General features: G+C 43.2%; 3 non-coding genes across 3 annotated transcripts; all 3 read left to right on the top strand.

Moving 5' to 3' along the window:
• The first annotated feature begins 56,444 nt into the window (after nucleotides 1-56,444).
• On the top strand, nucleotides 56,445-56,516 carry trnae-uuc. Its single transcript has one exon. It is a non-coding gene; the product is annotated as a tRNA-Glu (tRNA).
• Nucleotides 56,517-56,726: 210 nt separating this feature from the next.
• On the top strand, nucleotides 56,727-56,798 carry trnae-cuc. Its single transcript has one exon. It is a non-coding gene; the product is annotated as a tRNA-Glu (tRNA).
• Nucleotides 56,799-56,952: 154 nt separating this feature from the next.
• Nucleotides 56,953-57,042, top strand: trnap-cgg. The gene is given in 2 exon segments: nucleotides 56,953-56,988; nucleotides 57,007-57,042. It is a non-coding gene; the product is annotated as a tRNA-Pro (tRNA).
• The last annotated feature ends 15,047 nt before the right edge of the window (nucleotides 57,043-72,089 follow it).

Genomic DNA, 72,089 nt, shown 5'->3' with positions numbered 1-72,089 from the left:
AAAGTGTGACAGGCAGGAAGTGTATGGGGAAATGCTAGTTAAAAATATTGAATATGGAAAATCCATTTACTTACCTCTGGATCATCTGTGATGTCGCTCACCGAGTCCCAGGACATACTATTTTATAAATATGTATGATTGAATTTACAAAACAATGTATTATTGAAATGTAAATATGTAAATCATACAACAGCATCACACAGAAGCAAAAAAAGACAGCAATGAAGATGAAAGTTTAAAATGGCGGACATCATTTTGTAAAATAGTAGCCAGTGCATGAAGGGGGATGGAAACACTGAAAATAAGGAAAGAATAAACTCAAATATCAAGCAAGAATATTATAAGCCATTTTGAGGGCCTCATTACATTTGATTGGTGAGCTGGGAGCCCTGGATTGTGTGCCAATAAAATCAATCCCTATGGACCCCATCTAGAAGAGATTAATCATATGAATAATACCAGATACTGATTAGAACATGAATATATATTTGCATTAGATTTTTTTTATTTATACAGTGTAGTCAATGTCATTGGATTTATAATTATCTAATTCCATTCCAGTATCATTTAACAAATCACTTTGACTTTTTTTTCCTGATTTGTGTTCCTTCTGGCTATCTTTTATCTTTTTATAAAAAGAATCAGGCACTTACCTGATTACAGAGCAGCTTGGATGGCTCATTCACTCATTCATGGATCAAAAAAGTATGTAGTAATAATTCATAGTTTATTGATTCGCACGCCCATTAAATAATATAATGTTTTTTATATATTGTAAAGGGCGATTATCAGTCTTCGTAAAGTTTTAACAACAGTCCAAAGAATCATCTGGGGCCACTCAATCTTATAAGGGCCATATCATTTGTTGGTCTTTCCCCTTGATGCAGTGAAAGTGCCACAGTAAAAGGTGTCTGTAGTTGGATACAATCAACATTTTGCCAGGAAAATGTGACTCAGTTGGTAGCTCTAAGCCAGAAGGGTGTGAATTCAAGTCCCACAAGCTGATATTCCAGTGCAATATTGAGGGAGTACTGCATTGCCAGAGTCTTTTGCGTGAGATATTAAACCTGTCTGTTCTCTCAGGTGAATGCAAAAGATCGTATTGCACTATTTTGAAGAGGAGCATGGGATTTATCACCCATGTCCTGGCTAATATTTACTCTTCAATCAACATTACCCAAAAAACATTATCTGATTGATATTACATTGCTGTTTATGGGGAGCTTGCTGTGTGGAAATTAGTTGCCACTACTTTACAACATCAACAGTACTTCATTGGCTGTAAAGTGAGATGTCCAGTGGTTGAGAAAGGCACTATATAAATGCAAGTCTTTTTTCTTTTTGAAAATGTGAAAGCCTAAGGGCAGCATTAGTGAGACATCGCAAAAAAAAATGTCAAAGTGATTTATTAAATGATACCAGGATAAAATTAGATAATTATAAGTCCAATGTCATTGACTCCACCGTATAAAAAAAAGCCTATTGCAAATATATATTCATATTCTAATCAGTATCTGGTATTATTCATATGATTAATCTCTTCTATATGGGGTCCATAGGGATTGATTTTATTGGCACACAATCCTATGAAAACAATACACTAAACACAAATACAAGTTGCAGACAGCTGTAGCTCTATTATAAGTCTCTAACCCAAAAATACCCAATTACTTAGTTGGTCTAGATCCAGATCCTTTGAAACAAAAGTAACATTTGAGACCAACATTTAAATTTATAATATTTGTTCAAATAATGCCTCAAATTCAGAAATATTTTGTGGTTCTCTACATTTTTCTAATTCCACTTTGCAGTTTACATCCAAAATTTATCCTTCTACCATTCAGCTATGAAGCTATTTTCCAACAGTCAACGAGGAGAAACTGTTTCTATTGGCAAAAGGATTGGGGGCCAGAGAAAGACAACTGCAAAAGAACAAGAGGGGAGCAGAGGAGATTTTTAAAAAACAGAGTTACGATGCTCTGGAATGGTTGGTGGAAGCAGATTCAACTACAATTTTCCAAAGAGAATTGGAAATCTACTTGAAGAAAAAAAACTGAGGGTTAATGGAAATGAGCAGGGGTGTGGAATTAATTGGGTAGCTCCCTCATAGACCCAGCAGAGATACAATAGGGTGAATGGCCTCCTTAATTGTTCAAAATGTGCTTCAAATGTCACTACTATGAGGAATGAAAAGCTCACTATAATGCATTTTTCTGACTGCAAGCATAAAACAGAAAGGGTGCCATATGTGTCAATATAGTGGATTCTTTCTCCCAGAAGGATGATGTGTTAGCTAAAAGCTCTGTACTATAATCTCCTGAGGCAGATGAAAATTTAGTAGTCCTGAGACCACCATTGGAAGGGGAATGAGAGCAGTATTTTTTTAGCTGATTATTACATTAGGCAAAATGTATTTCCAGCTGAATCTGTCTCTCAAGAAGCAGAAACTGGAGAAGGTGTGTGACGCTTCTTAAAGTTCAGAAAATTAAGGTATACAAAGCCTAATGCAGTAAAACATTAAGATCCCAAGTAGACAACAAGCAACTTCACAAATTGGATGATAGGAGCTGCGCTTCTACCAGTTAAATGATTGACTGAAATCTCTATTGTTTAAATTGTAATAGTACATAGTTTGAAACACTGGAACAATGTTTGTATGTGGCATACATCAAGAGGATGCTGGGTGAAATGTCTGTCTCACTCATCCAATAGAGTCAGCAGGAAGCTGTGTTAATTTTTATGACTAGGCACAATTTAAATGCAATCAGTAAGCTCCCAGCATAATCCTTCTTCCTATAGGCAGTACACTAAGTGGGAGTGTAAAAATCTGGTGGGACGGAACTACCTGAAGACAACCTATAGCACCGTGAAGCGGCACGTGTCTGGGGTGGACAGCAACATTCCAGAGCAACAGGCTACATAACTTCATAAAGTGATGGAAGTGCTGATAGACCAAGTCAACATTTGAACCATCTCCCCTTCCCTTCTGATAGTCACTGAATGCTCAGACAAATTTCTCAGCAGCGAGGGAAGTGATAGATGTAAATTAGACAAGCATTGTGCAGGACCTGGCTTGACGACAGATTTCTTTTTAGTGGCCTCACCAGGGGTGCAAAAATAAAAGTCCCCTTCATGTTTCTCTCACTCTCTGCACAGTTCTGAATGATCCTATTTCAGGTCTAACATTAGCAACCCTTCTCTGCTTCCTGTGTGTTTCTACAGAATTGGACACTTCATTGCAGCTTCTCCCCCTTGTATCCACACTCTCCACACCTGCTACTGCCCCCAAAACTATTTCCCCTTGGTCAGGCTTGCTGCTTCATCCTATTACCATGTGAACTATAGTAGGTTGCCTCACATATCTTGTAAACCCTTCAACCTAACAACAGCTAACCCATTTCAACTCTTCTTGCCTAGCTTTGTTTTTTATTCATTCATGGGATGTGGGTGTTGCTGGCTGGGCCAACATTTATTGCCCATCCCTAATTGCCCTTGTTCAGAAGGCATTTGAGAATCAACCACATTGCTGTGGATCTGGAGACACATGTCAGCCAGACAAGGACAGCAGATTTCCTTCCCTAAAGGACATTAGTGAACAAGGTGGGTTTTTACAACAATCAACAATGGTTTCATTGCCATCATCAGAGTTTTATTTCCAGATTTTTTATTGAATTCAAATTCCACCAACAGCCATGCATCCCCAGAGCATTACCCTGGGTCTCTGGAACACCAGTCCAATCACAATACCATTATACCACCTCCTCCCCAACCAAAGTGGTAAGAGTTGCAGACATTATGGGTTCATTCTTCTAAAAGAAAAAGCCGCTCTTTGTGCACCAGTAATTGCTCATTGAATTAGACCGCTTGACAGGGAGCTTCCCAACATATCCGAGATCTGGAGCAGACGATTTGCAATTTGTCCAGAGTTCTGGTGCATGGCATCAGCAATCTCAAGCATTTTAGCACAAATGGGGCTATAGTGAGATGAAAATTGCCCCCTTCAGGTTAAACATCTTTTCCCCAGCAAAAATAAGGCCATTCTTTCTTTATTAATCATACTTGGCATTCTGTTCTGAATTTTATTTTTATTTGTTTGTTGTGTTGTTGGCAAGGCCAATATTATTGCCCATCCCTAATTGCCGTTGAGAAGGTCATGGTGAGCCACCTTCTTAAACCATTGCAGTCCATGTGGCATATATACACTCTCAGAATTATTAGAGAGGCAATTCCAAGATTTTGATCCAGCGACAGTGAAGCAACAACGATAAAGTTCCAAGTCAGGATGGTGTGTGACTTGAAGAGAACTTCCAGGTGGTGGTTGTTTCATATGCAGGTTGCATGGCCTATCTTACCTCGAGAGGCTGTAATCTATCTCCGGTACTTGCTTCAAACTGGTTTACTAACACTATGTATAAGATAGGTTACAGTGTAGGTATGTCTATCATGAGTATAAACAGTTCCATCTTCTCTCCTGCGTATCTAGCACATGACTGCTGATGTCACTGCTACATCATGGTCTACATCATTCCTTACCATAACTATTCTATTAACCCATTATATTACACCTGCCCCCCAAGTGTACTATCAACTTATTAACAACAATGTTAAACTATATTTTTAAACTACTTACATTTCTGTAATTCCCTTTTACTGCTACAGATTCTATCGAACTCCTCCTCCCTCACCCCCATCCCCAGACCCCCCACCCACCTCCACCAAAGCACTGTTATGAACGATTCGATCCCCCACAGTGTTCTCGGTTTTCTGGGAAGACTCCTTGGAGACATGAGGCCACTTGTCTCTTCCTTGGAGGACAACATCCTTGGTGAAATGGGGCAGCATCTTTGCACAACTGCTGATACTCTTCAGGGCCACGGAACTGTAAGGACCATGGAACCTTGTCAAAGAAAGACTGATCCAAGAGACAAGGCTGAAGGACATTAACACTTGAACTCTTTTGAACTAGAAGAGAAGAAATTAGGACTCTTCTGCACCCTTGAAACACAGGGAGAAAAGACCTGAGGAGATGAAGGATCTCCAACTGTAATGAAGACTTTCACAGCTGTATCATTCACTGCTGCATTGAGGACGAAACAGGTATTGAAGATCTGAGATTCGAATGAATCTGGATGGTGAGAAGAAGAATGACAAAATTCCTGTCAGCATTGCAAGAAATGGAAAATAGGTGATTTTCCGGTGACATTTTGGAAACGATTTTCTCTTTCTGTTGGCAGTGGTAACATTGTCACTTTCCTCAGTGTGAGGCTGCTCCACCATGGGCAATGGGAAGACTTTGTGAGGATAAGATAAGACAACACCATTTTCAGCAATGGGATGGATCTGTAAGATGATATCAAGACAAAAGTATTGTACTGGATTTTGAAGCTGTAGAAGTTCTGAAGATTTGGCTTCAGTTTCTGCGCTGAAGGACAGCTTTAGTGGGAGGACGAGTTTCTGATGAGATTGAATTGTGGGCGTCACTTACTTTCACCCAAGCTAATGCTGTAGGCTATAGGAACACTCTGACAGTGTGATCCTCTGTGGAATCAAGCATTTTGTTCTCCCTTGATGTTCTCTTCATTCTTCAAGGCATTGCATTGTTGGGTTCAGTGGGACTAAGATCTGAATGTAGCTCTTCTGCAATAAACACAGCTGACTCCTCAAAAAAGAAACCAGAGACTTCAGCTGCTTCAGCAGTAGATTGGAATTTCGTACCAGCCTCTAGGATCTCTTCTTCCAATGGATCAGTTGGTGCTACAACAGCTTCCTTCTCATTACCTTCTCCTGGAAAGAGCCACCAAATGTCCAAAAGGTCTTCTTGGGGATGGCCGCTGTCTGCTGCAGGTTCTTCTGTGTCGCATCCTCTGGCTGAGCTTCAAAAAGAACTGAGAGATCCACAGTCTCAGTATCCGCTGGGGTCTAGTGGATGCTGTCTCTGTGATGGAGAGTGAACCACTGCTTGAAGAATAAACCTCACTAGCTCCTCTAGGATAAAAATCTAATGGTTCTGCACATGACTTCAGAAATTCTTCCATGAAAGGCATCCAGTTGTCCAATTGCAGGTTGTCATCTGCTTTTCTCAGAATACCTAGTAGTGTTCCAACATCTCCACTCATTAAGGATAGGCATTGATTTTAAACACCATAGAGGGAACAATGATCTATCACGCCTTGTAGCGAAGAGGGACAATTATCTGATTAGCTGACCTTCTATTGGAAGGTTTGTACCACCTGGACCTTGGAATGCAATGTCTGATGGATAGAAGGGTATTGACCAGACCCAGTCCAGATGATCACCTAATATGGTAACACCACCCTCAGTGTTAATTTTAAAGTCCAAATCAAAGTCTTTAACTTTCACTGTAACTAACCAATAGTTCTGATTAAGGCCAGTTATTTCCCATAGGAACTCTGTAATTTCGTCTCTGTCATTATTTCCAAATCCTTGGATGGGTGTGCATTTCATAAATATTCTCTTGTCTTCCTCCTCTGTTAAAGTTGCTGGACTTACAGAAGCACTTGAAATGTCCAGTCTTCCCGCATTGGAAAAATCTGTGCCCACTGTGGGCAATTCTGACATCTGTGCCGTTACTTTGCACTACAGCGTGAGCACCTTACCATGGCTGCTGTAGGGTTTCCCGCCCTTTTGCCCACTCTGGCAGACTTTTGAGTAGGTAAGGCTGCCACCCTTGGGACACCCAATTAACAGAGTCATGTAGAGCCTCAGTGTTGCAATGGATTATAACGCAATTTATCTCTGAGTTCGGCCTACCTTGCATATTGATCTGTTCAATCTAGTGTGAAGTCATCTTTGGCCTGTAAAAAATCCAACAGCTTTTCATTATGGACTCCAACAACAATGCGATCGCGAATAAGTTCCTCTTTTGATGCACTGTATCCACAAGAACTAGCTAAGTGATATAAGTCAGGAGGAAATAATTCAATGGATTCCCCTGGTCTTTGGGACTTTTGATTAAAACATGCTTACTCAATTATGTGTTTTCATCTCAGGCTGAAATATGTGTTGAGGACTTTTAGGATTGTCTTAAAGTCGGTGGAAGTCTCTTCCATCCCGTCTCAAAAGGACATCATTGGTGACTGGTCCTACAGCGAAAAGGAATGAACTAACGTGCTGCTTCTGCTCTTTAGCATGGAGGTCTGATGCTGCTAAATACCAGAGGAAATGTTTCTTCCACAACTTCCAATTTTGGCCTCTCTGTGCGAGTGGGATAGGGTGGGAAAGGGTGACTGCTTGCCAGGCACTGACATCGTTACTGTTTTCTGGTGTGCCTCCTTCTTAGGTACGTTTGTAGATTCTTACTTCTTTCAGGTTCTCTTGCACTTTCTTGTCGTGGTATCTCTTCGATGGCGCCAGCCCTTTGTTAGATTGCTGTTACCAGGCTGCTACCATGTTCCAAGGCTGCTACCATGTTTCATATACTGGTCACATGGCCTATCTTATCTGAAGAGACTGTAGTCTAACTCCATTACTTGCTCCAAAGAGGTTTATCAACACCATGTATTACAGAGTCTCTCGTGAATGCAGACTGTTCCATCCTCTCTCCTAAGTGTCTAGCACATGACTACTAATGTCACTGTTACATCATGGTTTACATCACTCATTCCCATAACTATCCTAACAACCCATTACACTACAGTAGTGTTCCCATGCATCTGCTACCATTGTCCATCTAGGTTGAAGGGATGAATGTATAGTAGCTAAATTCACTTATGACACCATAAGATAGGTAGGAAAGTAACTTGTCTAGAGGAGGTAAAGAGTCTGCAAATTGATATAGATAAGTTAAGTGAGCAGGCAAAAAAGTGGCAGATGGAGCATAATGTGGCAAAATGAAAACTTGTCACTTTGGCAGGAAGAACAGAAAAGCAGTATAATATTTAAATAGGGAGAGATTTCAGAACTCAGTGTGTGCAGGTACAGCAAGTGATTAGGAAGGCAAATAGAATGTTGGCATTTGTTGCAAGGGGAATGGAATATAAGGGTAGAGAAGTTTTACTGCAGCTGTACAGAGCCTTGGTGAGACCACACCTGAAATACTTTGTACAGTTTTGGTCTCCTTATTTGAAAAATGTGGCAGTGATGCCACATCCAGTCATGAATGGTGGTGGACAATTAAACAACTCACTGGAGGAGGAGGCTGCTCAAATATCCCCATCCTCAATGATGGAGGAGCCCAGCACATTAGTGCAAAAGATAAGGCTGAAGCATTTGCTACAGTCTTCAGCCAGAAGTGCCAAGAGAATGATCCATCTCGGCCCCCTGCAGAGGTCCCCAGCATCACAAATGCTAGTCTTCAGCCAATTCGATTCATTCCACCTGATATCCAGAAAGGGCTGAAGGCACTGGATAGTGCAAAGGCTATGGGCCTTACCAATATTCCAGCAATAGCGCTGAAGGCTTGTGCTCCAGAACTTGTCACGCCTCTAGCCAAGCTGTTCCAGTACAGCTACAACACTGGCATCTACCCGGCTATGTGGAAAATTGCCCAGTTATGTCCTGTACACAAAAAGCAGGATGAATCCAACCTTTCCAATTACTGTCCTACCAGCCTACTCTTGATCATCAGTAAAGTAATGGAAGGGGTCATCAACAGTGCTATAAGCGGCACTTACCTGCTCACTGATGTCTAGTTTGGGTTCTGCCAGGGCCACTCAGCTCCTGACCTCATTACAGCCTTGGTTCAAACATGGACAAAAAAGCTGAACTCCCGAAATGAGGTGAGAGTGACTGCCCTTGACATCCAGGCAGCATTTGACTGAGTGTGGCATCAAGGAGCCCCAGGAAAACTGGAGTCAATGGGAATCAAGGAGAAAACTCTCCACTGGTTGGAGTCATACCTAGCATAAAAGAAGGTGGTTGTGGTTGTTGGAGGTCTTCTCGGCTCCAGGACATCACTACAGGAGTTCCTTAGGGTAGTGTCCTAGGCCCAACTATCTTCAGCTGCTTCATTAATGACCTTCCTTCCATTATACGGTCAGAATTGGGGATGTTCACTGATGATTGCACAATGTTCAGCACCATTCACAACTCCTCAGAGACTGAAGCAGACCATGTCCAAATGCAGCAAGACCTGGACAATATCCAGACTTGGGCTGACAAGTGGCAAGTAACATTTGCGCCACACAAGTGTCAGGCAACAACAATCAACAAGAGAGAATCCAACCATTACCCCATAATGTTCAATGGCATTACCATCACTGAATCCCCCACTATCAACAACCTGGGGGTTACCATTGACCAGAACCTGAACAGGACTAAACATATAAATACTGTGGCTACAAGAGCAGGTCAGAGGCTAGGAATTGTGCGATTAGTAACTCACCTCCTGACTCCCCAGAGCCTCTCCACCATCTGCAAGGCACAAGTCAGGAGTGTGTTGGAATACTCCGCACTTGTCTGGATGAGTGCAGCTCCCACAACACTCAAGAAGCTTGGCACCATCCAGGACAAAGCATCCCACTTGACTGGCACCACATCCATAAACATTCACTCCCTCCACCACCGACGCACACTATCACCTGGAAGTTCCCCTCCAAGTCACTCACCATACTGACTTGGAAATATATTGCCATTCCTTCACTGTCGCTGAGTCAAAATCCTGAAAATCCCTTCCTAACAGCACTGTGGGTGTACCTGCACCACATGGACTGCAGCAGTGCAAGAAGGCAGCTCACCAGCACCCTCTCAAGGGCAACTAGGGATGGGCAATAAATGCTGGCCCAGCCAGCGAAGCCCACACCCCGCAAATGAATAAAAAAAGGATATAATTGCGTTAGAAGCAGTTCAGAGAAGGTTCATCTGACTCATTTCTAGGATGAAGGGCTTATCTTATGAAAAAGGTTGAACGGGTTGGGCCTATACCCTTTGGAGCTTAGGAGAATGAGAAGTAATCTTATGGAAACATATAAGATCCTGGGGGAACTTGATATGGTGGATACCAGGAGGATGTTTTCTCTTGTGGCGTAAACTAGAACTAGGGGACATAACTTAAGAAAAAGAGGTCTCCCTTTTAAGATGAAGATGAGGAGACTTTTTTTTTCCAAGAGGGTTGTAGGTGGAATTCTCTTCAGTGTAGTGCACAACCAGGCCAAATCCATTTACCTGACCTCAGCAAGTAAGGCAGCTGATAGCCTGTCAAGTATACAGTTTTGTTAAGAGCAGTGTATAGAGAAGTTACAACCTTTGGTTCAAAGAGTGCAAGGGGGTCTTATAGCAAATCCCATCAGACCATTGGGATATAAACTAGAATGTTCAAAAAGATATGAAATTATTTTAGATCATTAAACTATTGCAATTGTTGGTTCTAACTGACATGACAGTAGATACTAAACTTGTGCAATGTTCCTTGCATAAATTAACTGCAGATAATTTTCCAGATATCAGGAAAGTATCCCAATGAGATGCAGACAATAATCACCAATATTCATGACTTCAGACCTGGTTGGCAAATTGACACTCAATCACATGCATATTCCAAGGATATTGGTAAAACTTTCAAGGCTGGGCGGGTGTAACTACGGGTATAAAAAGGAGAGAAAATGAAACTATCGACCACTGCAAAACTATGTTGTTGGAACTCTGCAAAATTTACATTTATAAATACAAAGTTTTCTGTTTTTGTTGATTGTAGAAGTGGGGAATCTGACTGAGGATTTGATCAATTAGTAGGGGTTGTGGGGAGAGCAAGCAACTGTGTTAACTTCAGCATGACAGTGTGGGAGTTGATGAGTTGCCACAGATTGCAACTTCTTGAGTGACATGAGTAGGGCAAGTTTCAGTACACGGTTTTACGCAGAATAGTTCAATGGTCATCTGGGTGTTGCAAATTTTAACATGTCATTTCACAAAAAATAATTCAGTGCACTGAAAGAGTTTTTGACGTTGCAAGTATTGGCTGAATTTTGCTGTTAATTTGACTGAAAATCTGCACAATAGCCACCAAAGTGTTAAGCAGCATTTTCAACTTTTGTTCAAATTAAATTTGTTGGTATTAAATTTAGCTGCTGTTAACATAGGCATCCAATCACATTCAGGTTGAAATGATGTAAATGGATCACCCCCTTGACCTTTACAAAGCTCGTCTAGCCTGGTTTCTGCTGGCGATAATAATGGAAAACAAATCGCAAAATTACACTTCACAGAAGCAGAAGATTTGCTTGCAGAACACAAATTAAAATGCGCACACTCATTTTGAAATATTAAACAGATGTTGCGGTATATGTGCTTATCATGCAGCTGGACAATCAATAGCCATTGTAAGAACATCAATATTTAAATATAAAATAGACCAAGATGACATTAATGCCTTGGAAAAGGTATCCCTTTTTTAAAATGTTTTCAATAGGATAGAAAAAATTAACCTCACTAATAGTTTGCATAATTATAGTGAGTTCAATGTCATTTCATTGTGAAGTTTTTGCAATCTAATTTTTAAAACTCTATACACATCATGCAGCTTCTGGGATGACAATCAAAAAATCTATAAACAAAGACAAAGCATTTTTCCTTGTTGACACTTTCTCAGCAATCTGCTTTTTCCAGTGTCTAGTTTAAAGTCTAATTATGTTTTCTCACATGATTCCTATAAAGATTTTGGCCAAGAGGTTCAAGCACATCCAAAAATGAGCCCATGCTGGGTGTATAGGGAACAATATTCACACCAGAAGTGATGGGCCCAAAGCACATGTAATAATGGCTCTTGCACCTCATTATCATTGGCCCAACTAGCTACAAACACCCAATAGGTCTCTCCAGGCAGTTGGTCAGCAAGAGGACTAGGCCACTTCAATGCAGGATCTTCTAATATTTTTGCACAAAAAACAATCCTTCTGACTAGCCCCCACATCCTTTCTTTACGAGGGCACCTCTAGTTTTTATGACACTCTCGTTCACTTTTCTACCACTCCCATTGTTGTGTTCAATAGTTCAGAGTTTGAATATGTGTGTCTGTTGATTCTTCTTTGTGCTGTGCGCTGTTAGTCAGGCTTGTGGCCGTGACTTGAGAAACAAAAACTGAAAGTAAACTAGAAGCTTGTAGCTGCATACATTTTAAAAAGTATTTGTAATAAAGTCATGTTCTCACACAGAACCTAGTGAGAGTCATCTCTGCATATCTCTGAGACACAAAACACAGTAACCAGCATTGGCTCATAGACTCAAAGATGTTTACAGCATAAAAGGAGGTCATTCGGCCCATCGTGTCTATGCCAGTCAACAAAGATCTGACTACACTAATCCCTTTTGCCAGTTATCGTCCCGTCAACTGCAGCAAATGTACCTCTGTCCATTCATGCAATTTCTACTGAGTCATGCCTATTATCCAAGAAAATAAATAAAATTCAATGTAAGAGAGAAATTTGCATGTATTGCCATCAAACTAGTGTAGTGTCATCGCTGCTCATTGTACAGTCTTTTCTAAATTAAATGCAGGTAAGGAGACTACATTACAAACATGACCACTCTGTCTGCAGACATGATTCTGAACTTTCTGTTGCTCAGCATTAACCTTATGTTTCTATCTTTCACTTCCTACATTGTATAAACCAAGCAAAATGTATAACAAATAATAACTCATCTTCTTGGGCACCATATAACACTTGGGCTATAAAGTTGCTTTCAACAAATTCAGGTATAGGTGATCTCTCCAATTTTCCTGCCAGATTATAGGCTCTGTGTAACACTCCTATTCTGGAGTGGTTTTACTCAATTTTTGTACCACCTCAGATGGATTTCATATAATCATCTTCACCTTTCACCTCTTTACAAATTTAAAAACATATGTTTGCAGATTATTAAATAGGGCAGCATTGTCTATTGTTCACCACTATACTCTGTTTTTGTCATTTCAACAAAGAACAGATTTGTCATTACCAGTTTTGATATGGGTTCCCATCCAAAACATCAATCTATCTTTTGATTTTCAGCTGTTGAGGGACTTGCTGTGCATTTCCAGCAGTTGTCATTTTTGGTTACGGATGACAGACACCCACACCGATCTCACTATTGAAAGTACAGATCAGCAACAGCCACAAAAAACTACCGCAATTGGAGTCTTCTAAAAAGAACAATCTCTCCTGAGTTGAACCTGCCATCCAGACAGTTGGAGAGAAGGTATGGAATAGAAACTAAGAATCTATCAGCTTGCCCAACATTCCTTAAGGTCTCTTAAAAGTGCAATGAAGCACTCTTACATTGACAGTGGAAAGTAACCAGCAACAATATAAACAACTGTGACAGCTAAGTTAGGCCAAATGATCATGTGGGTCGGTCAGCTCACTTACCGCCCTGTTGACAGCAAATGCACATACCAGACACCTCTATCCTCTGATGCCTGTCAGTTCTTGCCTGAGTTGTCAGATGTTTTAGCTGAAGGGAATGTGAGAAAGTTTCAAGTGGCAGTGCAGCTGAAGTGCCGGTTCTTAATCCCTATAACCAAATGTCAATATGCACTAAGATACAGAAGGCAATAAGGAAGAGAAAATGGGGCACTAGTTGATGGATATGCAAGAGCAAGTTAACTTTAAAAATATGCATGATTTTATTTGGATCATGGTCTCTTTGGATTTTTCTCAAAGTTAAGATCTCGCCATTATTACAAATGATTTTCATTTTTGAGCAGCAACATATTGTGAAGTATATATGATACACAGGCTGTCTTGGTTGTCCTGAGTGGTTCTTTTCCATAGATGTGGGGTCCTAATCAGCCATACAATGGTGTGGGTACACACATCAATCTTGATTTGTAAAGATATTAAGAAAACCATGGGCAAGATTTGTCCTGCTATTTTTACTGTTGAGTAAAGAATGCCTGAATTTGCTTTTCCCTTAACCCTTGCCATAAGGTGAATAAGTTTATTCATCCATGATCGGATTCTGGGCCAATGGCAAATTTACAAATGTGGTGAAAGCCCTTTTAGGTTTGACATTTTTAATGCATCAAAGACTGGCTTGCTTATGTCTATCCTCAGGCATTGCACAGTCAGGGAACTGGAAAACTAGCACTGAAATTCATCAAAAGATGACTTCCAAAACAAAACCCACTGGGAATGCATTGGTTTGGTTATATTGGCTAAGAACTTGAAGCTTAAAATACAAATCAGAAATGAATTACAAGGAACAAGAGAATATAGAAAAAATCGACAAAATAAGCAGGGACAGGTTACATTTACATAGCACCTTTAACAATATTAAATGCCCCAAGGAGTATTATCAAACAAAACTTGACTACAAGCCACATAAAGAGATTTTAGGACAGGTTACCAAAAGCTTGGTCAAAGGTATGATTTTTAAGGACAGTCTTAAAAAGGAAGAGTGGTTGAGAGATTTAAGGAGGGAGTTCTACAACTGAGGGCTTAGGCAACTTAATAGTGGGTAATAGATATGGGGATGTGCATGAGGGTTCATTGCATTTTAAGTATACATTTTCCTTATATAGGGAAGATATTGGGATTAGTGGGACACATTTTGAATTGTTCTAGCAAAGAGCCAGCAGAGACAAAATGGCCTGGAAATTTGATTGTGCTGTGGCAATTTTCCCTTCGCTAAATGGTCATCTAAGCCCCCAGTGTGGTGGGAAAGAAGCACGTGGTCATTATGAGCCAGATATGTGCTGCCTGCCATATTGATAGAGGCACAAAATAGCCTGCTCCTGAAACCAAGGGTCTAATGCTTCTCTGATGTCCCCATGTGTGTGTGGCTGCTATGGGATTTTTTTTTTACTCCCTACTTCCATGGTTCCATAAAGCCATGGTTTTCTATAATCATGCGGTGAAAATTATTCTTTCAACTAAAGATGTGTCCAAAGAGGCAATGGCTCAGACTGCTGATGGTCAAGGGTCACAGTCTAATGTACCAGACAACAAAGGGTCAATAGCACATGGAGACAAATTGAAGCTGCCTGAATTAAACATGCCAGCAGAACCTGAATGAGTGGTGTCAAAGTAGATAGCTGCATTACATCAAGGTAATGAAACAAAGGAAAGCATTGATTTGAAACTGGCTTAGCTACAACCAATAATGATACCATAGAGCTACAAGGAAGGATTTGTGTTCTTGAACGTAAATTAAAACTTTATAATGACAAAGCGCTTGCAAGAAAATAATTGGGCGAAGCTCAGGCTGAGTGGGAAGGTGAAAAGCAAAAGATTTTTTTTTAAATTGTGAACTGACCAAAAAAGAGTTATGAGATTTTTTGTCTGTTCACTGACATAACCTTAACAAGTTTTTAAAGTAGCTAAAGAGGATTTTGCTCAACAAAAGAATGAATTGCTTGTACAGAAGGAGGCAGTGTTATTAGTACTAAGTTTAAATCATGGAAATGGTCTTGAAGATAAAATTAATCCTGCATTTAAACACGAGGACAACAATTTAAATGTTTGGCTGGTTGAGACTTCCATTACAAACTTGGACATTTAAAAACCTGCAAACATGGAAGAGGATGGAAATCAGGAGTTAAAAACTAAACATAGTGGTTCACAGACCGTGTTAAAAAGTCAACACCCTGATGCCAATGTAGTGTCTGGTTTTAAAGAAGAACAAGTGGCATTATTGAATCCAGAGGGTATGAAGCATTAGGACAGAGAACTTCTTCTGGGTTTATGATTCATATCTGCCAGAATCAGAAAGGCTGGGGGATTATCAAAATTCAGTTATCTTGCTCTTGATAAACTTAACCAGACCAAACCAGGTATACAATTTTCTAACCCATTACATGGATAAGCTGTAAAACTATTCAAAATGAGAAAGGAGATATGCTATAATGGGTGGTGGAAAGTAAAGCCATCAGTAGTAAAGTCAATTCTTGTTCACAGGAAAGTTGACACTATAAGAATTTACACAAACTGAACTTTAAATCTTAATTGTCACATGAGATTCAGTGTGACAGGTTGAGTCTTATAACGCTGCCAAGACAGACTGTTTAATGTTGAAATGTGGCAAGAGGGGAGAGAATGTTATCCATAATGTATTTAGTAAGCTAGTGCTTAAAGTGTTTGCAATGTTATATTTTGATGCTGTTGTAGAAAAATTGCTATAGTAACCATTTTCATTTTTCAGGGGGAGGCGTCATGAATGCAAGGAATTACAAGATGGTTCTACTCAACAATAAGCCTATTTGGCCTGGTTACCATGTTGACAGGGGGCCCAGGTCAAGTGCTCTTGAAATCCATGTGCCAGGTTTAACACCTGAAAACAAAAGACAGAACAGCTGGCTTTGCCACAGGTAGACTTGGGCAGTCTGATTGAAGAACTCTGGGCAGAGAGAGAGGGTGCGAAAGAGAGAGAGAGAGAGGGAGGGTACTGGAGAGAGAGGGGGCCAGCAGCTTCTGTGGTCGGTAAAGGAGAAAAAGTCCCTGTGAGGTTCCAGACAGAAAACAATTGGAATGATGTTCCCTGGTCTAAGAGCTAAAACCCATGGAAATTGAAGGACACTGGAAGATTCATTCTGGTTAGGCCTGGGGAAGGAATCATTGAAGCCATGCTGCTGGAGGTTGACTCGGGATTTCTTAGAAGACTGACGGAAAGGACCTTCGATGGATACTGGATGTTACGACTCAGCAAAATTGGGGGACGGCACCTATTGGAAGCCGGGAGTAACACCGAATGCAAATGCAAAGAATACATTCTACAGAGAGTATTAATGCGGCATAGAGTGAACTGAATTATGGGCAGAATTTTTCACTGAGCGGATGGGCAAACGTCCTGACATCATTGCACACACGCGATATTACAGTTGGCGGGCACCTGCTGGAGTTGGAGCCATGGCTGCTATCAATTACAAGGCCAGTTAAGGCCATTAAAAAGGTAATTAAGGTAGATATTACGTTACACATGCGATTTCGTGCTCGTCGCATGGGCAAAACAGGCAGGCGGGCAGCCGACATTTTGCAACACCTCATCCAAGGGTGGGATAAGGAGGATCAGCAGCATTGCCGGTGTCAGTAGTGAGGAGTTTGGAGATAGTTTGCTGCTGGTTGCTTTTTGGTACTTGGCAGCTTCATCTCTGTTCGGGGCTTAATTCTTTGCATTCCCAGGCTTCATTTCAGGACCTAATTGCTGACTGCAAGGCAGTTGGAGGATTTGGACTGCATAGACTCTTCCAGGTATCAGACAGCCTTCCGTTATCCTGGTAATGGGTATTGTGGTCTCCACTGGAGGCACCTCCTCTGAGGAGGAAGAGAGGGGCAGAAGGAAGAGGATGTCAGGTGTCTCTATGTAGCTTCCAGGGAGGGATCTGTGGGAAGAGAGGCACAGGCACAGGGGGCGCAGGGCCAGCAGTTAGTCCAATGTGGTAGGGGCAACAGAAGATGCCACTATCCTGCTGCCACGGTTTACAGGCAGCGATGCAGCTACCTCAATATGTCTGAGGTGCAATGCCTGAGGAGGGTCCATCTCTCAAGGGAGACCAAGACATCCATTTGTCAGATTATTGGGCCTGAGATCAGCTCCGACTGTGTGGATGGGTGGACACCCCATGCCAGTGGCTCTGAAGGTCACAGTGGCCCTCAACTTCTATGCCTCCAGCTCTTTCCAGGGGTCAGTGGGGTGGCTGTGTGGAGTCTCCCAATCAGCTGTCCACAGTTGCATCAAGCTGGTGACAGAAGCTCTGTTCAGGCGGGTACTGACCTCTATTCTTTACCATATGGATGAGGCCAGCCAGACTGAGCGATCCAGAGGGTTTGCAGTGTTGCTGGGTTCCACCGTGTCCAGGGTGCCATCAAATGCACACAAGTGGCCATCAAAGCACCAGGAAGGGATTCCATTCCATGAATGTGCAGATAGTGTGTGACCACAGGATGCAGATTCTGCAAGTCTGTGCAAGGTACCCTGGCAGCTCCCATGATGCTTACATCCTGAGACACTTCCAGCTGCCAACGCGCTTCAATGTTCTAGCCCAACTGGATGGCTGCTGGGTGACACAGGCTATCCATTGAAATGGTGGCTTATGATGCCTCTCCGCCACCCAAGAACAGAGGCAGAGCAGCATTACAATAGGAGTCATGCCTCCACTAGGGTGGTGGTAGAGAGGACCATAGGTCTTCTCAAGATGCTCTTCCGATGGCTGGACCATTCAGGGGTTGCACTACAATACTCCCTAGAGCAGGTGTCACTGACAGTGGTTGCATGCTGCACTCTCCACAATCTGGCACTGGCAAGGAGGGATCCACTGGAGGAAGAGGATCTTGATGCAGCTGCACAGGCCACAGATGACGAATCCAGCAATGAGTCAGAAGAGGAGCCCAGTGAGAAGAACACTGAGGGCATGGAGGCAGACCTCAGTAACCCCCAGGGAGGCAGGGACACCAAGGATGCCTTGATACAATGCACATCAGCTAGGCTTCCAAAGACCTGCTTCCACCTCATGTCAGGACTGCTGTCTCTATCGTGTCCCTTTCATTTGCACCGAAAGTCCACTCAATGTCTGAGCAATAAAGTAATAAAGTACCAAGCCACTCACGACCAGCATTACATACTGGTGTACCCTGTACCAGAAAGAAAAAAGGTGAAGCATACTCGGGTCATCACAACCAAAGCAAGTTTAATATTATCGTCACATTGAATGCATAATCACTTTACCATTAGTGGTGTTGATGTCCAAACCAGCAGACATATAAACCAAAAATAAATGAACAGAAAATCATCCATGAACTGTCCCTCTTGTGCTCATGGTGCCTTTAACTTAGTTTTCCAGTGCTACGACTTGGTGCCACCCCCACACCACGCCCCCCCACCCCCCCAGCCCCCAACCTCCTAGCTGGCTCTGGCATTGGGGACAACCTGCTGACTCTGGTGTCTTGATGGCCTTGATGACCTTTGGCGGCCGTCCTCTGGCCAGTGGAGCGTGTGCTGGCCCCACCTGGGACGGAGCGGCCAATGCCACGGCTGGCAGGCTGGCACCTGCCCCCTAGTCGCCACAACCTTATCTCAATGCCACAGTCACTAGCGGAGGGGCAGAGGAGCTACTTCCGTCTTCCAGAGTGCCCTAAGAGGAGTCTGCAGAGGTGACAAGCAGCTTGTGCACTGAAGTGATATCACTCTGGACCTCCCTGCTCACTGCTGATGGACGGGTATCTAGTGGATCCTGGTGTCTCATCCATCTCCCACTCTGGCACTGACCACCTGAGGACATTGCCTGTGTGAGGGCTTGCGGGTCCATGCGTAACCCCAGGAACCCCTGATTCTGTCCCTGGAACTGCCTCCCCATGAGAGCTGCCACTCTCTCAATAGAGGAGGCAGTGCGTTCAGCCATGAGGGTCAACGCAGTGCTCATGCTCCACATGGACTCCTCCAGAATGGCGACTGTGGCACGCAGACCCTCATGGATCTCTGTCAGATCTTCCCGCACATCCCGCTGGACATCCAGCATGGATGACTTCAGAGGCTCATCATCAGCCTTCGACTGAACATCGTGCTGGTCCCCATCAATCCTTAGACTACAGGTGCCTGCGGCACTCTCTGCCTCTGCCTGCACCTCAAGCAAGTGTGAAGTGCCCTCACCAATGTGCGCCGACATTCTAGCCGCAGCGCTAATGCCCACCAACGTGCTGATGTCTGCGCTGATGCCTGGTTCAGACAGCGGGTGTGATGCAGGTGAAAATGAAGCCCGATGGACCTCTGGTGTCAGGGGTTGCCCTTCGCGGTCCAGAAAGCAAGTGTGTGCTGGTGAATCTAAAAGGGTGAAGAAGGACATGTCATTAGTTAGCATCATCACGCTGTTGCTGTTCATGCTAGGCACCTTGGTGAGACAATGGAAACCTGCATCATGGTGCCATTGTCATTTAATGATCAATGGGGACTCCAGGTTTGAGGCTCCCATCAATGAAGAGACTACACTAGAATGGTTGCACAATCCAAAACTCTCACCTCTGTGCACTACACTCTTACCTTCGTCTGGCACCCCCGCTTCTCTACCTCTGGTTGCATATGGAGCATGCCGGCTTTCCACCTCAAGGGTGTCCTGCTCAAACCTGCTGAGCAGCAGCAGATTGGATGAGCCTCCTCCTGTACATAACCTCTCTGATTGGTTATGGCTCATCTTCTCCTGAAAGGACAGAGGAGCATTGATCAGTCCACTCTCTACCTGCAGCGCCATTGCAGCCTGGCCAACCCCAGCTGAGGAACACCTCGCAGGGCACATCCAAGTCGTGGCCCTTGATCCACAAGGCACTCAGTCCAAGCAGCCAGGGCTCACACCCTAGGCCAGTTCCAGCATGATTGACAGTTGGCACTCAGACTCTAGCACCCTTAAAGTCCACGGGGGAACGGCCACACCTTAACACTTCTGCACACTGACCCATGCCAACATGGTACTCACCCTTTCTGAGCACAGCAGGTCATTGAACCCCCTGTTCTGGCACTGCACCAATGTGAGCCACTCCACGTCTTGGCTGCTAACCAGCACTGCAACCTTCTCCCATGGCCTCTTTGTGAGGTTCGGAGGCCTCCTCCTCCCGCCTCTGGGGACAAGGGTGTCCATTCTGTTAGCTACCTCCTCCAGAAGGACTGAGGGGCATTCATGCGAAAAGTGGGGGGCTGAGTGCCTTGCCAACCTGCCCTCCCCCCTGGCGTCTCCAGCTGCACTCGACTCCATCACTTGAGTTTGCCAACACAGAACAGTTGTTCATCCGTGGCAACCATCCAGGGGCTGCCTGTGCTGCTTTAAACCGGTCGCCAGGTCGCCACTGGATCCAGCGACCAACAGGCCCTCACCCCTGCTCAGCCCTTCCCAACCAGTGGTGAGCCGTGTTTCACACTGGGTGAGCCTTAATTGGCTTGCCATGTGAAACTGCAGTCAGGGGCCAATCACGGGTGGCTTGCCCCTTCCAGACCAATCCGGGCCCGCTGACCAGACCTGCCCACTGAACTCAAAATTGTGCACCAAGTGTGATAAAATGCCAATAAAGAATGTCCTTTCTGTAGTATAGTGTCTTAGTTGCCTACTAAGTAATGTTTAGTCATTGTTGGTTTTAACTTATTTGTTACAGTAAAAGTCTTAAAATGTGTAACTTTGTTGTGTGATCCTTTAATTTGGTCACTGCAAATTGAAATTTCTTTTTAAAAGTTATCAGTCATAATCATAACAGTGAGTATTCCCTGAGTTCAGATTGGATTTACAAGCAAAGTTAACAAACCCCTCAATTATGTGGAAGCTGTAACTTGCCTTAATTAAAATCAGTTCCCCTTAATTTACCATAATAAAATGGACATAACAATGCCTAATTAACATCACATATAATTTGCATGGATGTTTGACCCCCCTGCTAAATTCATCAGGACCTTTTCTTCTGCAGCTCTTGAGGCTTCCTGCAACAAATGCCGGTTTCATTTCAATATTGAAATAGGATCCTTTGCTCATTTCATGGCCCATCTGTAAAATCATCAAAATTAGTTGTAGCCTTGGCAACGCAAAGCCTAACTAGTTTTTGTGATTCCACAGTGGTTGAACCAATGGGCCTTAAAGGGAGTGTGGATGCTGACTAAGAAATGCTAAGTAAATGTTTCCTCAGTTAGCTTAATTTGGAATCAGGAGAAGGGGTTCTTCTACCTCCAGATTAATGCTGTAGGTCACTGTCAGTTCATGCTCACTCCTTCCAGCTTACACCCCTCAGAGTCACCTTAATGCTATGATCAGAGTCTGAACTGGTCAATGTTCCTCTCAGCCTGGCCGGTCAGTGACTGCTTTAGGGCGCCTGACAGTTCACCCATGTTAGGATAATGAGGCCAGAGGAACAATACCGGATGATCCTCTGGTGAACACATCAAGCACTGTGGCAGATTCACACCCAAATTTGGACACCATAAATTTAGGCTCTGATGAGTTTCAAGATTGTTGCTAAAAGTCTTGTTTAAGATTGGAAACTTGAATTTTTTGCTTCATTGGCTGCAAGTGGCAAAGAACGAAGCATCACTGTTTCTAGTTGTAGTTTCACATTTTGCTAAACAAAGGGTGTGCTGGCTTATTAATGTGGTCAAATTAAACTGAAGACTTATAGTTATTATAAAAGGTAATTGGAAACACAATGTAGTAAAACCAGGGAATCATGCATAAGTCTGTTAATGTTGTATTGCAGCTTTCCACTGTTCCTTGGTAGAAGTCTAACATTAAAAGGACATTCAGAAATTTAAAATATCTTCTGTTCTTAATTAGATGTTTCTTCATTAACCTCCTGAATTGGAACCTTTACCAAATAGCTTGCAATTTTTATTTTCATGATACAGATCAACATTTTGTGAAGCATTAGGTTCACTAAGTGCTAAAAAGGTTCTTCCTTTTGTTACATTAATACCTATGAAATGATAACTAGACTGAACCATATTTTCACAATGCAGGAAGATGGTAATCGAAATTAACGGTCTAATGGTTCTTCATTGAACCAATAATTACCTGATCAATGCAATCACTTCTTCTGGCCTCCTTATCTGGAAATCACTTCTGTGTCATACACTTTAATCGTTTCATGAATTCAATTATTGAACTGTTGCAACGGGACATGAGGATAGATTGAGGTTAGCGAAGACCCTGTTTTTATCACTAATTATATTAACATAGCTGCTTGTATTGCTGTAAGGGGGCCAGACATGAAAACACAGAATGGTTACAGCTTATTTCAGTACATACACAAAGATTTTCACTGCTTTGGAAGCATTGTTTAAAAAAAACCTCAATTTCAAGATTAATTATAAATTCATAAGCAAGTGTTCCATAAATAAATGATCTGTAAATAGATTACAATAAGTGAAATGATCAAGCTGAACTAATCAGATCAACTTGGATGTGGAAATATATTTTACAAATTTCTCAATTCAATACATATCTATTTAAAACACTGAATGGGAAGCACTTTATCATACATCCAGGATTCACTCATTACTTGGAATTCTGTATCAAACTATAAGGCCCAAATACAAAAATCTACTCAAATAATAAACTGTTCTCCAATTACTCCTTCCTTATTGCACTATATCTTAATTTTGGAATAGACCTTTTCTGTGTTAGTGGCTATCCGCTTATTTTCTGCTAAATGTGAAATTGGAAGCTGCTAGGGAGAGTGGGTTATGGCTGAACTTACTTGGCTTGAATTGGAATCATTTACCACATTCAAGTAATCAGGGTGGAATTACTGCAGTCTCAAAATCTGTCTATTCAAGCAATTAATTGGAGATATGCTATCCATACTGGAGTGATTGGTTTATCCATAACAGGCAAAATTTAAGCCTACTCAAAGCACAAACATACAAAAAGGGCAAGGAAAGTTGATCAATGTTCACCTATGCAGTGGATGATGCAACTTTAATCACTAAACTTCCAACTATTGATTAATTCAAGGTAAAAGCAAAAAAGAGAAGAATACACTTGTGAACAGTTTCAGAAGAAAAAGACAAGTAAGAAGCTCTAAGAGATTATCCATGATACAGCATTAAATGACTATAACTAACCTACACTTAACTTCCTAATTCCAATGTTCTAACCCTCGCAAACTTCTCAAGCACTTTCTTAAATTACTATAGCATATCTATATTTAACACCAATTCCAAAGCCCAATAATCTCTAAAGAAGTGCTTTCTGCCATCTAGATGGACCCTTTGCCTATGCATTTTCGATTCTCTCCAAAACATAAAACCCCAATTCTCAATGTCTATATACAAAACTAAAATTTCAACTTAATTGCCATGCTGTTTTTCACATTTGCACTTTCTCCAGAATCTCAATGTCCATTAACAGAGATAGGGATTGAAACAGGATATGGGCCTCAATATTTTGGATAGTTGGGTTTCCCTTCCCACCATCCGATGAGTCAGCAGGGAACGCAGCCATTTTACGCTCAAATGAGTGTCAATCAGCTGCAGGCGGGACTTCTGCCCTCCATTTGGAAGGAAGTCCTGCCTTAGAGAGTTCTCAGCCAATCTGATTAGCCAGCAAATCTCTAGTCCCCACAGCGCCAAGAGCTACAGTGGACAGAAGAGGAAATACTTCAAAATGCCTGAGCCTAAGTCCTGGGACTGGACAGCAAGGTAAGTTTTCAGGTACCAGGGCAGGGAGGGTAGGGAAGGCCAGAGTGGGATGTGAGGGGACGGGATGGGAGGGGAGGGGGGGCATTGGGCAATTGGGATGTTGAGGTGTTGGAGAGAGGCCAGTGGGAATGGGGGAACGGTGGGAGGGAGGTCCAGTGGCCAGCTGGGGGACGGTCAAAGTCAGAAGAGGACTTCAAATGGAGGTGCTGCCCCCCCACTTCTCACCCCATGCCTAAGCCTGATTATTTTCTGGCTTCCCCTACATCTGGGAATTTGTCCCAGCAGCCGAAAAAGGCTGGGCAGGAAAGAGCCCTTAATTGGCCATTTAAGACCCTCAATTGGGGCAAGGGTGGGCGGCCCATCAGAGGGCTTGCCCATCCCAGCATAAAATCGCTGCGAGGTTGGGGTGGGGGGAAACCAGAGGGAATACCATTCCTTCTATTTCACGCACCCCCACCCACCACACCTGAAAATGTGCCGGCAGGGAGCATGAAATTCAGGCAATGATTGATTAAGTAAAAATTACACAATCTAATTTTGTACTTTACTCACCTACTAAAAATTCCAAGAACTCCCTTTGCACTCAGGTACAGCTGCCCCATATTGCCTGTGCAACTTTATCAATTGGTCAAGGACTAGTCTTAAGTCCCTGTTCCTGCTCTGTTAATTTTAATGAGAATGGATTTGACACACCTTCAATTGCATGGCTCCATGTGCATGACACTGCATTTCTCCACATTAAATAGCATTTCTAATGTACCCAGCCCTTCACCTAATTTGTTTAAATCATGTTGCAGTTTTCAAAACCCCTTCATTACTTTCCTAAGTTTGAAAACCTCCACAGCCACCAATACAGACTGAAAAAAATATATATTCTACTTAAAATTTACCATACAGTGCATTCCTTTCTTATTCCAAATACAAAGCCTGTGAACACATTACTCTTGTATTCAATTGTTAGTGCTAAAATTTCATGAATAAATGGCACTGACATGATTAATGGCATGGAATTATTGGAAGAAATGTAAAATGTGCTTGTGAAACATTATGCTTTATTTCTGAAATTGCGCAATCTAAATCACACAAGGTACTAATGAAAACAGGGCTCAAGGTGTGAAAAGGACCACTTGGGGCAGATCATTCCAGAACCTCTGATAACCACACTTTTTGCTATCACTCTAATTAAAGTTAGTTTCCAATCTTATGGAGTGTGAAGGAAAAACTACCATGATGAGGAACACACAAAGAAACTGGATGCAGGAGTGATAAATGCAAATGTCTTTATTAAAAACACAAGAACTTTCATAAGTGCAAAAATGAATATCAATCTATTGAAAGTTGCATAAAAAAACTAATAGTTAAGACTTTTTTCTGAAAGGATCAGACTGGTTTATAATTGTTCTGACCCAAGAATCCTGATGTGGAGAAATCATCTCAGGAGACGAGTGGAATAGATTTGCTTATCTAACGTCACTCTAAGTGTAAACTCAACAATGTACAGTAAAGAGTTAACATCTGAAGCACCTGATGTTGACCTAACTATGATGTAATGCCACATGACTAAGTAACAGAGATCTGGAGGGAAGTGAAGTCCAACCCAATAGCGTGTTTCTAAGATGTACATAGAGCAGTAAAAAAATTATAATGTGCAGTCTTGAGTAGCTTATGTAAGGAAAGTTGACAAACCCTGAAGAAACCCAACTAGACCCCGAATACATGACAAAACATGGTGGCAGGGGACAGTGAGTAAAAGACCCAGGAAAATTCCAAGAATGATTACAGACCTGACAACCTACAGGCCCTTGAAAGAAGGACAGAAGTAGTGGATTGAAGGCTCATCAAAAAAGTCAGGGCATCAAGGGTGCAGCAGATGAAAGCTGAGAAAGACCCAGAGTCTGTACTGCAGTGAACACAGGCCAGGATCAACAAGCAACACCAGTGAAGCAGCAACAATTCCAGACCTTGATACAAGCATAGAATCGATACTGACACTCCAATAACCTTTCCGAAGTACTGTAGGCTTGCAACAAGCTCAACACTGGGACAACAAAGAGGTTTTCCAGGTATAGAACCACTTCTGGTCTGCAAAAAAAGATCAGGTCAGTATTTTCCTCTATGTAGTTAGATCTATTACTGATGACATAATAGTGAGACAGGGAGTCAATGAAACTTCAAATTCTTATGGAGAGGTCCTCCAGGCATTTGATTCATATTTTAGAGTTTGAAAAAATTCATTTATAGAACAGACAAAATTTAACAAGTGAAAACAAAGACCAGGCAAAAGCATGAATTCATTCATCAAAGATCTATCTATACAGGTAGCAGAAAATTGCAACTACGGAGTATTGAGGGATGAATTGATTCATAATTGCATAGTTGCAAAGTAACTGAATGGATTTTGGCTGTAGTGTTATGTACTTAAGCCACTTCATCAGATAAGACTGAAATGCCTGTCCCTGTGTCTAACTTAAACTCTGTGGGATGTCCATCCACTTCAAGTTTAATGCTTGATGAAATAGCATAACAATTTTAGCATCGAAAGTATATCGACTTTTGTGCAATATTTCAGCCATACCATTAATTTTCAATACTGAATATTTTTGCTTTTTTGTCAAGTGATTTTTTTCAATTTTGCTGATTAAATTTGCATGTACTTGTAAAACAATATAGAAAGGGTAGGTTTATGTCTGCAGTAGCACTATTTTTCTTTATTTACTGACTGTAATGATGGAGCAAACAAAGGTTAGCTAAATAAATCATGTAGCTAAGTTCTGGAGTCTATGGTTCTAACTGCAAATGACAGAATTCTGACTGGATCTTATTTGTTGCTGGTGTAAAATTTTGTTGTCACCGTAGCTGCTTCAGCAGAAGATTCTGGACAGAGCGGATTTTTGAAATCGGCATGAAAATCTCCCACAAGTACATTTTTAACCAGTTGCATGGAGGATAAGGCACAGTAGCTGCTCCGGTGTTGTAAGAGTCAAAATTAACTTACTGTCTTACTAAACCCATTGACCTGGATTGGGTGTGAGTCTGGCCCGAACGAGGTTAAAATGTCACGGGATGACGTCGGGCAAGCATCCTGATGTCATCGCGCACTCGCGTAATATTTTGATTGGTGGGCACGCGCGGGAGTCAGCAGTGCATCTGCTGACAATTAACAGGCCTATTAAGGCCACTAAAGATCTAGCTAAATGAAATTTTTTGCTGTGACTATGCAAAAGGTCAAGCAGCCTTTGGATTTTTTGCGAAAGCTCATCCACGGACAGGATGAGGTATCGATCAGTCATTAAAAAAAAAATTTTTAAATCTTCAAACTAATTTCTAACATGACAAAAACAGAAATACTTGGAAAAACTCAGCAGGTCTAATTTCTAACATGTCCCTGCTCATGTGACAGAGTCACATGAGGTGACATGTTATTAACATTTTTAAAATCTTTCTTTTTTATTTTCAAAAATCTTCTTCTCCCTGAGGCATGTGATAAACCCTCCTCAGTTAAAACAAATCACCTGATTATGTCACTCTATTTTCTCTGGAAAACCAGTAAGATATTTCTGTGCTCATTAAGAATCACTTTCCCATCTATTCTTTTAGTTTCTAGGGTGCAGAGGGATCTGAGTAACCGTGCGCATGTGCGAACTTCCGCACGCGCCCTCCTTCCCCCACACAGGTAGCACTGAGCGCTGCAGCATGCATTTCACACTGGGTGGGCCTGCCCGACGAGGGCAATATTTTGTCCTCTACCTGAATTTCAGCCCACTCCCAGTTGACCAAGTACACCATGTGAACAATTCTGAATATATTTTGCCTTAGGGCTGAGATTTCATTTGACAAAAAACAAATTATTTTTGTTGGTCTTGACTAAGCCGTACTACATCTATGGCATTTTAGCTCTTTGGTCAGCAAGTGCATATATGATAAAATGGTGCATTAATCGTGCATTATCAATAGAAGAAAATCTTCTCCAAAAGAGCAGCTTTTTCACTAATTGTTGGCTGATGACAGATTTGTCTATTAGAAAAGTATCTTCTTTTTGAGCTGGATGTAGATCTCACATACGGAAGGAGGATGATGACGGGGATTAGTGTCACAGCTGCAGCATATCATTTGCTCCAATGACACATCTGTGGTGACTTTAGTAGACAGCTGCTTAGGAGATTTTATATTTTCATTTAATTAAATTAGCAACCTGTTAGTTTTCAGAAAAAACAGTTTGCATGCAGGTAGCCAAGCCAGGAATTGCCATACAGAACACAAAACTTTACTAAAAACAAAAAACTGCTAGTTCTGTGGAAGGGTCATGAGGACTCGAAACGTCAACTCTTTTCTTCTCCGCCGATGCTGGCAGACCTGCTGAGTTTTTCCAGGTAATTCTGTTTTTGTTGTTACAAAACTTTACTACTTGTAATCCAAACATATGAACAAGGTGCAGGATTAGGCCATTCAGCCCCTCGAGTCTGCTCTGCCATTTAATAAGATCATGGCTGATCTGATAGTAACTTGAAATCCGCATCATGCCTACCCCCGATATCCTATCGCCCCCTTGCTAACCAAGAATCTATCCACCTCTGCCTTAAAAATATTCAAAGACTCTGCTTCCACCTTCTTTTCAGGAAGAGAGTTCCAAAGACTCACAGTGACTCTGAGTGAAAAAAATTCGTTCACATCTTTTTAAATGGGTGACCCCTCATTGTTAAACAGTGACCCCTACTTCTAGATTCTCCCACAAGAGGAAACATCCTCTCCACATCCACCCTGTCAAACCTTCTCAGGATATTATATGTTTCAATCAAGTCGCCTCTTACTCTTCTAAACTCCAGCAGATACAAGCCTAGTCTGTCCAACCTTTCCTCATAAGACGACCCGTCCATTCCAGGTATTAGTCTGGTAAACCTTCTCAGAATTACTTCCAATGCATTTCCATCTTTCCTTAAATAAGGTGGCCAATACTGTACACATTACTCCAAATGTGGTCTCACTAGTGCCCTGTACAACTGAAGCATAACGTCCCTAATTTTGTATTCAATTCCCCTCCCAATAAATTATAACATTCTATTAGCTTTCCTAATTACTTGCTGTACTTGCACACCAGCCTTTTGTGATTCATGCACTAGGACACACAGATCCCTCTGCACCCTAGAAACTAAAGGAATAGATGGGAAAGTGATTCTTAATGAGCACGGAAATATCTTAAAGTTTTCCAGAGAAAATAGGGTGACATAATCAGGTGGTTTGTTTTAACTGAGGAGGGTATATCACTGGTGTTGCAGCGATTCTGTTAACTGTTGCTTATCATACTGACCCCGATATTTACTGACGCAGGTGTTCAGGTTGGTTGTTGGGGAGGTGGGAAGAGCTACAGACAGGAAACTCAGCAATAGGAGTTTCTCTGAACACCCTGCAGTCTTAACTGCAGGCTTTTAATTTTCCTTCTCTCCAGGCTTCCTGCCAGATAGACAGCCTGACTGATAAGCTGGCTTCCCCGCCAGGTGGAAAAACCTGCAACAAGAGGCAAAAGGCAAGGAGCAGTCATGTCTAGTGGCGGGGGAACGAGAGGTCGGGAGGGTGATTGTGGAGGGAAATCGGTGAACGGGGACAGGGAAGCCCATGGATGTGGTGGGGCGAGGTGTAAGATCGATTTGCAAGCAATGGTTTACTGGCCGGGGGGAAACACCCCTGCTCCTTCTGGCCATAAGTGTTGTAAAAGCGGATAACTTTGGGCCCAGTTCCCCTTGTCTTCTTTTACCTGCCAGGTTTCCCGAGGGCTGAGAAACCCAGCCAACATGAGTTTAAAATAGAAACCATGTTCAAAATGGAGGCCCACAGCCTCCTTACAAAGTTTTACTGATTGAAACTCTGTCCTGAGACCGGATTGGGTGCCCCCTCTTTATTCTGCCTCTGAGAATATTGGGAGTTGTTGGGATGGGGTCAGATTTGAAAATTTTAGCATCTTAACATCCTACTTGACCTACCTGTTTTTGGGAGTTAAACTTACCCCCCAACATCTTTTCCCTTACTCACAAATATATTAACACAATCAAAGTAGAAGAGGATTTTTTTGTGGTTGCAGCTGGTAACACATGAGTGACAAAACTTGGTGCAGTCGTGAAGATGGTGAGATGCGCCAGAATTTTTAAAAGCAGGCTGATTTTGGTCCAAGATGTTCATGGAAACATTGGTTATTTTTCAGAGGATTTGCTGTCAGAAGTGACATTGAAATAAAGGATCAAGTTACCAACAACTGTCAGCTGAAGCTTTATTTCAAGAAATGCGCTTTTTAATCAAAACAATTTGGTTGTTGCTGGATTCTGGCACCTTCAAGAAGAAAATTAAAGTGCTCCAGGCTCAAAAGTAATGAGCAAATCAAATGTGGATTCTCTAACCTCCTCTCATGTCTCTACTCTAATACATTTTTCAGGAAATTCTGAGCTGACTGCTTCACAAGGCTTCCTGATTTACTCACAATCAGCAGGATAGGTGCAACAGCTCTCATAAATCACACAAATAAAAAAACTTTAAAAGGAGAGAGCAAATCACTGCCCTGGACTGACTGTAAATCCATTCAGTGATAGCACCATTGATGAGCTACTCATTTCAGCAATAGAAATCCTTGTAAAACGCCTCGATTTGGAGCATTTCTAATTCGTCCAGATTGCTGCGGTGGTAACTATACCTCTTCAAAAAGTTCCTTTAAAAACAAAATGTCTGCCTGCGCTCATGAAAGCAAGAAAAAATAGTATTGGAATGTACCAGGCAGACTTCTCAGAATTTGTCCTGTTTAAGAGAATGCATGTCCAAGGCCTCACAAAAAAAGAATTGCACATTAAAACAAACACAACATAGAGGGAGCATTGGGTGGGGGGTATTAATTTCTTCCACCCACCCCACCACCCAAACTATTTTACACCCAATGACAATGTCAGGAATTCTGAGGTCAGGCAACGTATGGAATTGATCAGATATTTAGCACAGCTGGTCTGTATTATTGTCACTGCTAACCTGTAAAACAATAGTGGCCATGATTTAAATCAGCATTGCCACAAAGTCAAATTGTGCCTAAATTACACAAAAATAAAGAAGGAAATTTAGATTTTGCCATGACTTTCACCCACGTTGAATGATTTGTCAATTAGTGATTTACCCTAAATCATTACTGCCATCAAGCCTGTGTGCATTCTAGGGAGATACGACCACACCTTGAACTAGTTAAGTGCCATGACAGGTATGACAATGAGAATCCCCCTTTGAGAGAACGAGAGAGATACCAGGAGCGAGGTGCTCTTCGAGGACCCATGGGTAACAACAGATAAATAAGCATGGACCTTGCTTTAGCAGAAGGTTCATATGAGCAGAGAATCCAGTTTCCAAGGGAGACTATCAAAGCAACTTGTGAAAATCCAGACTTAATGGTGGATCCATCCTAATTGGCATTCTAGAGTGATCAAATTAACAGATCATGAGTTATCAGCAACACATACTGGGCTGCATTTTACAGCGGGGGTAAATGCTCACCCCAGAATGAAAATCAGCCAGCAGCTGACACATCAAAAAGAAGCCTGCGCTGCAGCCAGAACACGCTAGAGGCAGGCTAAACTAGCTGAGGGTGGGACTTGCACCCCTCAGTGGAAGGAGTCCCTCCCTTGAGAGCTGCCCCCCAATTCTCCTTTGACTGTAACGAATGGCTCCTCTCCTGATTCCACAAAGCTTTTCTATTATCTACAAGGCACGTCAGAAATATAATGGAATACCCTCCACTTGGGTTCACTTCCTATTATATCCAAGAAGCTTGAAACTATGCAGGATAAAGCAGTTTACTTGTTCAGCAGCCCATCCACCAGATTAAACCTTCAATCCCTTCAGTAACAGCTTACCATGACTGCAGTCAACAGGACACATTGCAGGAATTCACAGAAGGCTTCTTCAACAGCAACTCCGACACTTATGATGGACAGGGAGACTGGCACGATAAAGACAGAGAAAAGAATATCGAGAGAGAGAGAGACACCAAGAGATAGAGACAGAATGGGTTGAAGTAGACCAACAGAGAGACACACGGACAGTGTAGAAACAGAAATCTAGTGGCATTGTCACCCTTGTGCTGCATTTGCCCATTGCTACACTGTCACTGTGGCACACCATCACCTGCCATTTTCCACACACAGTCCGAAGATCAGGTAAACCCATGTCTTCTCAATTTTTTTGCAGCACCTGAACAGTCGAGTGATGGGTCCATGAGTTGCTTGGGTCTGCTTAAAAAACATTTCCAGGCAACTTGGGTTTCCAAACTTTGTGTTTCCAGACTGAAGAGGTTATAGTGCACAGTAATTGCCAATGGCTGCTTTAAAAACTCAGCGTACATGTAGGAAATTGCTCATTTATAACCAAGCCTCACTGGATGGAAATGTTCATTTAAAGATTGACATGAGCAACATCTCACTAGCACAACCAATTTTAGATTGAGCGAAATAATTCCCAGTTATGCTGAAAATAGATTATTAACCATAAATTTGTTAAAGTAGCCATGCTGTATTTTTTCTCGTTTAGCTATTCTAGAAGCTAAGTCCATAAAAAACATGTACCTTTAAACAGTTTCACAATGTGTCTTAGGATTCTGGCCCTTGAAAATTAACCAACTTTATTGCAGCCATTAGTGTCTGCAATTGTGAATGAACAGCTGTGTCCTGCACACTAATGAGCTACAAATCAATTTCTTAGCACTAGAAACTAGAGATGGGGCTGCAACTGTACATTGCCGACAATGCCAATGGCAGCCATGAAGAAGTAGGCACATCAGCAAATCATTATTTATAACTAATTGTCGACAAGATCAGAGAGAGAGAGAGAGAGAGAGAGAGAGGGCAACTACTGACTACTGAGTCACATTGAAGGTAACAGGCATTTTTACTTTCAAAATTAGAAATTCTCATACGAAAGCAAAATACTGTGGATGCTGAAAATTTGAAATTAAAAAACAGAAAACGCTGGAAATACTGAGCAGAACAGGCAATATCTCTGTAGAGAGGAACAGAATTAACATTTCGGTTTAATGACCTGTTGTTTCATTCTGATGGTTGACATTTACATTGAAGAGTTCTTACCAACTGTGAACAGCCACTAATCATCTTTCATTTTACAATCATTTTATAGACTATGAAATAAAGATTAAGCATACACATGGGATGAAGGAAGAATCTGAAATATCAAACTTTTATAAAAACCTTATTTTAAAAATATGGATTTATTTTATCATTATCAAGGAATTTAACATTCCACAAATACAGAGTTAGATTTTCAGGGCTAGAGAGGTTGTTCAACAGTAATTATGAACTTAATATTCAATTAAAGGCCCAGTTACAGCTCATTCAACAAGGTGTAAACTTGTCAATAGCTTTTATAGCTAGACTAATTACGTAAATGTGAAAGTTTGCATCAATTAAAGTGTTCAATGAACGGCATGACACCAGGAAGCTCTGAGGAACAAAGGGACCTTGGCATGCATGTCCATAGATCTCTGAAGGCAGAGGGGCATGTTAGTGGGGTGGTGAAAAAGGCATATGGGACACTTGCCTTTATCAGTCGAGGCATTGATTACAAAAGTAGGGGGGTCATGTTGGAGTTGTATATAAACTTAGTGAGGCCACAGCTGGTGTGCAGTTCTGGTCGCCACATTATAGGAAGGATGTGATTGCACTGGAAGGGGTGTAGAGGAGATTCACCAGGATGTTGCCTGGGATGAAACATTTAAGTTATGAAGAGAGGTTGGACAGGCTTGGGTTGTTTTTGTTGGATCAGAGAAGACTGACGGGTGATCTGAGCGAGATGTATAAGATTATGAGGGGCGTGGACAGAGTGGATAGGGAGCAGCTGTTCTTAGTTGAAGGGTCAGTCACAAGTGGGCATAAGTTCAAGGTGAGGGGCAGGAGGTTTAGGGGGAATGTGAGGAAAAGCTATTTTACCCAGAGGGTAGTGATGGTCTGGAATGCACTGCCTGGGAGGGTGGTGGAGGCGGGTTGCCTCACATCCTTTAAAAAGTACCTGGATGAGCACTTGGCATGTGATAACAATCAAGATATGGGCCAAGTGCTGGTAAATGAGATTAGGTAAGTAGGTCAGGTGTTTCTCGATTGTCGGTGCAGACTCGATGGGCTGAAGGGCCTCTTCTGCACTGTGATTCTGTGATTTCTAAAGATTTCCATCTTTGGGGACTTCAAAAGTATAGGGAAACAGGGAATTATTGAGAACAACTTCTGGATTTCCACAGTTTACTGCATATGTGCAGGCAACAAGGGCTGAATCTTCAGGGCATCCTGAAGGTGGGATAGAAGCACCCGAGGACACCAGCACTGGGTGGCATGTCAACTGCAGGGTGCCTTCTGTGTGCTAGTCATGTTGGAGGAGGCAAATTCAGGGCCCAGAAAGGTCCCCAACCACACAAGGCAGGCAATTAGTCTTGTTAAAAGCCTTATTAAAAGGTGAATTTGGGAGACTGACTGGGATTGTCCAGTTGACCTTCAATTTCCTGGCATGACAGGGGTCTGACCAATTGCGTCTGGGCTGCCAGTGCTCCTGCAGACCTACAGGCCCTCACTGCCTATCTGGGTGGGGGTACATCCAAAATAGAGGGACTCTGACAGTGATAATCTGACTGCATTTTTTCTTTTTTTTTGGAACAGTGGCTGTGAGGGCACATTTTTGTTGAGGTGCCCTCCCAGTTACTTACCTTGCACGGCAACTGAGTGCTCCTCTGAAGCTGGAAGGCCTCTGATTTGTCCTCTAGCTTTGACAGCTCATTTTCTGCCCTTATTTGGGCAGGGAACCCATCTCCAATTATGAGCTCACCCATTTTAACTTTAATCAGTTTCCCCCTGGAGGTGGGTTTCTGACCCAGGAAGAAAAAACAGTTCCTGTTTCCACATCAGCATAGTGAAAATCCAGCTCTAGAAGTCACGGCCAGTTACACAGTTGTAATGATGGTAAATGCTGATAGTTTTGCTGTCATTACAACTTCAAAATCTGTGTCTTTTTTTAATGCTTTTTACGATTGGGTGAGAGAGAGTTAATGTAACAGGTCCAGTGTGAAAAAAACATACTGATTCAGGAGAATTGATAACTTCTTGGGGCTAGAAGATGCTTATATAGAGACTTTACAATCTTTGAATGAATATCACATTTAATTTTAATATTGTTTTCCTGGGAGCAGTGGATATTTCAATTTACTGGAGTGCTGCGTTACAATGTGTCAGGTATCAGCTGTGTCTCAATGGTAACGCTTTCACTGTGGAATCAGAAGTTTGGGATTTCAAGTTCCACTCCAGAGGCACATAATCCAGGCTAACACTTCAAAGCAGCACTAAAGGAGTGCTACACTGATGGACATGTCTTCATGTGGATGAGATGTCAAACTGAGACCTGGTCTGCCTTGTCAGTTGGAGGTAAAATATTCCATGGTGCTATTGGGAACCTCTCCTACACCTCTCCCCAGATCAATCAACATCACTAACTATCCTAATGACTATTTAATTAAATAGCTAATAACTATTAATTAAAGTTCTGAAGAAGGGTTCTATTGGACTCGAAACATTGGGCAGAATTTTGCCGTCGGCGAGCAGGGGAACCCCCGACGTCATCCCACCCCATTTAAATTTTCAGGAAGGCGGGGGCACAGCAAAATCAGCTGCGGGCCCGCCGACTTGTCAATGGCCAATTGAGGCCATTGACAGATCAATTAAAGTACTTAATGTACCTACCTGTCCAAGGCTTGGCCTAAATAGTCAAGTGGTTATGGTACTGGGTTTGTAACCCTAAGCTCAAGAGTTCAAATTTCACAATGGCAAACTATGAAACAATGTAACTTCATCTGAAACAGTTGGAAACGTGTTTGTAGCTTGGCCTAAATAGCCAAGTAGTTAAAAAAAAACAAAAAAAAAATGATCAAGAGTTCCAATTTTAAAAGATTATCAAGAGTTCAAATCTCACAATGGCAAACTATGAAACAATGTAACTTCATCTGAAACAGATGGAAACGGGTTTGTACTCGAAAGAGTTACATTAAGCTTGGCCTAAATATCCAAGTGGTTATGGTACTGGGTTTATATACCCCAAGATCAAGAGTTCAAATCCCACAATGGCAAACTATGAAACAACTTAACTTCATCTGAAACAGATGGAAATGGGTTTGGCTTGGCCTAAAATAGCCAAGTGGTTATGGTACTGGGTTTGTAACCCCAAGATCGAGAGTTCAAATCTCACAATGGCAAACTATGAAACAATGTAACTTCCACAGCCTTTGGAGGTGAGAGTATCAGATTGCTAACAACCTTTGTTGGGAGTGTGCCCGATTTCACTGCTCAATGGTTTTAGCTTGGCCTAAATAGCCAAGTGGTTATGGTACTGGGTTTATAACCCCAAGATCAAGAGTTCAAATCTCACAATGGCAAACTATGAAACAATGTAACTTCATCTGAATAGGAACAGATGGAAACGTGTTTGTACTCGAAGGAGTTACCTGCCTGTCCAACCTTAAAGGTCAGGAGCCCTGGCGGCAAATAGAAAAAAGATGAAACCTTATTCAGCAGCAGGATGAGGTTTCATGCAGGGTTTAATAAAGTTATTGTGTAAATTATGAACATGGCCCTTCTCATGTGACATTTTCACATGAGGGGGACATGTTAGGGAATTTTTTTTTCATATTTTTAATCTTTTTCAAAGTGGAAGCGATCTCCCTGAGGCTGCACTTTGCCTCAGGGAGATGTGCGCTCTTTCGTGCGCATGCGTCAAAGAGCATACTCTCGCTTTTGGGGAATCACCCCCACCCGCACAGGAAGCACATAGCGCCTCCCACCGGACATCACGTAAAATGGCGGTGCGGCCATCAGGCAGAAAATTCTGCCCATTAACTCTGTTTCTTTCTCCACAGATGCTGCCAGACCTGCTAAGTTTTTCCAGCACTTTCTGTTTTTATTTCAGATTTCCAGCATCTGCAGTACTTTGCTTTTCTTGTGTCACTCATTATCTGGTCATTATCGCATTGCTGTTTGTGGGATCTTGACACGCACAAAGTACTACTGGTCACAACAGTGGCCACACTTCTAAAAGACTTCATTGGATGTAATGTGCTTCAGGATACTGTGATGTCTTGAAAGGCAATATATAAAATTATTTTTTTCTTTGATTCCATGGACTCTCCAAGTTTGGTATCATCAGCAAATCTGACTGCTTTTTGTTTTATTTCAGAATCCAGATCACTTATGTAAGTTAGAAATAACACCCTCATCCTGAGCCCTGATAGATCACACTCCGTATTCTTCCCACCCCCCCATCCCACTCTGAGTAATCATTTCAGGATAAATCTGCAACTATGCTTAACAATCCAATCTGGTGTGTTTGAAGGAAGAGAAGATGCCAGCTGGCTTGGAGGGGCTGAGTTGTGCCTTAATAACCATACAGCCCTGGTGAAGGACTGGGTAGAACAGGTAGTGTAATGTGAACCAGGCAGAGAGGCATAACATATTGCCACCCTTGAATTAGGTTTTGGCCAGTACCCCCTTGTCAATATGAACTTCATAATAGGTTCGTGAATAACAAAAGGCTTGATTGTGAGTCATTTGATATTCTAGAGATATAGGTAGAGAATGCCAATGTGTTGATCCCTCCTCATCAACAACTAGCAATTATATTGCACCTTTAAGATAACAACATCCCAAAGCACTTCACAGGAGCGAGTATCAAAAAAAATTGGACATTGAGTCACATAAGGAGAAATTAAGACTGGTGATCAAAAACAATAGGTTTTAAGGAGGGTTTCGGGGAAAGAGAAGTTGGGAGGCAGAACGTTTACAGAGGGACTTCCAGAGTTTAGGGCTTAGGCGGCTGAAGGCACAATCACCAATGGTGATGAAAATCAGGAATGCACAAGAGGCCGGAATTGGAAGAACACAGAGATTGTGAAATGATGCAAGGCTGGAGGAGGTTATAGAGGTAGGGAGAAGCAAAGCCATGGAGGGATTTGGAAATAAGGATGAGAATTTTATGATTGAGGTTTTACTTAATTGGGAGATAATATAAGGGCACTGAACAGAGGAGTGAAGTGTGAATGAGATTTGGTGCGAGATAAGATCAAGCACCATCCTGACTTGGAACGATATTGCTGTTCCTTCACTGTAGCTGGGTCAAAATTCTGGGACTCACTTCCTAGCAGCACTGTGGTTGTACCTAAACCCATATGGACTGCAGCAGTTTAAGACGACAGCTCACCATCACTTTCTAAAGGACAGTTAGGGATGGGAAATAATTGCTGGCCTAGCCCGCAACACCCATATCCCATGAAAGAATAAAAAAAAGGATACAGGCAGCAGAGTTTTGGATGAACTCAAGCTTATGAAAGATAGTGGAAGTTGGGGGGTCAGATATGGAAGCATTGGAATAATCAAGTCTAGAGGTGGGAAATACATGGGTGAGTTTCAGCAGTAGGTGAGCTGAGGCAAGGGCAGAAGTGGGCAATGCTATATAAGCATAAGTTGCAACCTTGTGATGGAAAGGCTATGGGCTCAGAAACTCAGCTCAGGGCTTAATAAGATTCCATAGTTGCCAACAATCTGGTTCAGCCTGAGACAGTGGCCAGGGAGAGGGATGAAGTTGGTTGCTACGGAATGGAATTTGTGGCAAGGACTGAAGTCAGTGACTTCAATTTTCCCAATATTAAGTCAGAGGAAGTTTCCGCTCATCTAGTCCCTGATGTTGGACATGCGGAATCCCTAGTCGGCAGCAGTGAAGAGGTCAAGACAGGTGGTGGTGAGGTAGAGCGGCATGTCATCAGTGTACATATGAACATACAACCATCGAATTAGGAGCAGGAGTAGGCCACTTGGCCCATCGAGCCTGCTCCGCTATTCTATAAGATCATGGCTGATCTGATTGCATCTGATCAATGGGATGAGAAGGAAGCTGGTGAGGTTAAGCCCTGATAGAATTACTGGGTAGGAAGGTTAGAGAGTTGATGGGGCCATTAAATTTACTGCTTTTAAGGAGTCAATGCTGGTCATCACAATGGATGCCCTGGAGAATCCAAAGAGACACCGAGGTTAGCTTTTTAGCTTTTTCAAGAGCAGTTCAAGCCTAGAACAATGGTAAGAAAAAAGCTGTCTCAGTATCTGCGATGGATTGAGGTAGGGGCTAAGGATGAGAGAACAGGGATGAATGGTGGCATGGGAAAAGTGAAAGAGGAAAGTAAAACGGGGACCAAGAAATAAAGGGCTCAGGCACAAAGTGATAGCCAAAATGTACTTGCAAGTTAGCATGTAGAAAGTTTAGTGTTAGGTAGGGCAGAGACTAAACAAGACATGTTGTGAAGATGAGGAGAACAAGATATGCAACAATATTAATTTATGAAGCCCAAGGGCTAGGTTAGTAAGGGACAATAAAGCAGACTGCAATTCATCATGTGGCCAAATCTATGCTCTAATTCGCACATTGCATTCACTTAATTGATCAGTTAGGGTAATAATGCAGGAATTGGAGATCCTATGATTGATATCATAGTATTAAGTGTTAATTAGCAGCGAGCTACTATAGGCAGTCTATTATATACCATGCAATACATTTTTAACATTATTCATGATCCTAAAGCTAAAGTTGTTGCTGATTAACCCTTGGACTATAAAGAGGCCCAGGGAAATTATAATTTTCCTAGCCTGATGGGTTTAAGTTTCAGCTTGAGGTGCGATGGTGTGTCAGCCATGGCTAACTCTCACCTCTGATTCACAAGGTTTGAGGTTCAAGGCCCACTCCAGGGCTTGAGCACAAAAATCAAGAGACTCTCTCGTACAGTACTGAGGGAAGCACTGCATTGTCAGAGGTGCCATCTTTCAGATAGGTCATTAAACCAAGACCCTATCTGCCTGCGAGTGGGTGTAAAAAATCCCAGGGCACCATTTTGAAGAAGAGCAGGGGAATTATCCCTGATATCTTTATCAAGATTTATCCCTCAATCAAAATCATCAAAACAGATTGTCTGATCATTGCTGTTCATGGGAGCTTGCCAAGTGCAAAATGGCTGCTGTTTTCCACACTACAGCACTGACTACACTTCAAAAGTACTTCATTGGCTATAAAATGCTTTGAGATATCCAGTGGTCATGAAATGCAAGTCTTTATCTCTTTTTGATGTTGAAATATTGCAATAATACAATTATTCAGATCATAAGTTGTATTCTTACTATAGTAATAACTATAAACTGCCCTAACCCTGAATTCTCATTTTTATGAAATTTCCTTCCATCTCCCCTAATGGCCTTTCCAAGCTCATCCTTTTGATGAGACTCACCTCTGCTCTCTAGATCATATTCCTACTAAACTGCTGACCAGCCAATTTTACTTCCCATTTTGCATGTTAGCCAATATTAACTTCTTTCTATCCTTCAAATCTGCTGCCATCATCCCTCTTCCCATCCCTCAATCTCTCCATCCTTGCAAACTACCATCCTAGTACCCACCTCTCTTTCCTTCCCAAAGCCATCTTTCCCAGAACCTCATATTGAAATACTTCCAATCTGATTTCTGCCCCTGTCATAGTACCAACAGAGCTCATACCAAAGTCACAAATGATATCCTCGTTGTCTTTGACTACACTCTCCGTCCTTGTTCTCTTTGATATGTCTGCAACCTTTGACACAGTTGACCAAGAGTTCTGTTCCAATGCCCCTTCATCGTTGTCTGGCTGGGTGGGACTTCACTCATTAGCTTTTATTCTTATCTATCCAGTCGCAGCCACGGTTTCTCTTTCTACTCCTGCACCATTATCTCTTCTACATGCTGCTCCCCTGGCAACATTAGTTGAAAGTACAGTGTCACTTTCCACATCTACACTGACAATACCTGGCTTTACCTTTGTGCCAACTCTCGATGCCTCCACTGTCTTTAAATTGTCAGATTGCTTGTTTGACATCCAGCACTTGATGAGCACAAATTTCCTTCAACATAACATTGGGAAGACAGAAGCTGCGGTTTTCAATCCATGTCACAAACACTGATTCCATCCCTCTCCCTGGCAATTGTTTGAAGCTGAAGCAAACCATTGGCATTCTTGCTGTTATATTTAACCCTAAGATGAACTTCCTACAATACATCCATACCATCATCAAGGCCAACGATTTCCACCTCCGTAACATCACCTGACTCTGCCCTTGTCTCAGTTCAACTGCTGCTGGAATGCTCACATCCAGGGGCCTTTGTTACATCTAGCTTGACCATTCCAATGCACTCCTGACCAGACTCCCACGTTCTACCCTCCAAAAACGTGAGGTCATTCAACCCAGTGTCCTTATTCGCGCCAAAACCTGTTCATCCATCTCCCCTGCTCATGGAGCTCTGAGTCAAGCAATGCTTTGAATTTAAGATCCTCATCCTTGTTTTCAAATCCTCCATGGCCTTGCCCCTCTCCACTATTGTAATCTTTTCCAGCTCCCACAGCCCCCCTAGATCTCTGCGCTCTACTAGTTCTGGCCTCTTGAGCATTGAAGCACCTTTGCCTTTAGCTGTCAGGGCCCTCAGCTCTTGAAATCTCTGCTTCTCTATCTCTCCTTCCCACTTTAAAAGACTCCTTAAAAACAACATTTGTTCATCTAGTCTAACATCTTCTTATGTGGCTCGGAGTCAATGTTTTATTAGATAATACTCCTGTAAAGCACCTTAGAATATTTTATTGCATTCAAGGTGCTATATAATGCAAGTTATTGTTGTAAACCAAAAACATAAATGGGCAATGCACATTTTAAGTAAAAAATATTCAATTCTTTGATTCTGCTCAACTTTTCTTTTCTCCACATATTCTCTTTCTCTTCTATTGTTCTGTTTTACATTGCTTCTGCCTAACCTAACCAAACCATTTAAAACATTTTAATACAATCATACCTCTTTCTCTTTATGGTTATTTTCGAGGGCAGAGAAACTTCCAAAAATAAATTAGGCTTTCATCAGTTGTAAACTGGTTTTACAGGATCATTTTACTCCAGATAGTCAAAAGTTTGAAATCTTAATAGTTGAATGTTGTAAACATTAGTCTGAGATAAGGAACACTCATGTCAGAGGGTATCACTACTGAACACCAGAAATCACCATGAGCTGATGTTGGAATGAAAAGTGGCTTTGGGAAAGGTGAAATCCACGTCACAGTATTGACACAGCTTGATCCCTGTGGGCAGCTTTCGTTGAGGTCAACAGTAAGCCTTACAGTTTTAAAAAATCTTTCACAGGATGTGGGCATTGCCTGCTAGGGTAGCATTTATTGCCCATCCCTAATTGCCCTTGAGAAGGTAGTTGTGAGCTGCCTTTTTGAACTACTGCAGTCTATGTGGTACATCTCCAACACTGTTAGGAAGGGAGGTTCCAGGTTTTTGACCCAGCAACAGTAAAGGAACGGTGATATAGCTCCAAGTCAGGATAGTGTGTGACTTGGAAGGGAACTTGCAGGTAGTGATGTTCCCATGCATCTGCTGCCCTTCTCCTTCTAGGTGGTAGAGGTCAGTGGAACGTGTTGTTGAAGAAGCCTTGGTGAGTTGCTGCAGTGCATCTTGTAGATGGTACACACTGCTGCTACAGTGCACCGGTGGTGGAGTGGATGTTGAAGGTGGTGGATGGAGTGCTGATCAAGCAGGCCGCTTTGTCCTGTTAGTGGCTGACTGCAAAACCAGGTCATTACAAATAAACCATACACTATGCATTTATAGTATAGAATAAATGATAGCTGGGAGTCAGCTTAAGGCATTAATTGAAACTGCGGTTCATGCTGACTTTCATAAAACACTCTCAGGAGAGTTTCATGGTTATCTAAATGACTCCATTGATTTGCTGGCTTGTAACTCACGAGGTGCCATATATTATCCTATATCTAATCCATAAATTAATGTGATCCCTGCTATTTATCAATGCCAATTAAAGTCTGATACAAATATAAATTATGCAAATGTTGGTATCTAACATCATGATGACTTTATTTACATGAGGACAGAAACTAATCAGGCCTCACTCAATCTCAATCCAGACAAGCAGTATACTATCAACTTTTAACACTGAGAGTGACATGTTTCCATATAATGGTGCAGAGGAACTTTCAATTAGAAGACTTCCTGCATCTAGAGACACATGAGGCAGACAACACGCATGCTTACATCTGTTTTCTGTAGCTTGTTTTTCCTGGAACAGGTCGTTAGTCTGAAGAAAGGGGCTACAGTTTGAGGGGCACCCTTCCGCATCAAGCATGGCAGACCAGGAGTCTCCCTCACTCTCACTAGCTGCCATCAGTGTGCTAGAAGGATTTGTAAGTTGATAATCAACTTGTTTAGCCACATTATGAATGCAACTTCTGTGGCCATCAAGTCCTGGAATGGGACACTACCACTGCACCACAAGATCATGGAGTGGGAAGTGCCATCAAATTTATCAAACTCACGTGTTTTTCTGCCATAAATTTAGAGGAAAGTCAACAGAAACACTGGAGAGACAGTGTAAATATCATCTCACCAAGGGTTCGCATTTTTCTATTGATATGATAACAGATGGTCATGAGAGTTGCATAAATACCCATTTCCCAAACTTTTTCTCTTCATGGAATACTGCAACAGCTACATAAAGCAGCTTAATTGCTCAATCCTTGTTGAAATCTAATATATAGGCCACGATTTTCATCCACGAGGCAGTTAGCGATAGTGGAGAAGATTGTTGGCTCAGCCCGTCTACCTCTGGAGAAATTGCCTGCAAAGGCAGGATCCTTATTGTCAGGGAGGTGGATGCAGGCTGGAGTTGGGTGAGCCGATCTGGGAAAAAATTTGGAGGCAATCACAGCAGCTGTTTAAAAATTGGTGCTGTGGGACTTCATCCCAGTTAAAATAAGAACACAAAAGCCCTCCAGTCATCATCTCTCACACCTCATCCACCCTCCCAATGTTCCATGTGACTTCATGTCCCCACCCACCCCTTATGACCCCTCGTGCTGTGTGCGCTAAGCTCTGCCCTTACATCCACCTCCTATGCTCCTCATACTGCCAATGCCAGGTTCTGCCTATAATGCCAAGCTCCACCCTTCCATTCTCTCCATGGCCCCTCATATTCCCTGTGTGAAGCTCCCTGCCGATTGAACCACTATACATTGTATAAAACCAGTGAACCTTGTAGTGACAGTAGTATATGTAAAAAAAAGCTTTTAAAAAAAGTAATTCATTCAAACTTTCTACTATGTTAAAAAATACTCATTTCACTTAGAAGGCAATAACAGTCAATCATGCAGACCTTTTAAAGTATCAATAACGAAAACCACAAAACCTTGAAACCATTTAATGTTGTGTAAATAAACATTGTGAATTTAACAGCCAAGATCAAAGAGACTGAGCTGTCAATCAAGCAATGCTTTATCTGGGCGCAGCTGTTTCAACATGTGTAATGGTTGTTTGGGCTCTTGGCCAAGCTTAATTGGTCATTTAATTGTCTTTACTGGTCTAAGGGGAAGGGCCATCTTCCTTTTTAAAATACCACCAAGGACAGGAAAGCAATAGACTGCCATCGCCAGTGCCGCCCTTGCCGTCCCACCCGAGTTTAGACCACCCCCCACACACCCCCCTCCCTCTCTCCCAACATATTCCCTGGAGTTCCATAAAACTCCCAACCAGAGACAAGTATCAAAGAAAGGCCACCGAATGGATTCAGGACTGCACACTAGAAAAATAAAAACAAAAGGTGAAGGTGGTGCAAAACTCACCTCAACGAGCTAAAGTGAAAGAAGTGGAAAAACACAGAAAAGCAAGGAGAATTGACAGCAGAAACATAATCTGAACAGAAAATGTGCAAAATGGCAAGCTGTAGAAGTGCAACAAATTATATAATACACAAAACAATTACAGAAACAAAAGAAATAAAGTAGCTACAATATAATTTTTAACAAAACAGAGTCAGAGAAATTATGTAAATACTGCACCAACAAATTTTTATCTTATTGCCTCCTTTTCTCAAGCACACAAATTAGGAACCCACTGTTTGGATTCAAACTCTTTCTAAGGATAAATTGATTTTTAAAAATCTGCTAATTCTTGTTTCTGCACTAAAGTATAAAGCATATTGCTGCAAATGTTGAAATACTTGTCTTTAAAGCTGATTATATTCAGAATGTAAATCAGGATGCAAATCAGTGTTACAATAGATGTCACAACACTCACTACAGAATGATGGGACCTATTTTATTGGTTCATTTTTGCAATCAAGTTTGCAATCCATACTGCTGCGGTCTTGTTTACTAGTTGCTGCCTGTGTGCTGCATTCTAATCAGGGTGGCTTCAAGTTATTAAGACTGGTATCTGGCGCAATATTTATCAGAACAACAGTGGCTGCTAGTCCAAATCAGGTTTTTATCTCCCAATGATTGACACTCATGTTTAAAGATCAGAAGAATAAATGGAATTCAATCACTAGGCGTCTTTTGCAGAGATAGTTTTATTCTCAGAGACAACAAAATCTATAGGTCTTGGTTGGGGGGGACGAAGGAGGAAAACAAAAATAAGATACTGTTACATCTGTAGGAAGAAAGTGACCTGAAGTAACCCTGCACTATAGTTAGATCCTATTGCTCTGTTCATATTAATTCCTGGTCTAGATTTAGGAAGCAAGATCTCAGTGTTTGCTTCAGCAGAAGCTCTGCTTCTTATGCAACTGGGACTCAATGGGGCGACTATAATGTCTATTTTATTTCTCACTTTCATTTTGTGCATGCGCAGATACAGATAACACATCAGTACCAATACTGGAACATTAGCTATAATAAGATCAGGATGGTTAGTTCAAGAGTAGGAACAGCAAAAGGCCATTTAGCCCATCAAGCCTGTTCAGTATTCAATGAGATCATGGCTGATCTGTGACCTAACTCTATATACTCACCTTTGCCTCATATTCCTGAATACATTTGTGGCTAACAAAGCATTTTAAGTCTAGGATTGACAGATAACAATCGGTAAATCATCAATTAACATTTGTGGAAGAGAGTTCCAAACTTCTACCAACAATTTGCATGTATAATTGTTTTCTTATCCCACTTCTGAATTTTTTGGTTCTAATATTTAGACTATGCCCTGTGCACCTTATCTCCCCAAACAGCAAAAAACAGTTCCTCTCAACCTAATCTGCTCCTGTCGTAGGTTTATGCTCTACTAGTACCAATTCAGGAAGCAGTATAAACCTGACCTCTGAAAACTGGACTATGTCAAATAGCTGGTCCACTGACCTCTAAGTGCCATTTACAAATGAAGTAAAAGAATATTCATTCCATATTTGCACAGTTGCATTAGTTTACTTCTCTCTACAGATGTTGATGGACCGCTAAATGTTTCCAGCATTTTCTGATCTAAATCAACAGTAAGTCTTATCTTAATACAAAATAATCTGCACCACTAAACATTAAAGTACATACAGCACTGAAAGTACACTATTTGATCGTAAAAGTGTAATGAAGTTATCTCAGGGGCTGTTTATAATCAGTCAAAACAATGTCATGAGTGGCTTTTTAGTTTACATTCTTTTGACAAAGGTCAAAAGTGCACCTCCCAAAAAGCCTTGCATCATCTGAGATCTTTCTTCACACTGTAGCAAAGTACAAGATGGACAGTCTCCCAGTTGAAGAATTGGAAACTTTATGAATTCTGCAAGGTAATATCAGCTTGCAGTAAACTTGACACAAAATTCCCTCTAGAGAATTGTAAGTGTGCCAAATCCTGCAAGGTAATATCGGATTCCAGCAAATTTACACAACCTAAACGTGCTGATAGCTTACTGTATGTTTTCTGAAAAGTTACATAGTTCATTTTTTCTTCAAGGGCAGAATTGTCCATCAACAAAATTGAAGCTTAATGTGAAAAATAATACAGTGCATTCATTCTAAGCTTCCAGTAGGAAGCTGAAACAAGGTACCTTTATAAAATCAAACACCACATATTTGAATAATGCTTGAATCAGTGATCCAACAAATATACTTTCATCTCACTTTATTAGGTTGGGGAAAGACTCAGCATTAATTTTACACAGTCAACTTCCTACATTTTTCTTATCTTTCAGTTTTGTGAAAGGAGACCTCCCCCCTCCACAATCGTACCAATACAGTATTTGTTACGAGACAGTATCATGTATACAATCAGAATAAGATAAAAATTAATATAATAATTGGCTGATTAAATCCTGGGGCATTATCTCTCACAAATTTTCAAGTAAGCATAAATCTAGAGCGGATTTTTGTCATCGAGGTGGGAAGCTCAAGTTGGAAATGTCCCATCTTGACATACCCATCACCACAGAGATGTCTCCGCATGCAGCGATTTTCACACTGGGGGTTGGGGGGGAGGGGGGGGCAGGGGCATGATCGGGTTGGGACTGTCATCTCCAAGGGCAGTTTAGAGGTGGCCACATAGGCAAATGAGTGTCAAGAAGGGCTGCTAAGGAGACCCGCCTCGGTTCTCTGAGACCGGCCTATTTCTATAAAGGCTGTTAAGGCCCTCATCCCCGCCAACCTCTCATGCCCCCTCATACCCCCATGTCACCTCCATGTTTCCTCATATCCCCATGCCACCTCATACCCCCATGACACCTCCATAGCCACTTACCCAGTATCCGCAATGGGCAGATGTCAGAAGTCATGTGGAGATGAAAAAAATTAACTTCTAATAAATCTACGAGAGGTCTCACTCATTCACACTTGATACAGAAAAAAATTTCATTGGTGAAACACATTCTAGGATTTTGATCCCCTCTAGAAGTCAGTCTGCTATAAAAACAAACATATTTCTATTTACTAGCCATATCAAAGATAGTCAATCCTTTAATAGTCTCTTAAAACTGTCACTCAAAATGTGAACTCAGCCTCCTGCAGAGAAAGGTGGTTTTGGAGCCTTTGAAATTCAGCTAATATTATAATGGGCTTGGCTGTAAAATCAGCTCTTGGGAATTGTCAACAATGAAGTCTATTGAGACTGCAGGAACAGATGGCTAGTTATTTTTCTAGCTATACCAGATGGCCTGTCAATCAATCCACTCTAATTGCAGATTTTTCTTTTACCTCGGTCAGCTGCAGCCTTTTTTTTTTCATTTCTAAAGGACCAGAGATTTAAATAACCTCAGATCATGATGCTTAAACATACCTTATCTGCCCTTCACAAACATTTGCACCTCCTCCATAAATATACAATGCAAGTTAAGGCCCTAGGAATAGTGAAAATGGGATCTGTTTCAACTCAGCACTAATTTTAAATGACTGTGTTGAGTTCAGGTTTTCTGCCTATGTGATTCACACCCCACTCCCTTCCACCTTTCCACAAAAATGGGATCTACTGGAAATGAGAGCAGGACATCAGCATCTGGGCCCTGCCCACGATTTTTAAAGGCCTCCAGAGTTGCCCAGCTCCACAAAAATCTGGACCATAGTCTCAGTTAGAATAAAAACAGAATTACCTGGAAAAACTCAGCAGGTCTGGCAGCATCGGCGGAGAAGAAAAGAGTTGACGTTTCGAGTCCTCATGACCCTTCGACACTGCTGAGTTTTTCCAGGTAATTCTGTTTTTGTTTTGGATTTCCAGCATCCGCAGTTTTTTTGTTTTTGTCTCAGTTAGAATGTCTAGTTCGAGTCTTCTCGCAAACACTAGTGAGCACATATGTCACTGTCTCCTTACTCAATGCTTAGCATTTGCAAGACACCTGTTTGAAACTGACCATTAATGGAAAACAGAAGCATAGCCACTTAAAGAATTAATTAGGTGAGAGTTCACTGACCTTTTGTTGAAACTAAAAGGGTCAACAGAATCATAATCACCCTGAATACAAACACTTGGGATCTTAAGTGATTACCATAAACTCTATTTGGATGCCAGCAATTAATTTTTCCACTGCATTGCATCCCATCTTCCACCCCCAGCACATTCCCAAAATTCTGTGCTGTAGTCATTATTAGATACTTTTCAACATGATGTATATGTTTTACACTAATCACAAAATCAAAACATTTGTTTTGATAAAGTCAAACCTTCCCTTTAGTCTTCCTTATCATTGTGTCTATTTGCAGGTGTACACAGAATGCTTCAAGCACTTTCAATTAGACTGATAATTCTACAAAGCCCCAATGTTTTGAAGGTGATCACTGCTAAAATGTTTATTTCAACTGCAAATGGATTCCTGTACCCCATAAATGGACAAATTAGTTAAGTAATAGTGTATTGGCCATTTCCAATCCCAATCTCAAAACAGATACTAGTAACAAAAATGACTCAAAATTCTTGGTTTTATAATTGGGTTTGCAGTTGCTATAAGCTAAGAAGGGAAGACGGTGACACAGTGGCAATGCCACTGGACTAATAATCCAGAGGTCTAGGCTAATGCCCTGGGGACACAGGTTTGAATCCCAACATGGCAGCTGGTGGAACTTAACTTCAATTAATTTTTAAAAATCTGGAATACAAAACTAATGTCAGTAATGGTGACCATGAAACCATCGATTGTCATAAAAACCCATCTAGGTCACCAATACCCTTTAGGAAAGGAAATCTACCATCTTTACCCAGTCTGGCCTACATTAGACTCTTAACTGCCCTCTGAAGCAAGCTACTCAGTTTAAGGGCAATTAGGGATGGGCAATAAATGCTGCCCTTGCCAGTGATGCTCATGTCCCACAAAAGTAAAAAATAGTTTATGAAAAATAAGCAGAAGTCCCACAGTTCAAGAGTTACACAAGTTTATCACATAAATGGAAAAACCGATGTTTCAAAACACAGGTTATGAATCTTTCTAATTTATCAGTTATATTTTAAATAAAACAGGCAAATTAAAATTTGATAAGTTATCACTGAAATACTTTTCAATTGCATAATGTTCGGCTTAAAACAATTTTTACATTTCACTTTAATGAGGTAATATCTTGTGGATGCCAGAAAATTGTAATTGAAATTTTACAGTTAGAAAATGGAGAACAGAGAAATCAAATGATTCACCTCAAAGAGACTAGGAAGCCAATAGAATATGATCTTTCTCATGTATAGAATTCTAGAGGAAGGAAAGTACAGGCCGGGATTTTTCATGCCCGCAGGTGTCAGACATGTTCGGTGGTGTGAGCGGACAATATGGCGTAATCGGTTTCACGACAGCGTGAAACCAGTTTGCGATTGTCCGCTCTGCCCGCTGATTGCGGGCCACATTTCCCGCCATCAGGAACCTTATTGTAATATATTAGCGCATTATTATAAGGCCAGCCCGCCAGACTCATCCCCCCGCTGGATCATCCGCCTACATTGGAGGGAAAACATGCCGACATGTTTCACAACAGCACACAAGTGACGTGCACCTGACGGATTGCACTTTATTCAGGACTTCAAGGTTTGTTTGCCTACTTTGCTTCAGTCAGCACTCACAGTCATCAGTGCCAGGCTTCACAGACAGCGTCACGTCACTCCGGGGGGTGCTCACAGGTAGGTTTCTACCTACCAGATCAGCCATGGCTTTTCAACGGCTGCAGGACAAGGTCTTGCTTGGGGAAGGGGGAGAAGTGGCCTCAGGCGAGTGAAGAAGCTGCAGGGTGAGGGCTATACTGGGGAAGAAGGATATCCCAGGGTGTTTGTGGGGACACATGCTGATCTGTACAAGTGGCCTCAATATGATGAGGGCTGAGGAGGCAGTCTCCAGAGGAGTTGAGGCCAGATGGGCATGTGAGGGTATGTGTGTGAGAATGGGTGGTGATGTCCTTTGAGCTGAGCTGGCAATGAGTGAGATGCCAGTGAATGCGTGATGGGCTTGAGTGTGTGAGCTTAGAGAGATGAGATGGTTGCCATATCCTGGCTGCACAGATGAGATCATTCATCCTCTATCTGCATTGGATGGCAAACCTCTTCTGTGCAGCATTGGCATTGACCACCACTACCACCATCCCCCCATGCTAGATTGATGATGCTGCTGCCCACCCTGTGACCAGAGCAGGGATAGAAGACATCAGGCAGGCTTCCATGGCGTCGAACTGGCATTTCAGTGACGCATTACTAAACCTGGGGCTGCAGTCATTTCGTTTTTTGGGAACATCTTCCCTTCAGTAGCCCTGGACTGGAAGCACTAAGATGTGCACGCAACTGGACTTTAAATATGGTGCCCAGTGTGATGAAGCGGTGATGTGATGGCAGGCGTGTTTCCCAGGAATGCATAAATAATGTGGCGGGATTGGAGCAATATAGTATGAAAACCCGAATGTTGTTTTACCCACCCACTACCGCACTTAGTGCAAATCTAAGGTGATTCCATCCACAGGATGAGCTGTGACAGAGTGGACCAAAGTAAAAAATGGGCTTCTTCTCTACATGATGAGACATGGGTGCCCATCTATAATTTCCCAGAAAGTGCTTCATCACAGAGGAGCTATCATGGGAGGCAACGTGGTGAGGTATTTCTTGATAGGGAACGAGGGCAAATAATAGGGACACAAATGCAGCCTGACAGTATATATCATTACCAGCTGATGGACAATAGTGAGAGGAGTATGAATGTATTACTAAGAAAAGCTTTGTGGCATGGTACCTAAGGAATTGACAAATGAAAGCTAAAATGAAATTTCAAAAAAATGCTGGGGAGGGCATTTGCAGTTTTGACGATGACCAAGACCAAAGCCCATCATTTTTTATAAATACTTAATTTGATTCTGTTGTACATCAAAATGCACTTATTAATGATCAATCTTTCAATATTAACATTTGCTTGCGTGTTCCAAAGACTAAACCAGAGGACCATAGTAGATATGGAATTTCAGAATGTAGAAGCACTCAGGGAGCAGTGGGAGGTCGTAGGAAAGGGATTGGGTGCACTTTAATAGGTGTGACATTGGGAGAACTTTTACAACAGCAAGAGAGCATTTCAACAGCCAAGGGTCTGAGGTGGAGTGGTTCAGAGGGCAGAACGTGGCTTGCAATTCCAGCCACCAAGTTGCAAAGGGAAAATGGCTGTGGCTGCCTAGCCAGAGAGTTTCCAATAGACTCAATTGCTATACATGGAAACAAGATAGTGCTGTGGAAATTAACAACAGTGAATTTGTCACAGATTAGACATGTGGACTTTAATGATGACAATGTACTGTTCCTGAAATGGTTTGGAAAATAGTTTGATTGCAATAGAGTTGGGCAGGAAGTGAATTGCAATTTCTTTGCTTGTGAGTCCAGCCCTTTAACTATGTAACAAATATTCAAATTAATTATAAAAAACTTTCCTTCTGACATACTATTTTGATCTCTATTCCGTGTTTATGTTGCTTTTGTTTTAGTCTGTAGCTCCAAGTCTCTATTCTTCACTCATTAATTCTCTCCAGCTTTTCTCCTTGAGAAGGACACTGAGGAACACCAATGATCCTTTGTTTGAATTTTCCATTACTTTTTATCTTTGGCTTCTTTTGAGGTTTTGCCCAGTTTTCCTCCCCTTTCTTGTATTCTGTTTCTCTGTTAGGTCCTAACATCTGTAAAGGTATCTCTAGTCAAATGTACTGCTTTGCGTGGGTGTCACTAGAGATTGAACTGGTTTCACACGTCTACAAAAGATTCATTTAGATCTGAAGACTGAAGCCCATTTGTCTCAAAAAGCCTTTCAACTTTAAATAAGCTTTGTCAAATATTTACATCTCTAACAATGCACTTGATTACTGACAAATAGAGTGAAATCCAAAAAGAATAACATTCTTTTATAGCAGAAAAAGGGATTTAGGTGGCCCGACAGGGTTCTTGAGGAGGGGTTGAGAAGGGGAGTTTTGGAGTCAAGGGCATTGGGGGGTGGTTATTAGCCCTCTTTCTGATGCTGGGAGCCTAGGTCGGGCACAAAGCCTCCTGGGAGTTGCTGACAAACCCAACAGTGTTAGCTGGAGAGCCTTCAGTTCGGAAGCATGGGAAAGCACTGCAGCTCCCATTTAATCCCTGAGCCACCACTGAATTGCAGTGGGCTCAGGGATGATGGGTGTCAATTGGCTCATTAATGAGTCTACTTGACACATTGCCGGCATCAACCACTTCCGCTTTCTGACTTAATCACGGGAGGTTTTGCAGCCACCAGGGTCTCTCCTATGGCTAAGTGGACCTGGTTGCAATGGTGCCCGGCATGACAGCCTGCATTAAATCCAACCCAAGATATGACTACACATGGTTCATCTCTATGTAGTCCCAGCTCTGTTCTACATAACAAGCAATGCTGCACATGATACCAGACATGCAAGAATTCTTTCATGACGCAGGAATTGGACTGTTCATACCTGACATTGGCCAGGATGTTATAGCCCTCCATGGTGTGTCTCCCCACCACCCCGGCCTATGCAGCCAGCAATTGAAATCTCCATTCAGTTCAGCAGGACCGTAATATCCCACAGGCGGGAGGGGCCGTAAAATCCTGGCCATGGTAATCTCAAGCAGATGCTGGGGGGTGGGGGGGTTTGTGGTGGGGGGCGGGGGTGTTTGGGGTGAGAGGTGGGGGCGGGTGCAAGAGAATCGGCCATGCACTTGGAAAGGCTTGTCAATAGTGAGCATTCTTCCGCAGCTGAGACTGTTCAGCAGCAGTTCCATTGATGTGCTTGAAGTTGGACCTCTGAAGTTTTTCTGCTCACTCGAGCAGTGCAAAAACATGAAAGTGCCGCCAAATGCTCCAGGCATTTTCATCGCTCAGGCACACACTGCAAATTAATGTGCGTTTTAGGGAGCAGCAGAGCAACTGTCAACTGGACAAGTCAGACAATCTCCTTGCGAAAGATGGCCATGGTGCAGACACTGGTGGAAGCCTCACAGCCCCTTGCAATGTCTTTATTAAGGTTTGGGCCAGTGTCCATCATGGTTGAACCTAACAGAGCAGCCTTGCAGTACAGGTTAGGAGAATGCATGCGCCTGAGCTGAGAGCACAGCATGCAGTCCAGTGGCTGAAGCTGCCACCTGTCAGTCACGTGGAGTAGAGCAGAGTGTGGGGGATGGGGGGGTTTGGACAACCAATGAGCGCACTACACACTGGCCATCCAAGTGGTGTCCAGCACTCTCCTGCATGTGTGAAGGGGCCTTCAGACTGGACCAAGAGAGGTTCTTAGTACATCTTTACTAACCCACGCACCTCTCTCTGATTCTACAGGAGGAGAACATCAGGATTATGGAGCCTGGTGATTTAACGGTATGCCTCATGGCTTTCAGAGACCAGACAAGAAGAAGAGAATGACAGAGGCACCTGGCTTGGCAAAGGGAGCTCCACCTCCCTCGAGATGAAGGAGCAGCAGGCCCTGCTGTGCCCACAGCTGAAGATCCACAGCGAGCTGTCACTCATAGGCACCTCACTAGACCCAGGGTCTATAGACGGCACTTGTCATTCCTGCAGATGGCCGAACACCAGTGTTTCCGAACACTGCGCATGTCTAGGCAACTGGTCCGTCTCATATGCCACCTGCTGCAGGATTTGGCATTATAGGGACATGGAGGGCATCCACTACCAGTGGTCATCAAAGTGACCATGGTGCTCAATTTTTACACCAGTGGCTACTTTCAGGGCTCCACAGGTGACCTTTGTGGGATCTCACAAGCCTTCATGCCCAAATGTATCCAGGAGGTCATGGACACCATCTTTGGAAAGGCACAGAACTTTTCGCATTTTGCCCTGGATCAGGAATGCCAGGAAGCAAGAGTGTCGGGATTTGCGCAGATCCCAGGTTTTCCACATGTGCAGGGTCCCATCGATTGCACTCACATGGCACTTAGATCTCTATGGCAACAAGCAGTCAACTACATCAACCACAAGGGCTTCCTTGCGCCGAATGCTCAGCTGGTGTGCGACCATCACAGATGCGTACTGCAGGTGTGCGCACGGTTCCCAGGGAACGTCCACGACTCTGACATCCTTAAGAGGTCTCATATCCCTGACACCTTCCAGGGTCCACAGAGGCTACAGGGTTGGCTCTTCGGAGACAAGGGCCACCCACAGAGGACGCGGCTAATTATAGGTCCCCAGAGGGTGCTGCACATCATCATTGCTTGCTGCACATTCCACAACCTGGAACTACAACAGGGGGAGGATGTGACTAAGAAGGAGATGGAAGAGCAGCACGTCTCTTCCGATGAGGAGGATGTCAAAGGGGATGATGATGATGATGTCTCCGAAGGCGAGGATGCTGGTGATGAGGCCATCACACTGGCCAGACAAGGCAGGCATGCTCAGGAGGCCCTGGTAGCCGCAAGTTTCGTAGAGGATGATGACGAGATGCAATGAGGACAGACCTGACATCCTTACCTTGCATCTGTGAATGACTCCTATGTGGTTGATGGCAGCGCACATACCCTGAGTGCTCAGGCTCATGTGATGGAGACGCAGAGAAGGTCCTAATAGTCGCTAGAATGCAGGAGGATGATGACAACATGCAGTGAGGACACTCCATAGATCTTCACATTGCCACTGTGAACATCTGACTCCTGTCTGGCTGAGGGCAGCTCGCTTGTGCTCTGTGATCAGGGTCATATCATGGAGATGCAGCCGTGAAACTTTAAATGCACCTGATCCTTTGTCAGTCTTCAGCACCTGACCCCTTCAGGAGCACAGCAACACCGGTCAGATGCTGAAGAGATGTGGCGGGGGCGGGTGGGGGGGCAGGGGTGGCGGGGTCAGCCGCACCTCAAAGGTGCTGAGAGAACAAAAAGAGAATGACGGAACTCTGTGACACCTGCCCACGGCATTCTGGCAGCAATGACAAGCACCATCGAGGTGCAGGCATCAGTAATGTGTCAGTGAGTGTGAAGCCAGACCATCACTTTGGTCTGAAGGTTACACACTGCACAGGGAAGAGGCCCTGGACCGAGACACCTGCTTTTATCTTGTGCAGGAACTAAGGTTTTACATCTGAGTGACATGAACACTGCTCATCAAAACAATGAGCCATAGGCAGGGAGACATTCTTGGGAGTTTATTTACAATAGTGAACCTTATGTGCAAGTGATTGACACCCATGCCCAGGCTGTGCAACTACATCTTCTTAACGGCTTGGCCTAAATGGCCAAGTGGTTATGGTACTGGGTTTGTAACCCTAAGATCAAGAGTTCAAATCTCACAATGGCAAAACTATGAAACAATGTAACTTCATCTGAAACAGATGGAAGTGGATTTTACTTGGCCTAACTAGCCAAGTGGTTATGGTACCGGGTTTGTAACCCCAAGATCAAGAGTTCAAATCTCACAATGGCAAAACTATGAAACAATGTAACTTCATCTGAAACAGATGGAAGTGGATTTTCATCTGAAACAGATGGAAACAGGTTTGTACTCGAAAGAGTATCAAGAGTTCAAATCTCACAATGGCAAACTATGAAACAATGTAACTTCATCTGAAACAGATGGAAACGTGTTTGTACTCTAAAGAGTTACATATAGATTCCCTGGTGGTCTAGTGGTTAGGATTCGGTGCTTTCACCCCCGCGCCCCGGGTTCGTTTCCCGGTCAGGGAATTAATGTTTGTTGAGTGTGATCACTTTCTATTTAGCTTGGCTTAAATAGCCAAGTGGTTATGGTACTGGGTTTGTAACCCCAAAATTGAGAGTTCAAATCTCACAATGGCAAACAATGTAACTTCATCTGAAACAGATTTGTACTTGAAAGAGTTACAGTTAGTTACTCAGGGAGCCTGAGTTGCTGTGGAACATGGACTTTTAAAAACCTCCCTGGTGGTCTAGTGGTTAGGATTCAGCACTCTCACCGCTGCGGCCTGGGTTCGATTCCTGGTCAGGGAATGTTGATTTATAGAAGAGTTCTGGTATGATAGCCAAGTGGTTATGGTACTGGGCTTGTAACCCCAAGATCAAGAGTTCAAATCTCACAATGGCAAACAATGAAACAATGTAATTTCATCTGAATAGAAACAGATGGAAATGTGTTTAAGTGTAAGGCTCGTTGGTCTAGAGGTATGATTCTTGCTTCGGGATTTTCGTTAAATGATTGTGCGAGAGGTCCCGGGTTCAAATCCCGGACGAGCCCTTGTGTGTTACCACTTGTGATGCATGTTTGCTTGGCCTAAATAGCCAAGTGGTTATGGTACTGGGTTTGTAACCCTAAGATCAAGAGTTCAAATCTCACAATGGCAAACTATGAAACAATGTAACTTCATCTGAAATAGATGGAAACGGGTTTGTACTCGAAAGAGTTACAGTTTCACCACAACCCTGTTAGGGGGCTTGGCCTAAATAGCCAAGTGGTTATGGTACTGGGTTTGTAACCCCAAGATCAAGAGTTCAAATCTCACAATGGCAAACTATGAAACAATGTAACTTCATCTGGAAACAGAAGGAAATGTGTTTGTACTCGAAAGAGTTACATCTTCTTAACGGCTTGGCCTAAATGGCCAAGTGGTTATGGTACTGGGTTTGTAACCCTAAGATCAAGAGTTCAAATCTCACAATGGCAAAAACTATGAAAACAATGTAACTTCATCTGAATACAGATGGAAACGGGTTTGTACTCGAAAGAGTTACATCTTCTTAACCTTTCTAACCCTGCCGCTATGTCTTGGTGCTCCCCGGACATCCACAGCAGAAGTGGAGGTGGCCTGCTGACTGCTACTCCCTATCTGTGACCTTGGCAGGTGTCCTCTGGAGGGCACCTTGCTTTCGGGGTCCTGCTGTGTGGCAGTGGTGCCCTCCTTGACCTGTGGAGCTAAAGCTGCTGGGGTCACAGGGAGAGGGGAATTGGATGGGCCAGTCACTCCCAGAGTCACCTGGGTGGATGACCCTGGGCTGTGCACCTGCTGATCCTCCTCCCTATGAATGCCCGAGCCCGTGGCTGACTTCTTGAGGAGAAGGGGAAGCTGGAGTGAGATCAAATAGCCCCGCACCCCTCTCACTTTGATACTGTTGGAGGCCAACTATGGCATCAGCGATAGAGTTCAGCCTGTGCAGCAGTGCAGGAACGATGTCCTGGACCAAAGTCTCCATGGCGGCCGCCATGCTACCAGTGTTGACCTTGGTGAATTGGCATGCTGGCGCTATCACCTCTGACTGAAGGTGGACGGACTCCTCCATCGTGCCTTGCAAACTGACGAGTGCAGCAGATATTCCTTCCTGATCCTCCCGAGCTTGCCCTTGCAGCTCCAGCAACTGAGGCATGAGTGAGACTGAAGGCTCCTGATCCAATTCGGACTCCGCAGATTTCTGCCCTCCAGCAATCCTCCAAGTGCTGAAAACCTGGGAAGTCCCTGCTGCCGCCTGCTGTGGATTAGACAGTGCAATGTGCTCACCAGATTGTGAACCCGAGGGTACTCTAGAACGAAGTCCCACTGAGGTGTGTATCTCTGCACTGGTGGAGGGTGTGGGTGAGCACTGTGACAGATCTTCAATTAGGGTGCCATCAGATTCTACTTCCGAGGTATCTTCGGGGCTTGAATCGAGGACCTGGGTTGTGGACTCCCTTGGCTGCTTCCCAGGTGTGTCTGCGAAAGCAAGGAGAGATAATTAGTGCATGGCAGGGGGACTGCGGAACAGGGGAAGTGACTCACAGCATGGTGGTCTGATGGGTGTTGCACTGCTGGATCCTCACTTGATTGAGAACCATCGGTGCAGAAACCGTCCAGATTGTCACCGGCCACCTGGATGATTGTATTTTCAAAGTCTGTGAGGAACTTGATGTCAGGCATTCCTCAACCAGTCTGCGACCTCTCTCTATTGTTGTGTGCCAACTTGTCCTGCATGAAGACTGATGGAGAGAGTGTAAGCAGGACGCCAGCCAAGCAGGACACATGAAAGTGCGTGTGTGAGAGTGAATGGTGACATCGCTTGAACTGGCAGTGAGTGAGACCCCGTGGATGTGTGATGGGTTTGTGAGTGCGTGAGTTGAGAGTGAAGAGAAGAGTGACTTACTCTAGCAGAACAGAGTAGATTGTTCATCCTCTTTTGGCTGTCCTCTTTTGCAGGGCCTTGGTGCTGACCACTGCTGCCACTGCCTCCCATGCTGGATTGGTGACCTTGTTTGCTGGTCTTTGCCCAGACCGGGGGTATAGGACTTCATGGTGGGCCTCCATTGTGTCCAGTAGGTGCCACAGGGAGGTGTCGCTAAATTTGGGGGCAGCATGTTTCCTCCCTTTGGCAGCCATGGCTTTGCAGCAGCTTCTGATGCCTTAGAGAGAGAGAGCTCTGTGCAGGGGCGCCCTTTAAATATGACGCCCAGATTACTGAAGGCCTGGGGTGACGGTGGGGCAGGCAAATTGGAAGCCACCCCGTTAGCGATCTGGCATGTTTCCCGGGAATGCATTATTAATGAGGTGCCAGGAATGAGACAATATAGCGTGTAAACCCACCACTGCGGGTAAAACGTTCTTTTTCTTGCCCGCTACCAGACTTTGTGCAAATCTGGGATGACTCTGCCCAAATTCAAGGATGATTTAGGAAACAAACCTCATTGAAAAATGGATGAAGACACTATTTCCAGCTTTGGCATCGAATTTGAAGAGATCGTTTCCATTGAGCAGGAGACAATTGGAGCTAGCACATGATAGAAGTGGTTCGAGGCACAAACCACATTAGTTGGTTAGGCCTCATTTACATTCAATCCAGAAGGTTGTTCACAGTTTTGGAGCAACTCACTGACTTAAACTTCCAGGTCTTTTAACATGGAACCTAGCTAGAATAATTAAGTTAAAGAGGCATTAAAGCTGCTCCAAGCTCCACAGAAAAAAAATTCCCCAAATTGTCTGCGGTAGTTGCTTTAAGACATACACATGCAGAACTCGGTAGGTTTTAAATTTGGAGATAATGTAATTTTTAAAACAGCAAAGAATGAACTGCCCTGGCCAGTAGTAGTTTGTGGGAAGCAAATACCTTTGTTTAAGATCACATGTAAGGATATTGGTGAAATATCATGGTGTTCCTTTGTGATAATATGGTTACTTCTGTTTCCCTAATGGTTCTTAGGCCGTCTCACCGCCACTCCCATCCACACCACTATCCCAAGTGTTACACTGACACCCTCTCTCATATAAACAGCAACTACACTAGGGCAACATGGCACAGCAGCCTCAACAGTGAGTGGCAGAAGGGTATTCAATTCCCTTGCACATCACAACCCAGAGCGGCATTGGCCTCATGGACCATCCACGCTGATGGATTTCCATCAGTGGTTACTGAGTATCAATCAGAAAGAGGAATCCTGCTTAATGCTTTAGCTTCATACTTCAGGGATGCCGAGGGCAATTGGATCACTCCTACTGCTACCCCATCTGTAACTGCTTCTCAGACACAAGGGTCCAAACGTGGAATCACCCTGCCTGATGGGGATGAGCCTCACATCACACCACATGATGCACTCACCCACTGAGAGAAGCCCATAGCTGTTTTTGAGGAGCAACCTTATCGCTCTTTCGACGTGAGAATCCTGATCTTATCATTCTTTTTGAATTATAAAAAGAACACAAAATTGGTATTTGATATATCTTTTCAACATTGAGTATGATATTTGCAAAAGACATTACTGCTTCTTAACTGGGATTCCGCCCTTGCCTCTTCCCCCCAGCTCTCAATTTTTCCATCATCCAGGGGACGAATTTTCATCTGGGCTCAGGAAAATCTGACCTGCCCACTTTCACAGCCCACAAAATGCACACCACACCTATACGTGACTTTACAAGGAATTTTTGTCTTCTCACACAGGGGTTGGATGTCCAGTGTATTTTGCAAGCCGTGATTGAGTGTGCGAGGTGTGTGGGTGCGGTTATAACCGGTTAGGAGGCCTGTCTTGGTTCTCCAACACAGCAGCCCAGCTCCTAACCTTGTTCAAATGCCCGCTAAACCTCAACCCTCAACCCCTTAACTCCCCACCCAACCCCATGCCACCCCATATCACCTCACATCCCCCAATGCTACCTATGCCCCCTCAGGTCCCCCAGTGTCACAAGACATTCCTCCATGCCACCTCACATTCCCCCATATATCTATGTACAGCTCTCAGGAATCATGCAAAGCAATGGGAATTATTTTAAAATCATTGGAAAACCATTAAGCCTCTACAACCTAAGAAAAACCTGAATTCAAACTCACTATCATTGATACTGGACAAAATACCCATAGGGAGAAAATGTTGTAATCCATTAAGTGCCTATTCTGTTTGTAAACAAACAAGAAAGCATATCAAAGAAATGGGCCTGCATTTTCAGGGGTCAGGAAATCTCCTGAATGGTGGCATCTTCAATCTGGGTGGGGTGGGAGGCAGTGAGGAATGCAGTCAGACCCACCACCCAGGACGTAGATTGGAGACGGCCACAGGGGTTGCTGAGTGTCGAGGAAGGCTGGTTAAAAGGCCTGCATTTGTTCTCTGGGACTTCATCCCAGCTATTTTGTTAAATATTAGGCTTTCTTTCTCATCCGCCATGAATCCTGCCACCCACTTCCCTTGCCAACTCATACCAACCCATGCCCTTACTCACCCCCCAATGGGTCCTCATACCCTCTATGCCAACCCATGTGCCCCACCCACATAGTCCTGTATACATACATGCCAGCTTAATGTCAACTCATGCCAACACCCTTGGCCCCTTATCGCCTGCAAGCCAACTTAATACCCACTCATGCTAACTTATGCCAAACCACTCACCACTTTTCCCTTACACCCTTCATGTCAACTTACCCAATATTCCCCATGGGCAGATCTCAGGAGCCATGTTGAGATGAAACAAAGGTTGAAAATCCATTATATCATTTACTACAGTAACAAAAGCACTTCCATTCAAAACATTTAAATCCTCTAAAGTACTTGATCCATTACAAAATCAAACTGACTTGTATTTGTAATCCCATGGCAAAGATAGCTAATCCTTTAATAACTTTCTTGAACTGTCAATCTAACGGATTGTGTCCCCATTTAAAATGTGGAACAAGTTCTCAGCAGGGATGGATTTGTGTTTTGTACATTAGGTGTTCCTGACCCACAAAAAGGCCAGAGGAAAATGGCTCAGAGTCAGGGATGCAGAGGACAGTTGGATTTCCTCAGAAAAAAATCAAAGTCTGCCCATTCATGCAATGCAACACATTTCCGGACCCAGACAAAATTTCGCTCCAAAGGTCTACATAAAAAACATGGCCCATTTTGTAGGGCGAAGATGAACCAGGACACAAAGAATCCCATACAAGTGGAGGGAGTTAGATGAACAGTGCAATTCTTTGGACGCTCAAAGGTCGCTTTGCTGTTTTCAGTGTCAGCTTCCCAACACTGAATGTTGTTCATCCCTGGCTATCCCACCAGCAGAATGCTCTAGCCCTGCTCAGTTATAGTTATCAGTTGAACATTTAAGGAAATAAAATGCCATGATTGATTTTCTGCCATCTCAAGGAGGAAAGGCTTTCTACAGTGGAATTAAGCCCAGCATTTCTGACATGCATAAGGGTATTTTGTTAATTTCTTCCCTCTTCCCTACTCAATACACAGGAAAGTCCCTTTTCATGAAATAGTCAAGTGGTGGCTAGATCTCACCTTAAAGATTCTATAAGTCTAATTGGCTACTACACAGTGATGGTTTGGCTTTATCTCCAACGTTCCATTTCCTCAGGGGAGTCTCTAATCCCAAAGCCCTGCCTCCATTCACCATCTAGCCTCCAATCCACAATCAATAACAACTCATGGTATTGGAATTGGTATTTTATTTTGTCAAGAAACATCATGCTCAGATTTACGGTACCAATAATATTGTGTAGATCCATTAACATGTCACTAATTATTGTGCTCACTCTTAGTTTGAAAACAAATAAACCCAAGTTCAGGTTTTAGATAGAGGAAAATTGTACCACTACTTATTGATCATTGTGGCCTACTAACAGCGGATCAGCTGATTAATGATGAATAAAACAAATGGATATCCTGACACTATGGAAGAATTGACAACATTGATTTGCAATTGAATTGCTCTAAGCTAAAAGCCGAATCCTCTGCAGTAATAATGGATAGATAGTGACAGCGGAAGAGAGGGGGATGGTACATACATCAATCTTATATGGGCGGACAGCACTTACACTGCAGAACTCAAAAGCAGTGCTCAGAATTTTGATCATATCACAGTCTAGTAACCATTTGTATTTAGTGATAACAGATTAGTGGGCCAGTTGTGCTGTGTACAACGTCTTGACTTCACTCCTATTGATGTGTCAGAATGATGGAGAACAGAGAGGGATCTTGTAATGGCCTCATCAGTTCGCTCACCGTTTACAACAATTTCATTCTCACCTCAATCTGTTCCTAGTTCAACAATCAGCATTGCCTAGTCCCCAGAAACAGAAAATTAAAAGCCAGATTAAGTCTAATAAAAATGCATTTTTCACATAGTTATAGCAGCCCCTCATTAACCCTTTTGTTGTCAAATTTCTTGAGGTTGGTTCGAGCCTAAGCAGCATCTGTGACTCCACTGAACTGTACTGTGAATGATATTTGAAATCTGGCTAGAAATACCTCACTTGCCACCAATGTACCATGTAGATGTTGATCCAAGTTCCCAATAGGCATAAAAACATCTATATTTAAACTTATGATTTCAAAGTTTACAGGCAGTTTAGTGATTTTATCAGAGGTGGAGAAAAATAGCTTTGCAATTCTTAACTTGTGTCATGAATATTTTCACAGCCATCTTGAAGACAATTATTGCAGAACTTTATTCAAAATAAAAAAAACATCAGTGCACAAACACAATTTGACAGTGTGCAGTGGAGAATATCACCCAGCATGCAGGAGCACAATCCAGTGTAACTGGGCAAGTGCTGTACCTTTTCACAACTAGAACAGTATTTGAAACATTTTCCCAAATGATTTGAGAACAAATGGAGGGGATGAACCTTAAACACATTTTTTCCAGGTAAAATTTCACTATCATCAAGTGCTTATTTTTTGTTAATTCTAGGAGTGGTTGCCTGAGTGAGGAAGGGAGTGAGAGGACAAGACAAATGAAAGGTATACACAGAGACACAATTAGATAAATGATTTACTTTGTTTGTATTGATAATTCAGAAACAAAGTTTATGGAGACATTCATCTATGCAATGTACAACAACAGTCATTTATTTTCCAGGAGACAAATGAAAAACATTTGCTTCATTGTGTTGGCCAGGTGACATAAAATTTTTATTTCCAAATTTTTTAACTGAAGATGTGCTCTTCCCACTTACTTTCACACCCCATAAGCCACCGCCTTGCAAGCATAACCTCCGACTCATGATGATTGATACTGCAGGGAGAACCACTAACATATACAAAAGCATTGTGCACGTCATGGGTACAACAGGCACCACACATGGGGTCAAATTCTAACATGCAGATAATCAGTTTGGCCAAATTTTGCCTTATGAAAACAATAATAAATCACAACTTTATAAGCAGAGGGAAGAATGAAATACAATAAAAAGCATCAGTTAACAACAACTACCAAATAGAAAAAAAGGGTAACTGAATCAAATTGCTCACAGGAGATTGTATGAGCTACATTTGAAATGTCTGTAGCCATGTTTTTCATCAAGTAGTCATTCCCAGACCCATACCATGCTTCATGTGTCTAGTTTAAAATGTTTTATATTCAACAAGAAAGGTCATTCACGATGCATGGCTGGAATGGCTGTTTGCACATCCTGCCATTTCCAATAACAAATTATTAAGAACGAAGGGTGGAATTTTCTGCTCCGGAGACTAAATGCGGTGACTGATGGGATTAGCAACGAGCTTCCTGCTGATTGGCAGGTTCAATTCTCACACCTTCTGCTCTTCCTATCTTCCACTTGAAATGTCATTAACTACGCATTGGTGAGCTACTCACTGAACCACATGGTGGGGCGGGCACTGATTCATCTGCCCGCCATCGCCTCATGAGGCTGAAGTTCCTGGCACCCTATTTAAATGCCACCCAAACACACACATTACTCTCTGCTGCCCAGCTGTGTGGTTGGAAATTCCAGAAATGATCCCCAAGGAACAAGAAGAGAGTGCCAAGGTTTAGCCACGGCTGACTGGAGGCTTTAATTAGAGTGTCCGCCAGAACCGGGAGGTTGTTTTGTCAGGGATGGATCCAGGAGGTCCAGCAACTTCACGGGGCCTGGGAGGCGGTCATGAAGGAGGTCAGCTCTGTGGCTTCTGCCAGGGAAACGTCATCCAGTGCAGGAAGAGGATGAATGATCTCATCCAATCCGTCTGGGTGTCAACCTTCAGCTCACTCCAAACTCACAACCTCATCATGGCATTATGCAGCCAAAGCGTCACATGGCTCAGGGATCTCACACAATATTAGCTGGGGAGATATCAGCAATGAAAGCCTATTCACCAGCATCTCATCCTGCACAAACAGCATCTTTGGCTTATACTGGCGAGGTGCTCAGCACACACAGTAGGCATGCTTACTTCTAAACCTCTGCTCCATCTCTTCTCATCACAATCTATCCGTTTGTCTTCATGCAGGCCAAGCTTGTCCACAAGATGGAGAAGTCCCAGACTAAAGGAGGGACGGCTGACATGGGCCGATCCAACCCCTCCTTTGCATGTTCACCTGCACATCCCCACCTCCGCACCCCATTACCCCAGAACCTCTTCCTCTACCCCTGTCCTCCCCCCTGCTTAGACCCTCCACCTTCCTAACTCCTTCCGCCAACCTTAGTTCTTCCTCCAGCCCCTCACTTCTTCCTCCTGCCTTACTCCTATCCTTCCAGACTCCTTCCTCCACTCTTACTATCTCCCCTCTCCGCATCCCATCCTCCCTCCGGACACCGTCCCCTCTCCGCACCCCTTCCCCCCACTCCCCCACCCCGACACCCTCCCTTCTCCGCACCCCTTCCCCCTCCACCCTCCAGACAACCTCCCCTCTCCACCCTCCTTCCTCCCCCTGGACACCCTCCCCTCTCCTTCCTTCCCTTGCACCTTCCACCTCCCTTACACCAACCTCCCCAGTTGCCGTCTTTTCCCTCTGTTGTCCCTCCCCCTCCTCCCCACCTCTTCCCTGACACATTCAATCCCCCCTCCCAACCTCACCCCATCCTGACACCTTCATTCCCCCCTCCCAACCTCACCCCTCCAACACCTCTTCCTCTCCCAGCCCCTTGACCATCATTCATTGTGAGCATAAATGGTGACTTTCCAACTTCTGTGAGTTGCTTTGCAGCAGAGCCATGTCCACGAGAATCCATCCAACGTGCCATGGACATTCCTCCAGTGTGCTGTTGCTGTTGGGCTCCAGCATCTTCTGCTCTTCAGATGTCCGCAATGTGAGCAAAGCCCCGGCGGGTCAGTCCCGACTTCTGCATGTCACACTTGTCAAGATATGTTCTACACTGGCGAGTTTTCCCGCCAACGTGGGACAGGGATGGGGGACATTTCTGGCAGATAGGTGTAATAATGATATGCTAATGTATTACAATGAGGTTCCCGACATCCGATGGCGGAGAATGCAGCCTGTCATCGGTGGGCTGAGCGGACGATTGCGAACTAGTTTCACATCATCATGAAACCGATCGCGCCATATTGTCTGCTCACACCACCAAACACGCCTGACGCCGGTGGGCATGGAAAATCCCGGCCTTTTTGGTCACAGGTGCTGACTTACGGTATATATCATGCACCTTCACAAATACATTTGCTGCTCATGACAATGGTCTCATCATTTGAATGTGTTGTGCATTTGTATCTATGTGGCCTCTTATTGTGAGGGTGGGCCAAGCTCCCGCTCCATGATTACCTCCCTTTGTGGACCTCACATTCATGTGATGTCTAGCTGACTTATGTTAGTTACTTGTCCTTTTCTAACGTCAGGGATTTGTCAACCTCTTTACTGAAAGTGACTACAAATTGCCTTAGGAAGTAATATTCATTAAAAGGCTCCATGGAGTTATGCGTGCTCAAATGCATTGGAAGGTTATATCTCATGTTGTCTCATCTTCACAGGCCAGGACCTGCAGCCATGATGGTCTCTCCAGCCATGCGCACATTTCTGTGGCAGCAAGAAGTGTCTCATTCAGGAGGGCACAGCTGCATCAAGTCCACTTGACACAGGGTTTGCGCTGGTGGTGGTGCCGCCTTTCACTACCAGGAGCAGCTACATGCAGCTTTGGCTGCTGACCTTTCCAAAGATTAGGGCCTGGTGAAACATGAAGGTTGGAGGTCCAAGGCCAAATGCTGACCTTGCTTTCGATGTTAGTGGTTGTAAAGGCCTTTCAGATCACTGGCGTGTCACTAAGGGACAGGAGAAATGCACTTGGTACCCTTGCCTGCACATTACTCCACCTGGAACCTTGTGGCTATGAGTGTGTCACAGGCACATCTTCCGCATCTTGTGGCTTCAATTGCATCCTCACGTGGAAGCTCCCCATCATCGTCCTCTTCAGGTTCTTGACCTTCCAGGTCTTCATCGTCCAAGGTGTTCTCAGCCTCCTCCATATCTCCCTCTGGCAAGTGATTTCCCCTTTGAAGCACCAAGTTGTGCAGGGCACAACAGACCACGATGATGCGGGGCACCCTCTGTGGAGAGTACTGGAGAGACACCAAAGAGTGGTCCAAACATCGGAAGCGCATCTTCAGGATGCCAATGGTCTGCTCTATGGTATGCATCACATTGTATCTCTCCTTTGCGGCACTCTGAGGATGGCTCATGGGTGTCAAGAGCCACTGTTTGATTGGTACCCCTTATCCCCAAGCAGCCAGCCCTGTAATCACTGAGGCCCTTCGAAAATGTGAGTCACCTGGGATTGACTCAGGATGTATGAGTCATAGGAATTCCCAAGGTACCTGGCACAAATGTGCATGATGCACTTCTGATGGCCACACACCAGTTGAACGCTCAGGGAGGGGAACCCTTTTCTGTTAATGAACAACAGGGGCCGATGCCATGGAGCTCTCAAAGCCACATGTGTGCAATCGATCGCACCCTGTACTCCAGGGAAGACTGAGATTGCTACAAAATCCAGGAATCTAGCTGCCTGGCTTGCTTCATCCTGTGTGAATCTCACATAATGATGAGCCTTAATGTAGAGGGCACCTGTCACCTCCCTGATATATTTATGCGCTGAGGACTGAGAGGTGCCACATAGGTCCAGTGTGTATGCCTGGGACAACCCGCTGGCAAAAACATTGAGTGTGGTCGTCACTTCAGGGACACTGGCAGAGGATGTCCTCCCAATCCAACAGACGTTCGCTTCTCCCACAGAATGTGACAGATCTGAGCCACCACATCTCGTGCAGACATGCGAGGCATTGTCTCTGGCTCAGATAGGAATGGTGTCTCCAGTGGACCCTTGGTTGTGCAAGTTGCTTCCATGGGACTGGTCTGACCTCCTCATCCTCCAATACCTTGCTGGGGCTTCTGTGGCCCATGGACCTCAGGCTGGGCCTCTTCTCGAAGCTGTGCTAGGTGACGCCGACCCCTTCTTCTCCTCAATCGGATCATTGTCATCAAGAAGGCAGCATTGAGCACAGGCTCCATTATTCAATCCTCCTTCGCCCAGTGGACAGATAGATCTAGCAGATTAAAGTGTAATGTCCAACTATAATAGATCTCCCAATCACTACCAGAAATCCACAGTCATGCTCTAGAACTGCATCTGCGCTACTCTCCTTTCCCTTATCCACCCATTTCCATTCCAGCTGAGGAGCTACCTCACAGATCCAGGTGATTAGGATGCCACCTCACTTGACATCTGAATCCCAGAGAGGTTGGAAGAGACTTCAGCACATCCAGGGTATGTTCGACCTTATCTAATGCACTCCTACTACGCCTGATCTGGAATACTGATTATGCTTAACTAGCACTTTTGGAATGACTGGATGCCCTTTGACCCATTAGCCATACCAATTGGAGAAAGAACCGTACAGCTTTCATTGATCATCTTGCAAATATCCAGCAGCTGTGCTCCCTTCATGGTTGGCTGCATCTCCCATTCTCACATTCCTCTCTGTTAATGCTCAAATCGATCAACGTCTTTGTGGACCCAGTGACTCCTGCACTCTCAAGTTTAAGCTCCAAATGTCAGTGGCTCCAATTGCACCTTCTCAATAAACCCTTCCTGAGTTCTATCAGCTCAGGCTCCATTTCCATGTTGTTACTCTAAGCAGTGTGAGGCTGCTCCCTTTTAGGGCCCCTTAGTCCAGCTGTGGGCTCCTCCCACATTGCCTCAGTCCGCTTCCTTGCAGACTCTTTTCCAGTTTCAATTTTAAACTGTGTCATAACTTTGGGGTCTCAAGATGTTGTTGCTGCATTTTTACTTTGAGACCAGCTTCGACCTTTGCCCCCAGTTAGAGTACGGGTCCCCCCCGATCTTCCTCGAACCTCACGATGTGCAGGTAGAACTCCCTCCAATGATTCTCCAGCCGCCCGCAGTAACTCTGGGTCGCGTTGTCAGTGTAGTGGACATACCTGCCCTCCCCAGTGAACCCATCACTGTTGATGTCTCCGTGCCCCATGTGGACCTTACTCCTCCGTATCTCGAGACCGTGTGCACGATCACATCCAGAGGTGACCCCCAGGACAGTTTTGAGTACCATTTCCCTTTATTATGTTTTCCCCATTTACAGGCTGCAGATGTTTTCCTTGACCAAAACCATCCCATCTGCAGCTCAGTACTGAGCCAGACACTCCCATCACCATCAACTATGGTGGTGAGACTATGACAATGCCCTGCATACCAAGTTGTGCCTGATCGCCATTTTATACATTTTGCCCCTCCCAGGAATGGGAACATGGCGTGCATGCCATGCATTGCTTTGTAGCATGGCATACAGGGCCCCAGGACTGCCTTTAATCTCTCATCCTGATGACAAGGTCCACAGAGCCCCAGGGCTGCCTTTAATCTCTCACCCCGACTAGGGACTATAACTATCTTTCACTCAGCTGTCTGCCTCCTCAATGGATCACCACAAGATCACTTCCCATCTCCCTCACTCCATGAGTCTCTGTGCAACTCTCCCCTCTTGTCCCAAACTAACCCCTCCTTTCGTACTCTAGAATCTGCATGCACCCCTCCCTTTCATGCAAATCAAATCCCATCCATCCCCTTCTCTGCATGCTGCTGTTCCATGTCAGGCTCCAGCGTCCCCACCCTCAATCTACCTCCTGCTGGCTATCATGCCCCCCCCTAACCCTACGAAACCTCCTTCATCCTCATGTCTGTCATCTACCCCCACGCCCCTGGTTACCATGCTGGTCTCCGTTTTAGACTGTAGCCCTGCCTGTGACTCGTAGAACACAATGCTGTCTTGCCAGAGGAGCACAGCAACCACAGTGAGCAGCCCAACTCAACCCTCGAGGCAACCACAGTAAGCAGACCAGCTCAACCTTCGAGGCAACAACAGTGAGCAGCCCAGATCAACCTTCGAGGCAACAACAGTGAGCAGCCCAGATCAACTTTCGAGGCAACCACAGTGAGCAGCCCAGCTCAACAGCCAAAGCAGTCAAAGTGAGCACCCCCACCAGTGTGTGCTAACACTGACATCACTTAGGAACTACAGGAGCGCCTTTGCATGTACAGTTTGCAAACCATTTTTAAGACACTCATTTTCCTTTTCAACAATTTAGATTAGTAGATTCAAGAAGGTAGTTCCAGTATGTTGCGTATGTGACAAAGAAAGCTTTGCAAACTCAAGAGATTTCATTTTTGTTCTTAATGTTTTCTGAATTCAAATTGTTTTCTAAACGGTTACTGCAATTGTTCCTATAAATTGGTAGCAACTTGGGAAATACTTCACTGTTACTCAAGTTTGGAGTGAATTCTGTCTGAGTCCTGAATTTAAAAGCTTTGGCAAAAAAGACTGCATAAATATACCAAGTTTGAAAAGTATTTTGTCAAGTAGGGGAGATTTAGAGATGATTATCTTTTGGGTCTTTACTATTAAAAGCCACTCCCTCATTAAATGGTCAGTAAAGAGCTGTTCCCTCCATTGCATGCAGAAAAATGTAACGGTATTGATTTACTGCAGTGGGTAAAATGGTACATATTTTTTAGGTGTCAATTAAAAAACCACTTGTTTTACTAGAGAACTTCACCACTCTTCTGGTTTAACACCACTCCTTCTTGTAATAGCTTAATCTCTGGCTCACCATGATCAATACATTAGGAAAACATGCAAGAGTGTATGTGTAAAACTTCCCCAGTAGCACAGCTTATTGATTATACAAGAGATACGGGAGGATTGCAATATATATATATATTATGTAATAAGTAAATAAATAAAATATCAAAAAGGCATTCAATTAAATTATTGACAACTTGATACCTGGAGATTTGGACAGATAACTAATGCCACCGACAACTTGCATTTTTATAGTGCCTTTAATGTGGAAAAAAGCCCAAAGCATTTCATAGAAGTACAAGAAAAATAAGGAACATTGAAGCAAACAAGATATAAGTAGCCACTATATAAAAATGTTAAAAAATAAGGAAAGCACCACATTTAGAAAAAAATAGAAAAACATTTTTCCCTCAGAAAAAAAACCCAACATCAAATTAAATTTTCATAGCACCTTTTCATAGGAAAAGGAGTAGACTATTTAATCCCTTCATCTTTTCCTGCCAAGAGCTCCCAAGGCACTTCACACAAGGAAGCATTCAGGGAGGAAGTTCACGATCATGTGGCCTAGGTAACTGAAGGCACGGAAGCTAATAATGGGTGATGAGGAGGATGAACTAGAAGCCAGAATTGAAGAAACAGAGAGTTATGGAGGTGGGATGGGGCTGGATTGTATGAGCTGCAGAAAGTTACTGAGGTGTAAGGCCAGAATGGATTTAAACATGAGGATGAGAATTTTTTGTTGGGGTACGGAAATCCATGGAGATAAAGAAGAAAACTAGTGAAAGGGAATTAGTGGACGATAGGACCTGGTAGCAGAGTTTTAGAGGAGTATAAAATGTGCAAAGTGTGAAATACTGTAATTTGAGTTCAGCAGCATTTAGGATCAAATTTCATTCTCTTCCCATTATTACTACAGTTTGTTAGTGGCATATTGTTTTTGGCACATTTACCGTGCAAGTACAACATATACTTTTGAAGGACACTTTCCAGCAGCATTAGCTTGGTCCAATATGTTCAACACCAGT

This window comes from Carcharodon carcharias, chromosome 22 (genome assembly GCF_017639515.1).
Source record: "Carcharodon carcharias isolate sCarCar2 chromosome 22, sCarCar2.pri, whole genome shotgun sequence".
NCBI lineage: Eukaryota > Metazoa > Chordata > Chondrichthyes > Lamniformes > Lamnidae > Carcharodon > Carcharodon carcharias.
This window is presented reverse-complemented; position numbering and strand designations above follow the sequence as displayed.